Below are 63,053 nucleotides of genomic sequence, written 5' to 3'. Positions count from 1 at the left end.
TTTGGTAGTTTAAGGGGTAAATTGTTGTAATTGATAGTTTGAAGGATAGATTGTCATTGGGGTGGTAGTTTGAGGGGGTTAAGTGGACTTTACCCTATTATTTATTTTTCTTTTGTTTATTATTTCTTTATTTCACCTTTTTTCACCCAACATCTTTTATTTCTTCTAAACACCTCTTCACATCTGCTACGTCTCTTTCTCAAACACAAAATTTTTTCACACAGTTGGATGAAAAAATTGAATGCAGAAAAAATTTACTTCATGGAAACACACGGATGGAAACAAATCAATTGCAGTTGAATGAAAAAATTTATTGCATGGAAAGACACGGATGAAAACAAATCATTTGCAGTTGGATGAAAAATTTTATTTATGTTATTAATTTTAAGAATTAGTACCTGCACATGAGATGAATGTTCCTCAGATGTGTTTATTTTTGTTTTTATGAATGATTCTATATATGTGTTTATTTTTCTCTTTAATTAAGTGTCGGCAATAATATAATAAAAAAGAATGAGAAATAATATTTTAAAGCAAGTAAAGAATGAAATAGAGAATTTGTTGGAGTGTGTAGTGAAAAAACAAGGGAAAAATACAAAAAAGCTTTCCAAGCTACCAGCCGTTTTCGATTTAGCCTCCTAATGTTTCAAAAGTGATAAAGTAGCCTCCCAAACTACCAAACTATTGCATTTTGGTTACTCTGTTAGTCAAAACCTCTAGTTTGGATGGAAACTGAAAAACGACGTCGTTTTGTTGGGGGCTACTTTATCACTTTCTGAACATTAGGAGGCTAAAATGAAAACGGCTGGTAGTTTGGGGGGCTTTTTTATATTTTTCCCAAGTTTTTTATATTTTTTTATATTTTTTTTATATATATATATATAAAAGGGCATTGTAGTAACTTACCCATAACAAAACGACGTCGTTTTGCAGTTTCCGTCCAAACTGACAGTTTTGACTAACGGAGTGGCCAAAATGCAATAGTTTGGTAGTTTGGGGGGCTACTTTATCACTTTTGAAACATTAGGGGGCTATATCGAAAACGACTAGTCGTTTGGAGGGTTTTTTTATATTTTTCCCAAAAAACAATAGTTAAAGTAAAGAATTGTACTTTTTCACTAGGTAAAATACCTAATGTTGCTAGAGATGCTCTTAAAAGGGAGTTTGAGCGTACAAGTGAGGGAGATTGTTAAACTAATGATTAAATGATTAAATTTATCTCTTCCTACTAGCTTAAGTTTTTGAGACAACCTACGATTTAACACAGACGTAGAACCAAAGGTCCCAATCAACTCGACTCCTTTTAATTCACTCCCATTTAAAATTAAATATTCCACATGTTGGGCCTCACCTATTAAAATGGAGTTTGGGCCCACACGTGAGGGGGAGTGTTAAACTAATGATTAAGAAAATAAATTTACCTCTTCCTATAAGCTTAAGCTTTTGGGATAAAAATGCCATGTAAATTGCTTTCTAACCTTAAGAAAAAACACTACTGGAATACATATAATTTTTTTTGGTAAGATGAAAATAGATATACATCACAATTATGATCATGACAAAACAAAGGATCGATGGACTAAGCAACCTAAAATATTCTAGGAAGGCTTGGCGACTTCAAATAAGAAGAGAGGTTGTAGCCTACCATTTAATATGCCATGTCCACTACCACTACAAAGGCCTGTGGCAAAACATCTCCAAATAACAAGATTTGTGCTTGTTGTATGCCATGCCTCTCTTGCATTTATGTAATACTTACATGCAAGATTTAAAATGTTTGTGAGAGAGAGATATTATGCGAGATGACATGGGAAATTTACATTTATTTTAACTATTTTAGGGATTATTTTAACCCACTAATTAAATTTCTATCAAAAAGGACAAAACTTAATTGATAGGGTTATCCTTATGATTTACCACTTATCAAGAAGCTCTCTAGGTTTCCAAAAATGATAAATTTAATCCATGTGATTTTTTCCTTTAAAAATTATCCTTCTGTTCCGTCTATCTACTATTTTTTATTAAAAAAAAAAAACAACTAATGGAATTTTTGACACATGTACTTGAAGATATTTGTGAGCCTAACTCATCTCATAAAACTGGTTTGATAAGAGAGAGTTGTCAATTCCTTATAAACATACCCAAGATCTTGTGCACAGGCAATGTGGGATCATTCTTCAACACCCTCTCTTACTTGCAGGCGAGTATTTTTCCTGGTCCTTGTCACGGGGTAAGTAGTGTGAGCCTCATTCGTCCTGTGGTAGGTTCTGATACCATGAAGAAATTTGTGGGCCTAACTTATCTCATAAAACCGGTTCACAGCAATCATATCAACATATCCTTTAACAAAGAAAAAAAAAAAAGTGGTGGTGGGGGAAAATCCCTTCATATGACGTAGTGGCATTCTTGGCAATCCAATCCCACCTTCGCAAACGTGGTTCGTAGGGAACCCCACCCCATAAAGGTCATCGCAAGGGTGGGAGAGTCCCTCGCGATCCATCCTCTCCCGTGTTGGAGTGGGTCGTGAAGGACTCCTCTACCCTCACAATCATTGTAGAGGTGGAGCTATTCCTATGTGACTCATCATACTGCAAGAGATGTTGGCCTGCGAGGACCCCACTTATAACGCCCCTGATAATCAACTAACTTGTGGTTAACTCGATGCACCTCCCTAGACCTATTCACGACGTAAATAAGTCTCAAGGAATCTATCTAACTAGTTAACTCTTTATAGAATAAAAATCGGAAATAATTGTAACTTAATACAAGATAGCGTATCTAAATAAGTCAATTAATCATTAACTATCCAAAACAAAATACTAAATCTCTCATAATAAATAACTTAAAAACCAAAACGCTACAATTCTCAAAATATCCTCAAATCATTGATAAGAAAAGAAACTCCAAACATGTTAAAAATTACATGTAAGGCAATTATCCATTATGTGAACTTATAGTTTTATAAACATATTTTTGCACATTAAAATATATCATCCTTTAAGATAATTGATATCATATAAGAATTATGCAATGTAATATAGATATAAGAACATGATTAATTATGATCATTATAACTCAACTCAATATCGTATATTCCGGCCCTTAACTTTTCCCAATAGGTTTTACTTGTTCTCGAAAGAACCTATGGTACAACACATGTGCTCCGATGTGCACAAATTAGTGGTTATCATAAAACAGCCAGACCAATTTCAATCGTGGGTAGCCCACGCTGCTAAAATTTCGTATGGTCGTGACCATCATGCATACATGGTTGCGTTAGTCACTTAGTTATCCTCTTGGATCTAATGACAAAAACAAAAAAATAAATTGGACCATAGGGCATTGACTCTATAATAGTAGCCCATGACACAATGTCATGTCATACAATGCAACTTATATGAACTTTCTTTATATCCATGCATGATAAAATACTTATACAATCTCATCATCTCTCATAAACACAATTATCTTATATGCACAAAGCAAATATTCCGCATATTCATAAAGTATAATTCGTGCAAATAAAAGCAATGCATGCTTTCATTCATAACAACATAATATGTTAAAATCATGCCATAGAGATAACAATATCCATGCGAGATTCATTAACCTGAGTCATAGGAAAAATCCTCAACATCGACCTTGAACTCACCAATATGATTATTTGCAAAAACCCTAGTGTTAGACAACTCTTTTGGACCAGAAACACTGACCTATGACCTAAAAACTAACAAAACAGTGCGTTGAAATAGCCTGGAATCCATCTTGGAAGGGTTGGATGTAATACCCTAGATCTAACCCTAGTTAAGAGACAACGCATTTTGGACCCTAGGGTTAGTGGATATTAACTTTGAAAGGCTTAGAGGGAGTTTCTAAGACTCGAAAGGACCTCTAGGTTAGTTTTTGACTTGGAGGATCGATCTCGTGGTACATGTGTAAGGCCTAACAATGGCAACCTTGTTGGATGGTCGTAAAAAATAATGGGAATGGCCACTGCCACACAAGTCTTCCCTTAGGTATCCCAATTGAGTGAACAACCCAACAGTGAAAAATGGAAATTTTTTACAAAGGGGGTTTTTATTTAAGCATTTTACAAACACTTGATGTTTGTGAAAATTTTGGGCAAGGCAAGGTCACGGCCACATGAGTCAATGGGTATAGGCCAAACAAAATCACACAAACTTTCAATCCCCATCAAGAACATCAAGGAAAATCTAGTTATATTTGTGGCATGCATGATTGATTGTCTGTTTACGAAAAATAAATTAAAATACCCAAGCTCTTTAGCTACAAAACTTGCTAAGTAAGGTTAATTGTAACATTCGGGTTAATTAGCAGTTAATTAAACTTGGGGGGTACTACATCTTGACTTTCTTGAGCACCAAAAGCAAAACCCAATTCTTGATTTCCTTGCATGATGATTCAAATACTTTGTAATGGAAGAATACTTGGACTTCTTAGAGTCAAAGTGGAGGCTCAAGTGCTTTCTCTTAAAGATATCTTTCTCTTATTTATCTTCTTGGGGTAGTGGTGGTGGCAGTGTTTGTTGGGTGTCTTTGATCTTTGTGATGCTTTGCTTGAATCCAATGCATCTATCAGAATCTATATTAAAAGTCATGATTGAGCAAGAGAAGGAAATATATATATGAACTGGGAAAGATAATTGATAGTGAATGCAATATCTGGTCGAGTAATTGATAAATATTGAAGTGCACTGATTGTGATGTGATAGAGAGTAGGATCACTAAAGTTTATCTTTCAAACGCATACAAGTGAGTGGAAGTAGACATTGGAGTGCTACTTGGTTTGGCATCAGACGTGTTGGTGCGTTTGACGATGTCTAGTATATATCGGCATTGAGATAGGAGTATAGCATCATTGTCTTTAGTAACTTCAATGCCTAAGAAAAAGTTCAAGTCTCCCAGGTTCTTAATAGCAAATTCAATTTCCAGTTGAAGTAAAAGTTCATCAATGGCAGCTAATTAAGTCTGGGCTAGTGATTATAATATCGTGAACGTAAATTAGTACATACATGATGAATAAGGTAGTTTGTACACAAAGAGGGAAGTGTCAAATTTAGAAGCCAAAAAACCAAGGGTTAGTAGTTTGTTGCTCAATTTAGAGAATCGGGCTCGAGGGGCTTGTTTTAAGCCATAGAGAGCCTTTTGAATCCGACACACATGATTCTAATATTGGGGATGAGAAAACTCCAAAAGTTGAGACATATAAATCTCTTCAAATAAGTTTCCTATAGAAAGACATTTTGTATATTAATTTGCCTTATGGACCATCCAAATGAAATGGCAATAGATAAAACCAAGCGTATCATTGTTGGTTTAACAACTAGTTTGTATGTTTCGGTGTAATCCACACCAGCCTATTGGTGAAAGTCTGTTAAGTGCCAAAATATTCATATTTTAGCCGTTAAACTTATATGTTTCCTTAGTGTTGTTAGTTTGTGCGATTTTACTTTCTTTTTATATTTTCTTTGTTTTATAGGTCTTTGGAAGAAAAGAAAGCATTCCTAGAAGTATCGGACTTAAAGGATAAAATTGGAAAAAAGCTAGAAGACTTGAAGCAAGCAAAAGCATTTTGGTAGTGCGATCGTCCCCTGCGATCGAGCGCACTTCTAGAGAGGTCCAGACGTGAAGAGCGAGGTGTGCGCTTGTGCGCACAAAAGAAAACTCGATCGCATTACGATCGAGCGCAGAAGGCATACGATTGATCACAACGATGCGATCGAGCGCACACGGGCAACGATCGAGCGCACCCGTGCGTTGGAGAATTCCAGAAGCTACGGCCATACTCCCTTTGTTTCCATATTAGGGTTTTTCTAGTCCTAGTTGCACTAGGACTAAACCCTATGATTTTACTAGGGTTTTTAGGTTTTCTAAAGTATTCCTAAGCTTATAAATAAGACCTCTAAACCTTTAGAATAGGAATCTGGGAATAGATACAACTTTGGAGAGAGGAATTGGAGGCTACTTCTAGGAGTGGTTTTCGGTTCTTTCTTTCTCTTTTCTTTTTAGTTTTATTTTAAATATGTGTAACTAACTTTTAAGGAGGGCTAAATTGAAGCCATAATTATGTTTACTTAATATTTCAATATTGGCACCTTTGTGATAATTATATTGTGTTGCTTAACTTGATTAACTCCTGTTTTCTTGAATTCCTTATATGTATATGATTGGCCATTATATGCATGTGGTATGGATTAGTTAATTAAATCAATTTGGATGATCTAGTCTTAGGTTTAAGAAGAGTAACAAAAGAAATCCACACTGGGTTCTTTGGTAATCAACATGGGGAACCAGGAGTAGATACCCATGCCCTAGGCCTTATGTGTTTGTCGATTTTCACAGTTTTATGCTTTCTTAAAGAACGACTTAGTAGACACCCATGCCTAATTTGTTGCTTAGGGAAATCAATAACTTAAGGAGTAGACACCCATATCCTTAGGTTGGCAAACAGTAGGTATTCATAATATGATTGGATCATTGGCATATTGTTATATTATCTAAATATGATTAGTGGTGGATATTAATACCATGCCTTTCATTTATCTTTATATCTTTTTATTTCTTTTTCATAATATCAATTTAGTGACAATTTGATACTTTTATTCAATTCTAAATAAAATCAACAATCCTCGTGGGATCGATCTCATACTTGTTGCACTATATTATTGTTTGATCTTATGCACTTGCGAATAAAACATACTAAATATTATCTATTAGTTTAGGTAGTATTTGGCACAACAAGTTTTTGGCACCGTTGTCGGGGATTGTTTGATTTTGTTTGGAATTATTTTCCTTAATTTATTTTGTTTTAATTTTTTTCTCTTTTTCTAAGTTTTTCCGCAGGTACTGTTTTGCCTCTAGAGGTGCGATCAAGCGCCCATCCAGTGCGATCGAGCGCACCTCACGGTGCGATCAATCGCACACCCGAACAGCAGCACAGTTACTGCACTAATTATAGATCTGATTTTTTTTTTCTTTTATTTCATGCAAGGTTAGTTGAGTCTGCATCTTCGTAAGTTTTATTTTTAATTTTGTTTTTATTTTCCCTTTTAATTTTAACTTTTTGTTCTTTTATTTTTAATTTCAAACATGTGGGGAGACATTCCGACACCCCATAGACTATGTTCATTATGCCATGACCCTTATCACCATGTTAGAGAATGTTTTACAATGAGACAAATTTCTAACAAAATTGATGGACATAAGAACACATCGTTCTCTAGACCGGGGAACGACAACTATCTTGATTCCTGCAACCCAACCTGAAGCCAATAGTCAAATTTCTCATGGCAAGCTCAAGCTCCTAGAAATCATGCTCCACAATTTAATGAACTTCATCATCAATCATATTCGCAGTTCTATCATCAGATGGCTGCGATGCAGAAGACATTAAATATGATTGTAAACTCTATGACTACTCAGAACATCTCTCCCATTCAGCCAGCCACCCAACTCCAAGTATGTGCCATATGTTCTCATTCTGATCATTCTACTGAAACTTGTCATTTGTATTCATTTGCAAATCAAGAGCAAGAGTCAAAGCTGGATAACCTGGAGAGTATGCTATGCACCCTAGTAACTTCGCAACAACAATTTACGACTGATCAATAGGAGGATATGTTATACACCTCGGAAGGTGGAGGGGGACGATGGGCAGCGCCATAATCTTTTCCACACAATTTGCACGGTTGGAGGAAAATGGTGCAAACTTGTTATTGATGGGGGCAGCTGTGAGAACGTCGTGGATGAAGAAGCGGTTTAGAAGTTGGGCCTTGCAACAGAGAAGCACCATACACCATATCACTTGGAGTGGCTCAAGAAAGGGAATGAAGTAATTGTATCTAAACGTTTCCTTGTGAATTTTTCAATTGGGAAGAGATATAAGGATAAGGTGTGGTGTGATGTGGTGGCGATGGATGCATGCCATATACTATTCGGGAGGCCATGGCAATTTGATAGGAATGCGCATCATGACGGAAGGAAGAATACATACAGTTTTTTGGTGGACAATGTGAAGCTCACTCTCCTACCTGATCCTGGAGAAGGGCCCAAACCTTCAACCGGGACAGGTCAAACTTTGTTGGCCAGACATGAGTTCATTAAGAAGATGTTAGAAGCGGATTGTGGGTATCTACTAGTGGGTAAAGAAGGCAAGAAGATAGAAGAGGTACCGGAAGAAGCCAAATGGTTAGTAGAAGACTTTGCAGATGTATTTCTGGTTGAATTATCTGATGAGCTACCTCCTCTTCATGACATATAACACCAAATTAACTTGGTGCCAGGATCGAGTCTACCTAATAGACCACACTATCGCATGAGCCCCAAAAAGCATGAAGAGTTAAGACGACAAGTTGAGAGGTTATTATCTAAAAGACACATTCGAGAGAGCTTGAGTCCATGTGTGGTACTGGCTTTACTCACTCTTAAAAAGGATGGTTCATGGAGGATGTGCGTGGATAGTAGGGCCATCAACAAGATCACCGTGAGATATCGGTTCCCTATTCCCTGGTTGGATGATTTGTTAGATCTATTGAACGGGGCAACAATATTTACCAAGCTAGACCTAAGGAGTGGGTATCATCAAATTCAGGTGCGACCAAGTGATGAGTGGAAAACAACGTTTAAAACGCGAGAGAGACTCTTTGAATGGTTGGTGATGCCGTTCGGATTATCTAATGCACCTAGCACATTCATGAGAGTGATGAACCAAGCTTTTCGGCCTTTTATAGAGAGGTTTGTCGTAGTATACTTTGATGACACACTCATTTACAGCCCTAGAGAAACACGCATTCAACATGTGAGGGAAGTACTTCAAGTGCTCCGGAAATAGCAATTCTACGCATCACCGGCCAAGTGCTCATTCATGACAGATTCGGTGCTTTTGCTTGGCTATGTGGTGTCTAAAGACGGGTTGGCAGTGGACGAAGCAAAAGTGGTGGCCGTTCGGGATTGGTCCATTCCTACGACATTACACGAGGTAAGGAGTTTCCATGGATTGGGTTCCTTTTATAGGCGTTTCAATCATAATTTTAGCACCATCATGGCACCTATCATGGAGTGCATGAAGGCAGGGAAATTCTCTTGGAGTGAGGCGGCTACCGTAGCATTTGAGTTGATGAAAATCAAGTTGTTGACGGCCCCGCTACTTGTCCTTCTGGATTTTGAATTGCCATTTGAGTTGCATTGTGACGCTTCCAAAGTTAGCATTGGAGCGGTTTTGAGTCAAGGGGGAAGACCGGTGGCATTCTTTAGTGAAAAGTTGAGTGGCTCAAGGCTCAATTATAGCACCTACGACGTGGAGTTTTACGCATTGGTGCAATCATTGAGGCATTGGAGTTCCTACCTTGCCTACAATGATTTTATCTTGTACTCAGATCATGAGGCGTTGAAGCACCTCAATAGTCAAGATAAACTCTCCTCTCGGCATGCAAAATGGGCTGCAAATGTACAACAATTCTCTTTCACCATCAAACACAAGTCGAGAGCTTTGAACAAAGTGGCCAATGCCCTTAGCCGGAAGTCGACACTCTTGACCACCATGGCAAATGAGGTAATTGGTTTTGACCTTTCAAATGATTCTTTATCGACCGAGCCTCTTTTTGGCCCTATTGTTGATGATGTGTTGTTGGGAAATCGAAGTGATTTTGGGCTGCATAATGGGTTCCTCTTCAAGGGCACTCAGCTATGCATCCCCGAGGGTAGTCTTCAGTTACAGATTATTCAAGAGTGCCACAATGAAGGGCACATGGGGCGGGACAAAACTTTCCAGTTGGTGGCGAAGAAGTTTTATTGGCCAAGCATGAGAAAGGAGATGGAGGAGTTGGTGCGCTGTTGTAGGGTGTGCCAAGTATCAAAAGGAGTGGTTACAAATGCCGGTTTATATATGCCACCGCCTATTCTGGAGGGTCCATGGACTAACGTGAGCATGAACTTTGTGTTGGGTTTACCTCGGACCCAAAAAGGTAATGATTCCATCTTTGTAGTAGTTGGTCGATTTTCTAAGATGGTTCATTTTATTGCGTGTGAAAAGATTGCCGATGCCGTGAACGTGGCGCAATTATATTTTTGAGAAGTATACCGCCTCCACGGCCTTCCATTGCCCATAGTTTCCGACCGCGACACGCGATTCCTTAGCCACTTTTGGCGGTGCTTGTGGCAGTTATCTCACATGAAACTTGATTTCAGTAGCGCTTACCATCCACAAACAGACGGGCAAACAAAAGTTGTTAATCGGCCATTGGGAGCGTTGCTTCGAAGCTTAGTGGGTCAGCACCTCAAGTCATGGGACCAGCAGTTGTACCAACCTTAGTTTGCCTACAATTGATCCATCAACTGGAGCACCGGCCTTAGTCCGTTCACCATTATCTATAGGAGTAATCCTCGGGCACCATTAGATTTAGCACCTCTCCCTGATTTCAAGCGAATACACACCAAGGCGGAGAACCTTATTGCACATATACAAAAAGGGCCACAAGTTAACCATCAAGAACCTAGAAGAATCCACGGCAAAGTACAAGGCAGATGCAGACAAGAAGCGGCGTGCTTTGGAATTTGAAGAAGGTGATTGATATGGTATTTTTGTGCCCAAAAATATCAATTATAAAAATAACCACTCGTAATAGGACGAATCTTTGTAGGATACGGCTATAGAGAGGGTGTCGAACCTCAAGGACTGCAGGGGTTTAATTATCAAAATTCGAAAGATTAAAATTAACTTAACTAAAAGAGAATGATTTGTTTGTGTGAATTTAATGTTCATAAAATAAACGGAAATAAAAAGAGTAAATAGATGAGAGAGAGAGTAGGGTATTGACTTCACCTCTATCCGCACAACAATGGCTAATCATAATTAATCCCAGAAATTCATTCTATGCATGTTATAAATAAACAAGAAACTACCTTATTAAAGAATAAGCATAATCTATCTTCGGTTGGCACGGATCGTCCACCTAACCACTAAGATGCGGTACGACCCGTCTTCCCTAGGTATAAATTATCAAATTCTTTAACAGGATACACACAATCAATGAATAAGTGTAACCCATCTTCGGTTGGCACGGACTGTCTACCTAAATTACACTAAACTAGGGTGTAGTACAATCCGTCTTCCCTAGGCATGGCCTATCAAATCCTATTGATCATATGTCAATTAAACCCATTGTATAACCATCATTCTCATAATCACAGAAAACAAGAATGATTTGAGATCAATAAAAGTAAAATACTTTCTAAGACAAGAGAAGAATTTCACAAATATTGATTTTGAAATTTAAGAACAATTGCATTTAATATGAAGAACATAAATCAATTGTAGCAATCCTCATAGTTATACAATCAACATGCATAAATTGAAAATCTAGCAATTAATACAATCAAACCATTGTGCTTGGATAGGGTTTCATCAATACCCCACAAAGGGGTTTAGCCGCTCATAGGGGTGCTAGGATGGCCTCTTGCCATGGATTATCTCCTCTTCAACTTGTCAAGCCTCCAAGAAGATTTTTGTATCTAAAACTAAGCACACCTTCTCTTGAAGGTTAAGGGTCTATTTATAGAGAGCAAGCCAGTCCTAGAAGCCCTAGGAAACCTAGAAATTTCGGAGATTTAAGTCCAAGTCCAATTAGGATAAAGAAAACCTAAGTCCAAATCGGAATAGGATTCGCCCAGAATTGCGTTCCTATCTTGCGGGGCGATTTTGGCATTGCGGAGCTCCGAATTAGGAAAATTCTATTTCACAATGATTTGTAGAAATTTGAGTTAGCTTTCCACTGCCGCTTGAATCACCTCAATCGGATATTTTAACTGAAAGTTATGGCCAAAATACCGAGACGTATGCAGAATCCAAAATTGAATCCAATCCGATTTTGACTCCAATTTGAGAAATTCCGAATTAATCCCTTCCTTTATTTGATTAAACTTAACCATGATTGGTTAAGCTTAATCATATCTTCTAGGTCTTCTCAAAGTGTGCTTTTAAGCCCAAAATGAATGGAATTAATTGCATCTTTATTTATAACCTGGAAACACAAAAACAAAACAAAATCAAACAAATAACAACGCTAAGGAATTAACATATGCAAATTAAGGGGTTTGAATGTGCAACATTTGGCGCTTATCAGTGATTTTGTATGGGTGGTGCTAACCAAAGATAGATTTCGTATTGGTGAGTACAATAAATTAGCGGCTCGCAAGATTGGTCCAGTGGAGATTATGAAGAAGATCAACCCCAATGTTTATCAGCTGAAATTGCCCAGCCATATCAAGACGTTCGATGTTTTTAATATCAAGCATCTTGTGCCATTTATGGAAGATTCATCGGAGGAGATGCGAATTCGAGGCCGAATTCTGTTCAACCTGGGGAGGATGATGTAGACTGTAATGCCTAGGAGTATATGAGGAAGACCTGAATGGATGAATGTGTGAAGACGCCCCGGAAGATGGTGACACGATCCCAGACTTGCGCTGCAAAGGAAGTAGTCCCTGGAACTGCGATCGATTGCACTTTAATTGCGATCGAGCGTAGTACACCTGATATGGAGAAGATAGTCCCTGGAACTGCGACAGATACCCCCTGCCTCTGCGATTAAACGCATGATCAAGCGCACAAGTCCCTGGAACTGCGACCGAGCCTACGAACGAGCGCATGTTCAAGCGCACAAGTCCCTAGTAATGCGATCGATCACACTATACCTGCGATCGAGCGCACTCGGGGAATTTTATGTTAATTTTTCGTTGTTATTTGCTTTAAACCGACTTAGTTTACTTGTTTTGCTAGGATTAGGGTTGTTGGAGCTCTAATTCCGTCCTTTATTAGTATTAGGAGTATTGGGGCTATAAATATATGATTATAGCATCTTGAAAAGACAGTTTATGTTATTTGATCAGTTTTCTTTTAACAAGAATTACTCAAAGGAGTTTTCTTCATATTTTTCTTGAAAACTTAGATAGACTCTATAGTTTTGAGAAGAATTTTCAGATCCTTGATAGACTCAAGATTTAAGAATTATTTATCCTTATTCTTGTATTCTTTTAATCGCTTCCACTTAGTCAGGCTGCATCAAGGGTCATATTTAGAACCAAGATTAGCGAACAAAAAGATTGCTTCTCAAATTCATTAATAGGTTGATCCACAACAGCCAAGGCATCAACAAGGGCTTGAAATTTTTGGAAATAATTGGCAATTGAGGAGTTTCCTTTCTTCAATGTGGCAAGTTGAAGGTGCACATGGAAGGTGCGTGCCCTAGAATGAGACGTGAATAGGGTCTCCAATGTGGTCCAAGCTTGTCTAGAGGTAGTGCATCTGGTGATATGAGAGATCATTTTCTTTAATATGGCATAATTGATGGCCCTAAGGATGAGTTGATCTTGCATTTTCCAGTACACGTATCCTCGAGTGGGTTGAATGGAGGAAACTCCATCTCTTTCATTGGTAATGGTTTGAGGTCGCCATAGGAATGACCCATCAACATAACTGAAGAGGTTCCCACCTCAAAGGTGAGAATAATTTGAGGCAACCAAGTTGGGTAGTTATCTTGTGTGAGCTTGACGGAATTGAAGTTGGTGAAGCAAGTGGCAGGGTTTGATAGTGGGTGAAGGTCATAACGGGAGTGGTTGCCATGGAAATGGATTGCGGAAGAGAACTGACGTTAGTCATTATGGCTCTAATATCATATAGAAAAACTGAATATGTTATTGTCCTGCCTTGCATAATTGAGCAAAGGTCAATTATATTTATAGTGAGAGAATAACTTATATAGGGAGAATGCACAAAATGTGAGTTTTGTGCAACCAATCAGAAGTTGACACATAAGCTAAACTTACCAAACTTAAGTTTTTTTTTTTTTTTTTTTTTAGAAAGAAAGAAAGAAAAGGAAAGCTTAACTACACTAGATTATATCACATATGAAATAAAAAATTAATTGTTTATAAAAAAAAAAAAACAATTGAAGGGCTGGTTGGCTGGCCACCCCTCCCCCACTTGGGGTGGTCTCTAGGGTGGCTCGCCGACCACCCCATAGGCCATGAGGTGGCTGAGTTTTAATTTTTTTTTTTTTTTTTATCTAGAGTATAATCTGGTGTGGTTGGGTTTTTATTTTAAGTATAAGTTTAATAAAATTGGCTAATGTGTCAGCTTCTTATTGATGGCGCAAAATGTGACTTTTGTACAACAAGTACACCCAAGTCGCTTTCTTATAGTGAACGTAGTTACAATTGAATGAAATACAATAACTTCTAGCGATAATCTGATATACAATGGTAACTTATCTACCGCTAATCAAGGAGTGAACTATATCTACAAGTGTTTGACTTCAAATCTATTGTTACTTGTAATTGAATCCGTTGAAGAGTCTTGATGAAAGTTGTCTTTGGAATTCAAAACTGTTGACGAGGATTATCCTTTATAGAATCCTAACAATCTATCTCCTTAAGCGTTTAAAAATTATTCACTTATTAATTGATATCATAGTCAAATTCAATGATGGATCAAAGAGTGAATACTGAATCGCTTGGACCAACAAATTACAAAATGAACAATCCCTAACTAAAATGTTAGTTTAAAGAATTTGAAGATACTCCCTTGTGATTGGAGTTTTTTGCTGCTTGGTTTTTCACACCAAAGAAAGTTAGAAACACAAACCATATCCTATGGCAGAGTGTCAAATACAGCGAATTCTTAAAACACACAAAAGAACAGCTACGAACTAGCTGGCCAACCACTAACCTATATGCTTTGTTTTCCTTAGCTCTCTACACAAACAAACTGTTATCTTTTTCAATTAAATCAGCATTTGTATAAAATATTTGTATAATCAATCTCACATGAAAACCACTCCTATAATACACAACTCTTAATGCCCCCCCTACATAATTCAAACTCGTGACATTATTAAAAGTAGTACTTTATTGACGTTGTTTTCCAGCTTTTGTCTAATAAGACGACGTTTATCACGCTTCTTTGATGGTGTCGTGGTGTGATTTTATTGAGAAAAAAAAAAATTATGTCTTTTTTATTTTTATTTTTTATATTCAGCCAATTCTGACGAAAATTGCAAATTAAATATATTATAAAAGTTTATACTTTGTGCTTTGTATTTTTTAATTTTTCCTTCCCTTATACGTTTTGTCTCCTTATATTATTTTATTTTCTTGCTTGGTGTTATTTTATTTTCTGGGCTTTTATTGCTTGGAAGTAAATTAGTAATAATATATAATATATAATTTCCGTATCCATCGTGGGTGCTATATGAATTTCTTTCCCTTTTGTCGGCTTTCAACGTTCCTCCTATTCGAGATTACAACCATCTCCTTTTTCTCTCTTCTTCTCTGCTTATAATACCGGCATCAAACTTGCTTTCTCTCTGCAGTTCTTGTCGCAATACAAGGGAAGCTAAGAATGGCTAAGAGTCCTGCTCCAGGTTCCTCATACGAGTTTCATTTCTTCCACCGTTGATTGATATGATATTGGTTGTTGATTAAATCTTTACTTTCTGTCAGAATTTGATTTGTCCTGTTATATTATTCAGAGATTTAATATCTGGGTCATAGCTGGTTTTTCAGCAGAAGATACTTTCTTTGTTTTGGGTATCTTTTTTTTATTCTGATTGTTCTTCTTGGTATGTCGGTATCTTTCTTTTTGTGTTTCATGGTGTATTCTTTGCTGTATAGAGTCGTTGTGTCGTTTTGTTCGTAGACGGTCTCAAGAGCTGTTTCTGGGATATCTGAACGTGAAATTTCAGTTATTTACTTATAAATAAACATGTTATAGTTGTTTTTTTATCTGTTAGGTTTAAAGATTTATCGGATATGATTGTTTCTATTGCCGTTTGGTTTGTAAAATTTGTTTCTTGTTACGTGTGGCTCGCTACATCTTAAGTTCTGTGGGGCACGATTGCTAATTGATTAAGGAACAATTAAGGGCCTATTTGGAAAAACCATGAAATCTGATTGACAAAGATTATTACAGAAAGAAATTATAAAGATCATGTTTGGCCGATAATTTTTTGTTCCACCACATGTTGTTTTAGAATTATTGAATCACCAAAACTCAAATTTTTGTTTTAGGAAATAGGAAATATGGGTTTTGTGAAGAAAAATAATAAAAAGAAAGCTTGAGTTATTGTAGGACATTTTTCTCTAGTAAATGTTTGTTTTTACCAAGTATGGGTTTTCTGGAGTTGATGTTTGATTTTGATGTGAGTCACATGGTTTCATATCCGGTAGTATCCGCTAAATTTTTGACACTCAATAAATCCTGCTATGAATACACCTTAGATGGTTATCTGGGCAGGAAAGGCTTATTCCACCTATTTGTTTAGGAATATCATGTTAAAAGGCACTGTGATTATCTTTCTGCCTTCTGATGAATATTATTGAAATCATATGACCATGATTGTTGTTAATTTCAAGCAATTTGATTTGTGCAGGTGGTTCTGATGATCTTCCCTCAGATACTCAGGGAGGGTACCAGGATAAAAATTTCCTGGTTGTTTGCTTTGGGGAAATGTTGGTTGACTTTGTGCCAACAGTTGCTGGAGTTTCACTTGCTGAAGCACCTGCTTTCAAGAAAGCTCCTGGTGGTGCTCCTGCTAACGTGGCTGTAGGCATTTCAAGACTGGGTGGTTCATCAGCTTTTATAGGCAAGGTGCATATCTGCGTCTTATTGCATGCCAGTTCCTAGGATAAAAATTTCACTGCATTGTTCATTTCCATATTTTATAATGTTTTGTTAAATTTCTTTTTTAGCAATAATGTTTCTGTCACATAGTATCCCTTTTACTGTTTGTGTCTGAAACCCCCATCTTGTGAGCGCCTCTGTGGTTCTAAAAATGTGACTCAAAGAATGGGCTTGTTTGGTAACATGTTTTAGGACAACTTTTTCTTGTTAGCAAAAAAGCAAAAGCATACAAGCAACTCAAAATACAAAACATCCACAAACTACTTTTACATTTATGTTACGTCACAACTAAAAGCAAAAATCACCTTCTAAAAAGTTTTACCAAACAAACCCTATGTTCTCACAGTTTCTGCAGTACCTCGTTATTGCATTACAATTTTTTTTTTTTTTTTTTTTGTTTTTTCTTTAAATTTTTTTTTAAGCTTTTGTGTGATAGGATACGGATTTTAGTAGCTCCAGAATCATGATTTGCATTGAACAATATGTTTGTTTTTTGGTGGTATACAATTTTTATATCAATGGCTCCTTGCTTCAACTTAAGCTCAAGTATAATTCCAACTCCAAGTTCTTGTCATTGCTATGACAGGTAGGTGATGATGATTTCGGGTACATGTTGGCCAACATTTTAAAACAAAACAATGTTGATAATTCCGGCATGCGGTTTGACCACAAAGCAAGGACTTCTCTGGCTTTTGTTACTCTCAGAGCTGATGGCGAGCGTGAATTCTTATTTTTCCGTCATCCAAGTGCTGATATGCTTCTTCATGAATCAGAACTTGATATTAACCTTATTAAGCAGGTCTCCCTTTTTAAAATTCTATAATTAGGACAATAGCTCTGAAGTTACTGATCCTACTTCAGATGCATACATATATGTGGAAAATTTCACATCCAAATAACATTTCAATGCAGGCAAAGATCTTCCATTATGGTTCAATTAGTTTGATTGACGAACCATGCAGATCAGCCCATCTTGCAGCGATGGGCATTGCCAGAAAGTCTGGTTGCATTCTCTCCTATGATCCAAACTTGAGATTGCCATTGTGGCCATCGGCAGAGGCTGCTCGGAAGGGCATAATGAGTGTATGGGATCAGGCAGATATTATTAAGGTGTAATTGCCAACTATATATGTTTTATCTATGAAAGTTTTTTGCCACTGCATTGGTGCTAATATAATAGCATTGTTTCATTTTATGCAACCATGATAACAGACTTCAATCATATGTCACATAGAACTCATCAGGGTTTTTTTTATTATCTAAATTTGCAGATAAGTGAGGACGAAATTACATTCCTGACCGGTGGTGATGATCCTTTTGATGATCATGTGGTATTGAAGAAGCTTTTTCATCCAAATCTTAAGCTTTTGATTGTAACTGAAGGTTCGGAGGGATGCAGATATTACACTAAGGTAAGTGGTACTGGATAATGTAGGAATCATCTGGCAGTGAAGATGCATGATGGTTTGTTTCTTGTGGGAGGGGCTCCCGGGTTGTCGGTGGGCTTGGGTGGCCTGCAGTGCTCACTGGAGTCTGAAGGCATTTGGGTGTTCGCATTGTGTTTTGTGGGTTTTGAGAGCTGACTAGAAGAGGAGCTTGGGTTTGATGGTTTGTTACTAGTCGGTTGGACTGGGTGGAGGGGGTTTTATTGTGCGCGGGGGCCCCGGGGGGTGGGGGGAGGAGAGAGAGAGAGAGAGAGAGAGAGAGAGAGATTGAGAATATCTGTTGGTACTGCTGCAAACTGAGACACAATCTGAGGCGTATATGAGCCAGAGCGAACAGCTTTTACAGTGTTCTATTAAGCATGGCATTTCAGTCGGCTCCATGAGGGGTACTTCTATTTGGGTTGGCTATACAGCTAGCTAGGAGAGAGGCCGTGGCTCGTGCTCAAGCCTTTATGATTTCTTTTCTCGTTATTATTTTTCGTTCCTTTTTGTTTGGTAGAAAGGTATGCATCGAGTAAGGTGCTTCAACCCACTGGGTACATTAGCCATGGTTTCAGATAGTTGGTTTTCCTTTTATGCTGTATCTTGTTGATCTGCTGTAAGAAAAATGACATAAACTGGAATTCTGTGTAGGAATACAGGGGCAGGGTTGTTGGGGTTAAAGTTACATCTGTTGACACAACTGGAGCTGGAGATGCATTTGTCAGTGGCATTCTGAGCAGCCTTGCTTCTGACCTAAATCTTATCCAGGTATGTTTAGTTCATAAATAAATTCAAGAAATCATCTGATTACGTCCTCTCCCCATTGCTCATTTGAATGATTTGCATTTTATTACTTCTAGTTGAATCTCATCAAATGCTTGTACTTAACATGTTGGTAATAAAATGGTTTCTTCGTTCATGGCTGTGAGGAGAACAATTTGTACTAGAGTTGGGGGGTTTTGGGGCACCTCCTGCTCTGGAGAGCAACAGTACCCTATGTATTAGTTCATTTGGAAAAGTCATTGTTCTTGATACTTTTTAGCATCAGATAATCGTAAACTGCATCTTTCGTGGTAGTAGGTCTAAACAAACCTAAATAGTTGGTAAATGCATATGCGCTTTATATGAACCTAAATAGTTGTTGATTTTTTGTGACCTTTTCTTTTGAAACCTGAGAAGATAGCGGAGTATGTCATGTTGCCGAATCAAGATATAAATTAGGGACTCTGAAGTTGGATTGAACATGACAATGAAGTAATTCTTGGGAACTTATCAATGATGTTGGGAACATTGTTGGTTCTTGCAGAGTGCACTCTGTTGTTCAAGGCTAGACTTCTTGTCGGGGCTTGGTAGCCTTTAATGTCCATTGGAGGTTTTTTCTTCCATATTTATTTATAATATTTCCCAAAATTGCTTTTTCGTCAAGGATTAGTTTTTCTTTTGTTTGTTTGGTTTTTATTATTTTATTTTATTTATTTATTTTTTGTTTTTGTTTTTTTTTTGTTTTATTTTTTTATTTTTTTTTTATGATAAAAAACCCCTCCAAGACAGGGCCACTTCATGTACCCATCCTTGTCAGGTAAACCTCGGACTCATGCAAAGTTCCTTCTCTACACGGATCGGGTTAGCGGGCTAGCCCCAAGAAATTGCTTATACCCAAGGGGATTTGAACGTTAGACCTAATGGGAATGCCGTCAAGATTAAGGTCCTTACCACTTGAGCCAACCCCTTGGGAATTAGTGTATTTGTGAAAGGAAGCGATGTGCAATTTCATCCGGTGGAGAAAAAGGGGAAGAGATGTTGTGATTGTTTGAGAGTCAAAAATCCTTTCCATGAACAGGAAATTTAGCAACCCTTCCACTTCAAATGAGGAAAGAGGGGTGTGGATAGGGTGAGATGGGAATGCAGCTGGTGTGGAGTTTGGCTGTGGCCCAAAATGGCGTATTGTGGGCACAGAAGTTAGCACTTCTGTTTACTTTCTGTGCTGCTCAAGTAGAGGACGTGATAGTATTTGGGATGAGAAATGCTACACTTTACCAAATTTTCTTCCAAAAAATTGATTCTCAAGTAATGTGTTTCCATTTTGGGAATATGTCACTATCTTATAAGATAGTAATACATCACTTGGGAACCAACTTTTAGGAAAAAAATTTGGTAAGTGTAGCATTTCTCATTTGGGACTTTAGTTGTCAGTATTTGGTAGTATTTCATTTTTTATTTTTATGTTTGAGGTAGCTTTCCATATTCATAAAACATTTCCATTATTATTGGCTATATGACCGTCCAATGAGCTTTTCTTTCAAGGAACTTTGAACTTGGCTGTCGAAATGCATTGCTTCTCCATCTGGGTTGTGGAAGAGTTTCTGCTTCAGCTCCTAACTTGATCCACTGACTGATTTGAAGTTTCTGCTTCATCTCAAAGTTAACACAGACGAGCAGAAGAATTATATCAACAAAGAGACATGCATTATAAAATGCTAGCAGTTCATAGCTGACTACATAAATTTGTTGTGTGTGTTTATTTCAGAAATTAATGCAATTTTTCTTTTTGCAGGATGAGAAGCGGTTACGAGAAGCTCTAGCTTTTGCCAATGCCTGTGGTGCCCTCACAGTGAAAGAGAGGGGAGCCATTCCTGCCCTACCCACCAAAGATGCTGTTCTCCAATTCCTGTCACTGCATGATGAATCCTGAGACAGAAGTCCTAGTTCATGTACTTTCTAGTGTTAAGCTAATGTAATGAGTTTCCTTGCCAAGGGCAACCATAAGCTTTTTTTCTTTTCCCTTTTTATTGTTTACTGCATTGCTTGCTATGCAAGTGTTTCCATTTAACCTCCCACAGTTTCTGGGTTGACTCTTTGCACTTGAGAACACAAATATAGGTGCTAGCATACAGGTGTTGTGAATGCAAGAGTTCCCAATAAATTTAGTCACAGAAAGAAAGAAGTTGTTTTGTCAGAATCATGGGTTTTGTCTTGTATATTGTGTGCCCTTGGGTGGTTCTCTGAGACTGACACCCTCTATACAGGAATGGACACCAAAGATAAGGAGTGGTAAGGAGTGGAGATTAACAATTGGAAAAGAGGAGGCCTCCACCTTGAGGAGACCAACCTCTACTTTTTCTAATTATTATTATTATTATTTTTTATTATTTTTTTATTTTTTTAAGTAACATGGCCAAATTATCTGTTGTTGTGCATGTTTGGAAGAGCAGAGTATGTCTTTTTCAAACTAAAAATATGCAATGTACCCCTTTTGTCCCGAAAAATAAAATAGACTAATTATTTTAAAGGAAAATGCTAAGTGCTCTTCTAGAGTTCTTCTGGCGTTCTCTCAACTGTAATGTAGTTTTAAAATCACCAATAGATTAAAAGTCAATAATAATAATCTCAAACTCAACAATAATTTTAAAAGTCACATCACAGTTGGGAGAACATTAGAAAGAAATTTAGCATTTTTTATTTTATTTTTTTTTTTAAAAAAAATGACACTATAATTCTTTTTAAAAAAGAATTTAATAATCTCAAACTCAACAATAATTTTAAAAGTCACATCACAGTTGGGAGAATACTAGAAGGAAATTTAGCATTTTTTATTTTATTTTTTTAATAAAAAAAAATGACACTATAATTCTTTTAAAAAAAGAATATATATATATATATATATATATATATATATATAATTTCCGTGAAAGTTTCACATACTCCCCTCAACCGCCAAATCTAATCGGGACAATGCCCCTCCCAAACTTTCGAATTACGATAACGTCCCTTCAAAACTGTTTAAATTAGTCAATGTCCCCCCAAGATTCATATCAAGATCAAAATGTTCTTAATTAATAAGACAAAAATACCCCTATAAATTCAAAAAAGAAAATTATTTTTTAAAAAAACGAAAAATTTTAATTTAAAGATAATATTTAAAAAAAAAACAATTTTTTTATTTAGTTTTAAAAAACAAAAAATTTCATTTTATTAAACAAAAATTTTATTTTTTTTTAAACGTAAATTTTTATTTAAATAAAATTATAAAAAAAAAATTTTTTAAAAAAAAAAACGAATTTTTTCAATTTTTATAAAAAAAAAAAATCGAATTTTTTCAATTTTTATATATAAAAAAAAAAATCGAATTTTTTTTAATTTTTTTCTTATAAAATTGATTTAAAAAAAAAAAAAATTGGCCATCGTTTGAATTTTTTTTTTTGGGTTAGTTTTAGGTTTTTTATAGAAGTTTTAGTTTTTTTAAAAAAAAAAATTTTACTAAGGGTAATTTTGTCATTGAGGGAAATATTGACAATTTTTGGTAGTTTAGGGGGACATTGTCACAATTGAAAATTTGTGAAGACATTGTCAATTGAGTAGTAGTTTGAGGAGGTTATGTAAACTTTCTCCTTTTAATTTTTAGAGCAACGCAGTAGCTCAACTTGCTGCGTCACTTTCTCATAGTTCACGTGCTTACCACGTGCAGCGAGTCAAAGCATCATTGATTCGAAGGAAACAAAGTTTTTAACCGGGTTGACCCGCACAAATAAATCGGCATTATTTGGCGCAAAATTAGAAAAAAGTGAAGATCAGAAGGCCCACGTTTTTCTTCCCCAACGAAAGCGAAACCACAGAAACGGAGCCGGAGGCTGAGCCAGAATAGCAGGGGGGTTGGATCAGAGCAGAAGCACATTTTGGTTCAGGGCAAATGGCTTCGAATCCTTCGCTCCTGCCCGAGATCGGACCCGATGGTCTCCCTCGTGAAGCCCCTGTTATTGCCTACACCGAGAAGGTTTGCCTCTCTCTCTCTCTAAGAATGTGATTGTGATTTTTCTTTGTTCTCGTTGTTTTATTGGTTCTGATTTGGGCGTGTGACAGATAATTGCGGAAGAGCAGCTTCAATTAAAGAAGTACGTACATTTCCCTTTTACTTATTTAAGTTATTTATGTCCATATGATGGAATTGATGCTTCTTTATCTTCAATTTTGCTGAGGAAATGTAATCTTAAAGTAATCCCGAATCTTGATTGGATAGTTGACAAGTGTTATTTTATAGTTCTTTGTATGGCTTCCGAGAAAAAATATTCGAGATGTAAGGATAGAAAAACCGTTAGATTCAAACTAGTTTCTGAAAGACAACAAAATACCGAGTACTTAATTGGATTAGTAATTTAATACACGTGGACTATTGATAAGCATCCTGATGGAATTCTGGATTATGTGAGGTTTCGTGTTTCTTAGTTTGTATGCTGGTGTATCAAGTATGGTTGCTCAAATTTTATGATTCGCGTTTTTAACCAAAACTAAAACAGTTCGGAAAAATATTTGCTTTCAGTCTAGCCTGTGAAAAATTATGCTCAATATGACTTGAAACCTAAATACTCTAAAATCGTATATCATGAAATCAAATTTTAATCAAGTGAAAGTATGCTAATGACATCGTAGAGCACGTAATTTTTATGGTAATAGGATTGGGTGTATTTTTAAATCTTATTATTTTCAATTCAATTTTCCTTGTTAAGTGAAGAATGTCGAGGAGTGAAACATGATAACTTGATTGAGTAGGCTTGTTTGTTAGGCCAACAAAACTTTGGTGGTCAGCATGTTAGAAGAAGTATCAAGTCAGAGGTGTTGTTAGGCAGATGGTTGTCGTGACAAGGTGAAGACGGGGCATGGTTGAGTTAATTCTGATGTAGGTGGCTGTGTTATGTTAAAGGAAGCACTGATAATACTGACTCATTACTGGTGGTAGCTCCTTTTTCTTGTGATGGTTGTAACTTTGGTGATCACAGTAAGTGGCAGTGCTTGTTGCACACTCGAGGTGGTAGTGGATCTGTAAAGTACCAAGTCGGAGGTAATAGTGTTGGTGTGGTGATGACTGTGTAATGATTATGGTGGTTGTCGTATGCTGAAAGTGATGGTGCTGTGGTGGCTAGATATGTATTTAGGGTACTTCGTTATCTTTTCCACTGGCCTTCTGGTATTTCGTATATAGCTTGCTTTGCTGTGATGCATATAGCTTTTACTCATGCAGATTTATTCATTGTATAATTTGTTTGTTCTTTAACCAGTTGGGCTATCAAGATTTGACAGTAAATAAAATAAATAGTCAACAAATTTCTCAACATATCTGAATGATTTTGAGTTCTTTGATAAAGGCTTCCATTGATCTTTCTTCAATCATGTCATTCTTGTTAAACTTATTGAGGGTTGTTGGTGTTGGTCGTTGGTTTGCTTCATTACTTTAGCCGTGGAATTAATAATTTAGTAAGTAGACTGTCTTATTTAATCTTCTCTGCATTCTTACCCCCAGATACATTGAAGAAAATTATTCTAAAATTCGTGATGTTGAAAGAGAGCTAGGAAATCTTACATTGGAGATGAAACTTACTGCTGGGCCAAAAAAAGCAGGTTGGTGGGTTCTCATCTTTAGTTATTCTCGTATTACAGAATAATGAAATTTTTCTTCATTGATGTGCATGGTGATTGACTTTGTCGTTGCTGTCATGTATGATGCATTCCTTAAGCACTTGAACATTTGAGAAAGAAAATAGAAATGTCAACGGAGAGAATTCGTCTTGCCAAGCTGAAGGAAGAAGAAGCACAAAAGGTTTGTCCATTTAATGATAGATTGAGCTTATGTATTTACTCTTAAGATAATAGAATTACCCTTTGGCATCATTTAAATAGCTTATCAACATCCATTTCCTCAGTGACCATGAAAATCAGAGCTGTTAGCACTCAAGTCAATCAAGCTTATTGAGATTGTAAGAATAAAAATCTTTCATGACTCTATAATTGGTATAGTTTTGCGTATTTATTACAAAATACACTGTGTTAATGTAATGAAACAGCAAGTTACGTTTGAGAATTTGGACAATAATATACTTCTATGGATTCACGAAGCTGAAAAGGATGAAGACACATGCCTATATTAACATAAGTTTCTCCAGCTATACTGAACTGAGAGACTTTGGTTCTTGTATTTACATAGTGACATATTTTTGTAAAAAATCTGATTTTTTTTTCTTCGGCAAAAAGGTTGCATGGAACAGGATGAACTTTCAGAAATGTGTTAAGTTTCGTTTATAGTATGTCCATATTGTGGGTTTGACTCTCAGTGCATATATGTATTACCTGCTTTGACCTTGCAAACGGCTTTAGTGCCCAAGAGTTGGGATTTTTTTGGGTCACTGGAAAATTTTATTATTCTTCTAAAAGTTCCATTTTGCCAGTGCATATGAGGTATTCCTTATTCAGTCCAATAGATTTGTTCTTTCTTGTACTTCAGGCGTGGGAGGCAGCATTGAAGGCTGTGAAGGATGAGGAAGCAATTAAGCAGAAGCTATGTGAAGACTTGAGCCAATTGGTAGATATCTCTGCTTAATGTGTATGTCAATGGATACTGCTTGAAATGCTTTCTTTGACACTCTTATCTCTGATAGGTTCAAGAAAGCAGTAGCATGCAGTTTGCCAGACTGGAGGAATTGAAAAGACGACTAGAAGCCTTGAACCCAAGTAGAGTATCCATCTCTGTTCCTTATGTAAGTTCTCTCATCATTTCTATTTGTTATATTTATGTATAGTCAATGGCTTGGCTGGGACCTTTTGGTTGTTGATTGCCTGGATTTTCTGCAATTTGATGGTCAGTTAGTATCACATACAATAGATATCATATCATGGTCTTCTGCATGTGATTTTGTTATATAAATATAACTATTCTGCAACAGTTGTGGTGATGAGCATGTTCACTTCCTTAACATGGGTTTGTCATTCATGTGTCTCTGTTGACCTGTAAGGAGTATATGAGAACTAGATATGCATTTTAGGGTAAAATAAATAGAACTAGAAGAGCAGAAAGAAAGAAAGCCTTGATGACTACTTGATCAGATCTGCCTTGTCAAGGACTTCTATGTTCATCAAAGAAACTAATAGAGTATATCAGTTATTGGAAACATATTAATGGTTAATCATGTTCCTTTCATCCATCAGTTTTTATTTCACCTTTCCTCTGTCATTCGGCTTTTTTATGGTTCTCTTGCTTTCCTAATCAGAGTTGAGGTCATTGGCCCCTGATTTAGTTTTGGCTTGTCCCAAATTCATCTTGATCATAAAATGGCTTATTTTCGTTTTAGGCACTTGGACCTCTCAACCTGAACTCTTACATGGTGAGTTTTGCCAAATTATTAGTACTTAATTAGTTACTACCTTTTCAATATTATAATAACAATTCACGAGTGTTCTGAAGTTTTAACAATGGGTGGCATTTGGATTTGCATATTTGCACTCAATAATGAATTGCCCAGTCTCAATTTAGGCCTTTTCAACTGCAGTGAATTCTACTTGTTGCTTGCACTACATGTTCTAACCGTAATTTTTGTTCTTGCTTTCCCCTAGTCCAACCCAAAAAGAGGGTTTTTTTTTTTTTTTTTTCTTAGTATATCTTGTTTTTGTAATACAGGAAGGATGACGGCTATATTAAAGCTGTCATGTATTGATGTATTGTTATTCAATATATTGTAACAAGAGTTCTTTTTATGTCAAGAAACACCCACCCCCCACGGCTATATTAAAGCTGTCATGTATTGATGTATTGTTATTCAATATATATATTGTAACAAGAGTTCTTTTTATGTCAAGAAACACACCATGGTCTTTCCTCATGGGGGAAGGAAGGGGGGCAGGGGTTGTTCAGTTATATTTTACATTGTTAATTTGCTGCAGGGATCGATTTGATTTTTTCTGAGTTAAAAAAACATGGTTCAGCCAAAGTTTTTGTCCCAGATGTATGCATGTGTCTTTCGTTTGGTCAAATTACATGAATTCTATTAGAAATGGGAAAGAGCAGAGCCCCAAGTACTGGGTACTAGACCTTTTTTTTGAGTAGGATGTCCTTTGGATTGACCACTAGAAGTACCTCTTGCAGAAGGGTTTAAATGCTTAAGTTTTGCTATTTTTTCATATAGTGGGAATACACATGCATGCCAATACGCATGCACCTCAGATGGAAAATTTGCATTAGCACCACTATGCCTATGCAGTAGCCCTGATGTTTTGGTCATTTGTGTTTGTCTAGGTGTGCATGAATGTGTCAGATGGAAAATTGGCCTTAGCACCAAGTATGCCTATGCAATAGCCCTGATGTTTTGGGTGGGCTCATTTGTGTTTGTCTAGGTGTGCATGAATGTGTGGTGGGGCTAGTTAGTGATTAAAAAAGGGGGTGGGGGTGGAGTTATGAAGGTTGATGCTATTAGGTTTGTCAAGCATAACAAAGTCTTACGTATTTGTTGAATTGGAACATCCCCCATATACTCTTTCGATTTCACAAGCACTGATATACACAGTAGTGGCAGTAAAACGATGTTAAAAGGTTGCACTTGGAATTGTGTTTAGGATGGGAAAGCAGTGGAACCTCCCCAGAATACCACAGCTACAAATGCTTCTGTTCCTCGAACGACAGAACCAGGTGCTGGAGTCGCTGCAAATATCCCCAGTGAAGGACGTTCTGGAAATGTTCCAGTGACGAATGGGCAAAATCAACAGCTCTCTGTTGAGGGAGAGGGAAGAGGGAGGAAGAAAAGTCAGTTCCAAGGAAGAGGAAAGGGAATTGGGGCTGTGCCTAAGGGTAGAGGATCTCCTGCACCTGGCTGGACTGGGGCTGGGTTTGATGTGGATGGTAGAACCTAAGACCACCACTCCGAATTATTTTCTAGAGTCATAGAACAAGAATCTGTTGCTTTTGCTCGGCCACTGGTACATACTTTAGTTGATGTTTTTGCTTTCGTGTATTCTTTTAATTGCCTGTAGTTTGTTGTTAAGAAAATGCAATCTTCATTGGTACCTGAAAGTCATGTACACTAATGTAATATTTCAACAAGAAATAATAATATCACTTTTCAATGTTTCTGACCATTTTGATCAAATGAATTTCATAGATAAAATAATATAGTAGTATACTTGTGAATTGGTTAGTCTTTGAAGGACAAAATCCTTGAAATTTTCCTGCATATGGTAAATCTGTCTTCATGATCGTGAAAATCTCATCAATGCGATTCCTTGGAACTTTATCTCTCGATTGATCTGTTGAATGGCTTCCACTCCAATAATTTTTTGTTGCTTTTGATGATTTAGCATTATCATTGCTGAGGTGATAAATGCAATTACTCCTAGCTTTTGAGGACTAAACAGGCTTGTCAAGGTTATGTTGTGCTCTCTTCAAGCTTTGCATAGACGGGAAAAATGGGAAAGAATTGTGAAGAATTTGGAATCTTGTTTCTGTTTTGCGTTGGAGTAATTGTTCTAATTTACCTAATTATATTTGGTTTGTTTTGCCTCATAGTATTTTAATCATATATTTAGAAAATGCATCATCAAACCCTCCTACGTTAACTTTCAAAATCTTTAGCATCATTTTTCTTCCGAAAGCGGCTGTAGTCGCAAATGCAAGTAAACATTAGGGTTTGTTTGATAACATTTTTTAGAACGTGTTTTTTGTATTTTAGTTGAAAAAGTGTTTTGATGTGACAAAAGGTGAAAGTAATTTTAAGTGTTCTGTAAATGTTTTGTGTTTGAAGTTGTTTGTTACTACCTTTGCTTTTTCTTTTAAAAAGTAAAGAAATTTTCCATAAAAACGTTATCAAACGAGACCATATATTTTTAAGAATGTTTTAAGATTAAACATTGTTGTCAATGAGTGCTGGAATTTGTTACTAAAACAGAGTACCATGTACAATGCAAATAGCAAAAGCAACTAAACTAGTTCTGAATTGGTTTGATCGTTAATGTTTGCAACCCAATTCAGCATTTTGTATTTCTGTAAGAGAATCCAAAATCTAACATCTGAAACGTGACTATAACTGCTGCTCATGAATGCGATTGTTCCTTCAATACAAGCCAATGTTGTCAGGGGTCCTTCACTTTTTCTTCCATTGACTACTTCCATGGAAAAAGAAAAACAGCAGAGAAAAAGAAAACGCCTTAAATCGCATTTGGTTGTGGGTTGGTAAATGGCTTCATTTCCATGTACCATAATAATATTTGGTGGAACATTCATGACTTCATGAGCTGTGAAGTCATGGAGTCATGTGGCACCATGAAAAATGGTAACCATTAATGGGGGCTGTAAATATGTTGGAGAAAATTAAGTGTGGTAGCAGGCACCAGCACGGCCCTCCGCCCGACCGAACTGGTCGGTCTAATTGTGGTCTCAGTTGTGCAATAACAATTATTGACGAAAATCATAATAGTGCATCAGAAGAATCCATCATAAATATACACAAGTAATTGGTTGGCTGCACAAAAATCTAGCATTTCTCTTGTTATTTAATTGGGTGGAAGAAGCAATAATTGTCAAACCTACTCTTGCTAGTCATCATATTTTTATCATAATGATGAGATAGGGTCAATGTAGCCCATCAGAGTTGGAGAAATGTTCAGAAGAAATGTTCAGAAATGTGCAGATAAACTCATCAACATTTTCCATTTAAATCTTCTGGCAGCTTGCTTGGTTTTTTCTCTTAAATAAAGCCTGCAACAGTAGACAGTAGATACCCATCATGTTTCAAGTTTCAGCTCTTATTTGTCACATCAATGGTGTTTGAGTGTTTAGGCACGCCTAATTTTGATACTTTCATCACTAGCTTTTGGTTTCTTTCTCTTCTAATATAAAATAAAAGAAATAATAATAGCTAGTCTTTAGGGTTCTTTATAATAATAATTATACATTCTTAAAGGACAAGATTAAGCATAAACAAATTCACATGTTACCTAGGTCACTAAAATGTGGACCGTTGATCAAATGACGAACCTACGGAGTATTTCGAGGGGGCATTCGACCTTTTTGCCCGTCAAGTTAAAATATATATAGTGTTGGGTGTGTGCTAAAAAGAGGTTAAGAAAAAAGGATGTGCAGGAAGAAAATGGTAACATTGAGGAGGTTCCTGGGAAGAAGAAACGTGAGAGGAAAAGTAATTTGTTTGTCTAAAAAGGTAGAGGTGTTGAAAAGATAAGAAAGTAGGAGAAAATATTGGATTTGTTATTCAAAGAAGTATAATGGCCCCTCTTGTTAGTTATTTATTGGTTTGATTTGTTTCTAGCTTGTGAATAGGTTGCTTATACAGTTAGGATTTGTTCAATATTTGAAGTTGGCTTGAGCTAAATGGAGTTTCTATTAGGTATAGAGAAACATGTTAAAGCCAGATTATAATTTTGCCCATGTGAATCAAACTCCTAACTCTGCCACTGCACATAGCATTTCACGTGATACTTATGACGTTTATAAACACTCCCACATGTCAACTTGATAGTTAAAACAATAGTAAACCATTAGTCACCAATAGATTTATTATCAACATTCAACAATTTTGTTGTTTGAATTGCTATCAATTCGGACAACAAATATAAGAGAATTAATATGAGCTTCACTGGTTCAAATTAATTCTGAATTACTTGTTCATCTGTTTGGATATGTGCTCCTTCAAAAATCCTCTCATATTTACTATCTAAATTACTAACAATTCTTATAACAAATTGCTGAAAATTCGTATCGTCAAGCCCCTTATGAGTCCAATCAACGGGTAAACTTTGATTAGATAAACCCTCGTCATTATGATAATTGATCATCATTAATATCTCATTTCTTAAAAATGGTTGAGAAAATAATTTAAACATATTTGAAACTAGAAACAAATAGATCTAGAACTAAAAACAACCAGGCTTGCATCATTAATTGGATTCGGTCAAACGTTCCTCCCTCAGGAGTCAGATCCCCTTCCCCATTTCTCCACCACTACAGTCTACACCCATAATTTAACCCCAAATTTGACCAACCCACAGTCACATGTATTTGCATTTGCATTTGAATTTCCCGCTCAATTTCTGTCTGTATGCAATTGCACTTGCATTTGGTTTTACAGTTTAGGATTCATTCAAGATTGTTGTTGAAAATATTTATTGGAAATTATAAGACGTACCCCCGATCAGTGGGGTCACTGATGGTCATACTCTTCATAGAACTCCATAATTTCCCTGTGCATGTCACACATCACTTGACTTGATCTATGCTTTTCTTTCTTTTTTGTTTTTTTGCTAAATTATTGGATGGATTCCTAGAATTTGAAGTTGTATCAAATCATCCTTAGGTTACAAAAAAGTATTTTAAAGATTCTCTTAATATGCTTCCATTAATTTTTTTTTAGACGGAATCCTATGAAATTATTATTCTACTCTCAAATAAAAAAATTAAAAAATAAAAATAAAAATAAAATAATAATAATAATAATAATAATAAAAGAGACAAATGCTTTGACTATTCTCAAAAGTAGCTATAGAGTTAAAAGATGGTGGTTGACCAAAAAAAAAGAAGCTATGGAGATGATTGAACTACCCAATTACTTTTTTAGGTGGTTAGATCATTTTCAAAATAGCCTATGGGGATGATCAAATCACCTAAAAAGGCTTTCTAGGTGGTTTGACTGTTTTCAAACTAGCGCATAGGTGTAGCCAAACGACCCCTAAAGTCTTTGGAGTGGTTCAACTAACAAAGTAATTTTTTTTTTTTTTATTCAATGTTGAAGGAGGGAAAAGGAAAATTATAGGAAAATAAAACAGATGGGCAACAGAATTTTCTAAAGAACTGTCGTAAATGGGTCAAATAAATGACCCGGCTCATTAAACGAACTTAAACCGCCAAAAGAGGTCGTAATATAAGGCAAAGTTTCATAAACGAAATAAAACCCCAAAGGGTTTGCCGCACGACCTTCAGTAGTTAACATAGGAAACCAAGCAAGATCATCAGTGATCAAAAGAAAGTGGGAAAACTATGTTAAAAGGAAAGAAGGCCAGCACAACAAACTAGCCAAAAAAAGTAAAACAAGGAATAGAAAATTATAGAGAAATTTAAAAAGATAGTAAAATAAATCTTGGAACAGTAGATTCGGCAGATGGTAAGGCGGAGAAAGGCAGTGAGGACACAGTAGATGACCGGCGCATGTAAGCCAATCACCGGAGCATGAACACCATGTGCCGGTAGGGATGGGAGTCTGATAATTAGGTTACAAAAATGGGGTTTTCGCATTTCGCTCCGCCATTGTCGGTAAAGTTGAAATTTTCACCGACTTATTCCGCCAACATTTTGTTTCGTTAATGAATGGTTGTCTGTAATGTTGGTAAGCAAAGAAATTGAAAATTGGTAGGCAAAGTCGGTCGGTAAAGTCGGTTCGGTTAGAAAATGTTATTTCGCCAACCGAATCGAGTTTGTCAGAAATAGAAAAAGTCTAACGCCTACCGGCCATTGGTTAAGCGATGTCGATTGATAGTCGTTAGGTGGTTAATTTGCCCACCCCTATGTGCTGGCAGTGGAAGTCGGGCGGCTAAGCAGCACCACAGGAGACCAAAGACAACAACGGGAGGTGGTGGGAGATGTCAAAAGTTAAGTGGGGCTTCCCATGCGTCGGCGCGTGTTGGGTACACACTTGCGAGTAAGATGTACTCGCAGGCACGTGCTGGCCGGACAGCGACACGATTGACAATGAATCAACGCATAAGGGCCCGAGATCACGGTGGGATGGAGCGACTGGGGCTGGAGCGTCCTGAAGTTCATAGAATTGATTTTGACAAAAAATCAATCCAAAACCTTCAAGAAGAGTGCGAAGCCAAGGCTGAGGACGATGGATTGGGGTTGGAAACAGACTGTCTGCGGTGGGGAAGATGCCGACAGAGTAGCTGGACCGGGAGAGATCGCCATAGGCGATGGATAGGCCTTCGAAGAGGGTAGAAAGGGTGGGGGAAAGAGGAAGTGGGGAGAAAAAGGGAAAGATGGGAGAGGAAGGGGTTTCAACTAGGGCCGGCAATTTTGACACTACCCACGAACCCGACACGAACACGACACGAAGTTAACAGGTATTGAGTTTGGGCTTATCGGGTTCGGGTCTTAATCGGGTCTACCCGATTAAGACACGATTAAATTCGTGTCTGACGGGTCGACCCGCCAGACACGTTTAATAAATGGGTCTGGCGGGTCAGTCGGGTCTGGCGAGTCTGGCAGGTCAATCGGGTCTGGCGGGTCTCGGGTGACCCGCCATACCCATTAATTAATTAATTAATTTATTTTTTTTTAAAAAAAACCTATGTCTAAGTTCTAACTAAGTTAACCCTAACACTTACCGACTCACTCACGGCTTCATTTCACTCTTCACTTCACGACTTCACAGTCTTCACTTCACTGGCATATTCCTTGTTTTTCCGTAACTTTTTCTATGTGGGTCTATATATTAAAACATTATCTTTTAAATCATTATTTATATATTAAAACATTCTCTTTTAAAACTTTTTATTCTTCTTGGATGGTTAGGATAAATTTGACTAGTCATTTGGCCTAAGAGATCCTTTTATTAAATTATTTTTTCCAATTTTGATTAAGGGTTTTTTTTAACGGGTCGAGTCGGGTCGGGTCGTGTTACCTATTTAGCGCACGGGTCGTGTCGGGTCGTGTCTACCTGATATGACCCGGTTATGCTAAACGGGTTAAGCGGGTCGTATCGGGTTACTTAGATATTTTTCGTGTTATAATCGTGTCAGACCCGCTAACCCGTTTAGCTAAACGGGTCGTGTTCGTGTCTCGGGTAATCGGGTCTACCCGATTACCAGTTTTGCCAGCCCTAGTTTCAGTCCCCTCCTCCCCTGACTGCTGGAGACTCAAAAGGGAGGTAGGGTTTTTTTTTTTATAAGGAGAGAGAACAAGGCATTTCAAAGAGGGTTACAGCTGAAGTTGGTGATTATAATCCACGACCTAAGTAACATTTAAAGGTGGTATTCAAGCCACCTTCAAAGGCATGTGAGAGTGGTTCAACCAATTTATAGGGTGGCCCACGCGAATGCCCCCAATAGAGATATGGCTTGTGCGGCCACCTTAACCAAGGGGTGGCTCCATCCCAACAGTTGATGGGTGGTTTACAACGGGCCACATTGCTAGGGATGGTTGCATGATACAACCTCTTTGTTTGGGGTGGCTTAGCAAACCATCCCCTTTGTTTGGGAAGGCCACGTGAGCCATCCCTATTCTTGGGATGGGGTTGGCCGGCCCCTAGCGGGGGTGGAGCCGTCCGCCACCCCTTACCATTGTTTTTTATTTTATTATTTATTTTTCTTCATAAAATAGAAAATTATTATTTTTTATAATGTAGAAGAACAAATTATAGGCAAAGTAGACTTACAAGCTCTTGTAAAATATTCAAACCAGCTGTACGATGACCCGCTCCTTGGGTCTTTGCTCCAGCTCCATGTTGGCTGATCTTCTATTAGTACCTCTTCTCATAATAGGTAGACATGTTTGAAGTTGAAGGTTGTGTAAAGTATGGTTTGAAACTCTACAATTTAAAATTTGATCATTTAAGGAAACCAATTCTAGAACTTATCAATATTCTTGCAAAAGCAGTATTACACCAACTTGTGGAAACAAGTTTGGATTCATGATCTTGTATGCGTTGAAAAGTGTGTATCTTCACAAGTCTTTAATGAAAGAGTCAGCTTTACTTTTTTTTTTTTTTTTGTTAAAAAAAAAAAAAAAAAAGGAAAAAAAGAAAGACCATACATATTATTAGTTGGATAAAAACTAAGCACATTAATTGAACCCTAGCTCGGTCCATCCATGTGATTATGGCAATGATCACTTCTTATCAATATCAAAGCAATATGATAGTGTACTTTAATTTGTGTACTTGTTTCCTCTTTTCTCATCAATGGAGCGACATTAGCTAGGAGATGCTTTGCCTAATATTCAATCGCCACTACTTGGCTAGAATTCCACGGGGCTTACAGTTCTACATGGCTACCCAAAAATACTAATTTCAACGAACTACTTGTTTTAAACTCCAACATTACACACTATAAACACTACACAACAGCAACGCCGTTGTTGTTAGAAATTCCAACATTATTTTACTTACTTGTCCCGTTGCAATTATCTCACTTCCAATTAACAACTAGGAATTCTTTCCGGCCCGACCAAAGTAAAAAGGAGCGAAATTTCTTTCTAGCAGCAGAAGACAAAAGATTGTGATGTCAATGGTCCAATCCCCAGCATGGGAAGCTTATGAGGCCAAACAGTAAAAAGACAGCTTCTAAGAAATTTCCTATCTCCACTCATGCCTCATCATTTCTAGCTTTTTGGCACCAAAGTTATTAAAGAAACAACATCATTTTACCATGCATATCTCCTACTGATTAAGCAAACACCACCAACCCCCCATAACTATCTAAGAAAAGTGTTTAATTTCAAAACTGTTGCCATATTTTTTCAACTTTTTCTTTATCGATAATATTTAAGATTTAAAACCCATGGCCTCTCTCACCCTAGCTATTGAACTTCTATCCTCGATTTGGGTGCATGGTGTCCCACATTTCTTAATATTTTTGTGCTTGTCAAGATAGCAGAAATGTTGTATAGATGTGATATTGTTGGTCAATGATTATATTGTTTTTGTTTTATAAAAAAAATAATAATTAATTGGCAACGTCACGTTATTGTAGTGATATAATATATAACATTACTTTTTTTATAATTGAGTAATACTACATTTCACACATATTTATCACTTTCATGATACAACGATTGATATGACGTGTTTTAAATTAACATCTGCATTCAGTCACCCTAAAGAAAAAGAAGACAAAAAAACATAAAAATCTAAGTAAAATTTATGCATATATAATCATCACATTGAGCAAATTAGAAATTGTTTACACCAGGAACAACACCAGACTATGGGACCCTAGCTACCAGGGATTTCGAAGTTCTTTATACTACTGTATATAATTTGAGGAGTTAATATAAAAATAAAAAAGGGAAACAGGGAGAGAGACAATATTGCTAAGAATTAACGAAAAAAAAAAGGAAGAAAAAGTGAGAGAATACAATATACAAAGGCTCGAGAGAGAGAGAGAGAGAGAGAGAGAGAGGTAATGGATTCCTCGGGCTCTGGCAGTGTAATGTCTTTTGAGAACCAATCAAAAAGCAAGAGCTGTCGGGAGCTAGATCCCACGTGGAACCCTCCCAAACAGGGAGAGAGGCCCACCGCAGCCCAACCGACAGCAATGCAGAGCATCTCATCACGTGAAAGACCCATGTGACCCCTCTGCCCCCCCTGCCCCTAGACGTCGCCGTTTCACCAAAACTCCACAACCGTTTCATGCACGAGCGTCTCCACTATACCCTTCTCAATCTCCCTCACCATCTCCTCTCCCTCCTCCTCAAACGCCATTAGCCTAACTTCCGGCAAATCCTTCTCAATCAACCCATCAATGTCTTCAAGGACACGACAGTCTACACATGGGAAGCTCCGAATTTTGGCGCACAATGTCTCCATTAGCTGTGCCCCTTGCATGCGACAACCACCACCCCCAATAGAGCTACCCCACGGCTTCAAAATATCACCCAAAAGCTCATCAACGAGATGGAATAATAATAATCTTTTGTTAGCAGCCACGGTGGCGCAAGGATAATAATCATCGAGTTGTTGGAAGATTGATGGGTCCAAGGGATGGGAGGAGGAGAACCAATTAGAGAAGGACACCAAGGAATCTTTCTGTATCCCAGTACGGCTTAGTATATTGGCAACGAACTGATATTCTGCTGCGCTTGCTCCGGTGGTGGAGACACCGTTATCGCTTTCTCGGGCCGTGAGCATGCGCGTCGCTTCCTGTTTGTACGTTTGCCTCGAACAACTAGATGACTGTGACCTATATCTTGTTTTTTGGTCTTCACATACCTGACCCTTTTTTTTTTTCATTACACAAATAACAAAATATAAAGATTACGAACACAATTTTTTTTTTTTTTAAAGAAATTTCATAAAAAAAAATAAAAAAAATCATCAACTTTAAGTGGTCTTACAATTATTTTCATCTACTTTAATATTTGAGGAATATTTTTATTTTTGAATTGATAAAAAGATCATGTAAATAAATATTATTCTGTTCAAATAAATTGAAGAGGATCTTATTCATGCCAAAATACTCAAAATATTACCGTTTAAAGAAAAAAAAAATCGCTACTTACAAAAAAAAAAAAAAAAAATTTGCTGACCTTTAAATACAGGAATATAAGGGCCATTTTATCAATATATACTTTATATGATTTAATTTCAAACTCTAGGGATAAAAATGATATTATAAATTTTTAAAGCTTTTGAAAGTTCAATGAATTAATTGAAATTAAAAATAATAAAAATAAAAATATGGAGGAGGAGGCAATGGAAAAATGGCAATACCTGTTTGAGAGGAATTCTGGTTGCGGGTGGTGAAGGGTCTTTCTTGACAGGGAGAAGATCATTAGACAAGGGGATTTTCTTGCATTTCTTGTCTGGGGTGTTAGCCCTGGGGGGTGTTGTAGGACGAACAAATGGTTCTTCTTGCTTGTTTCGGACTATATCCGACGTCTGTGGAGGCTTCTTTAGCCTTTGACCGAACCTTTCACCGGCGATCTTTTTAGATTTCTGGACCGACTTCTGGCCCGACAGCACCTGCTGCTTCTGCAACGTTTGAGGTTTCGGCTGAACATGGACCACTGGTGAAGATGGTTGAGACGACAACGACGACGTTTTTGAAAAATGAGAAACCGACCTATCTTTGGTAGATGGTGGTGTTGTGCTTTGTTTGGTCTTGGGATCCAAGAATCTGAGCCTTGGAGACCAAGAAGACGTTGAGTGCTGCTTCCCTGGGCTTGAATATTCTTCTACATTGACTTTACCGGCGAACGCCTTTGAGAACTTCCTGGATCCTTGATCTCTGGCGTTGGCGTTGGCGATGGTGTTTGTGATGTCAACCCCAACTTTCCTGCCAACTTTTTCCTTCATCTGCTTTACAATTTGCCTAGCGTACTGGCTTGGACTACTACTTCTGTTATTGTCGTCTTCGACTACTCCGAGCTGATCTTTCCTTCTCAGATACGAAAACCGAGAAAACTCCAAGTCTTCGCCGGCGCTCGAGTTCTCTTTGTTGATCTGAAGCGACAGCCTGTGCTCGACGTCGGACCTTCTGGCTGAGGATATTCTCGGCGTCTCCGGCAAAGACTGTGTACCCGTAATATCTTTGTCTAGGCTTTTTTTTGGTCGGCTCTGGAGCGGCTGACGGGGGCGCCGAAGAGGTTGTAAACGTGCTGAAGAAGGTGATTGGGTTTCGGGGAGTAGGTCGAGACCCATAAGCCTGGCTACCAAATTTGGAGTCTTGGTTCCAGGAGAACCGCTGACTTCTGAGCAAGAGTCGTTTGATCCTGTGCGTCCATTTGTTCTAATTTTGATACCCATCTGGATTTTTCAAAATTTTATTAGGAGTTGAAGAATTAATCAACACTATCATTATCATCATCATTACTCACTTTACAGAAGAAGAAAAATTATATAAAAATGACTTACTGGGATATGTATTAAACTTCCTTCTTCTTCTTCTACGGCTCTTTCTCTAGTAATATGCTCCAACAAAAGCTCCTCTGATTGCAGGCTGTTTCTTGGTGCTTCAGCTCCTGAATTACACAAAACCCATAATTAATCAAAGTTTAAGAGAGAGAGAGAAAGAGAGAGAGAGAACCTTTGGGAATGGTGGGTTCTTCAGGGAGGATAAAGGAGGAGTCAAAAGAGGGTTGTTGATGGTGTAAAGGAAACTGAAAGTGGTGGAAATCAAAGAACTGAAAGACAGCATTCATGCAACCAGAAGAGGAGGCTTCTTTCTCTCCTCCATGGGCAGCAGCACCGCCTCGCTTGGAGGATTTTCCACCACCCCAATACCATTCCCTGCCCATTACTTTTTTCTTTGGAGACTTGTCTTGGAATACAAAATCAGAATGAAAATGACAGGAAGAAGAAGTACAACGAACACTCTTATCTTACAGAAAGAGATAGCTAGACAAGTTCCCAGAGCAAAAAGCTAAAAGGCTTGTGGGATATGGTGGCGAAGAAGCGAGAAAAGCGGATCCATGAAGCATAAAACAGAAGTAATTGATTTTGAGGAATTAAGTACAGTCAAAAGAGTGGTGTGTTTTCTCTTAAATGGGAAAAAGAAAAAGAAAAAAGAAAAAGGTGTTTTTACTGTGTCTCGTTGCCTTATATGAGCCTTTCACACTCACTCCCACGTTTAACCAGAACCAATCTCTATCGTTGTCATTGGGAATTGAGAAGGGTAAAGAAATGAAAAGAATGACGATATGACCACGAAGATAGAAAGGAAGCGTGACGGCCGCGTGCATGTCCATGCCCAGGCGCCCTACGAATATGTGGCTTACATATTTTGGATAATTCTATTTTAAGCCCTTTTTTTTTTCTCCGTAAAACAAGTGGTTAAAGCTCACACCACAAGAAAAATGTCATCTCAAAAACGTGTACAGACATTATAGCCATCAATATATATAAACTTATGGAATTACAGATAAAAAAAATTACAATGTTAATGTTTAATATTCTCTCTCCATCCACCACTAAAAAGAACGGGATAGGGATGTGTTTGGCAAACCTTTTTTTTTTTTTTTTTTGTTATTGTAACCGAAAATAATTAGTGTGGTATAAAGTTATGAGATTTTTGTATTGAAAAGTGAAATTTTTTGTATTGTAGTATAACTTCATTAAGTTATAGATGCATAATACATGGAAAAGGAAAGACAAGATAAAAATAAGATAACACACTAACCCAACTAAGATAGACTACAAGCATCTTATAGCCCTGAAGGAGATTCAGGAAGGTGGAAGTCACTTGGGAATGCAACTTTTGACGGCCGAAGCCAACTATGATGGATAAAACCATCAGGAGTAAAAAAAACCCCTATAAACTTAGATCTAATTCAACTTCCAAAGAAGCCGGATAAACTAAGAGGTGACAACTTAGATCTAATCTTACTTTCAAGGAAACCGAATAGACTAAGAAGAGCAAGAACAACAGAAAGGGGATTTTCAACACAGACAAAGAGTATGAAGCCCAAACAGTACAAATTAATATCTAAACAACAGAAAATGACAGAAATAACTCAAAAAACAGCAGCTTCGACGGATGAGAGCTTTGTGAGGATATTGTCTGGTGCGTTAGATCCCCACGCAGGAATGTGTGGTCCACGCCTGGGCGCGCGAATGTCGGGGGAGGCGCGAATGATGGAGTTGGGAAGTTGGGACGCCGATGAGGGTGGTAGCATGGCGTGTTGCAGGTTGGAACTGGCGGAGAATGAAAGATTTGATTTTGAGAAAACCCATCTTAAAAAATTCACAGATTTGGTCGACAACGCGATGGAGAAGGAAACTGGAGAGGAGGAAGGTGTGGTCGGCATGGAGCAAAGTCTGTGGCTGCGTTTTTTGGAGGATCGGGGATAAATCGTTAAAAACGATAGATAAAGTCTCGTAAGAGATTAGAAGATTTAAAGAAAACTCTAGAGAGAAATGAGTTCTCTCAAAAAGAAACTCAGTAAATTGAAAAGCAAAGAGCAAGTAAGTGTGTGGGGAAGGAAGAGGGAAACCAGATCTGGTTTGCCCTCCTCCTCAAGCGATCGACTTTAGGCTTTTGGCTTTCTTCTTTTTTTTTAGGAGAGAGAAGAGAGCGTATTATGTAATACTTTACTTCCATTATGCCTTAGTGATTTTTTTATTTAAATAGTAATAAAAAGTTAATGATGTGATCCAAAAAGTTAAAAAAAAAAAATGAAAATGTTTTTATGTGGATTTTTTGGAGAAAAAAGTGGCGTAAACAGTAAAAGAATTGGGGCAAAGGGGTGGCCAAACAGTCTCAAGACTGCATCTTTACTAAATGACTTTTTTTTTTTCATTTTAATTATAATTATTTATAGAAAAAATATTGTAGGTGAAGTGAGCTAAAAAAAGATAATCAAATCCTAATACATCTATGATATACACTTAATAAGAAAAATAACGTAAACATAAACACAAATATAAATAATATTATATATTTTAACATATATAGACACATATAGCATACATACACATATAAGATTGCTTTGAATATATGACATTTTCATAATCATTCTTTTTCTTGTTCTTGCTCGTGAATTTGTATTCTAATTGGATGAATGTACAAGTTCCACTTCATATGCAAAATACGACAATACTCTTTTATATGCTATTTTTTTTATTGGGAAAACTTCACAAAACACTTCTTGAACTTCTATGCTTTTTGAAATTGTTTTTCTAATGTTCAAAAACTTTCAATTTAAGGTATCAAACTTTCAAATTTTTACAATGTCCACCATCCATTAAAATATTGTGTTAAATCTTGTCAAAATTTCAAAAACACTCTTTTTTTTTTATTTTTTTTATTTTTTATAAAACAATATTTTTTTTTAAAAAAAAAAAAAATTGCAAAGATTCAAGCGTATGTATTTTTGTGAATTAAATTAAATCCTAACCAACGCCTGAATCTTTGCAAATTTTTTATATTGTTTTATAATAAAAAATAGAGGTATTTTTGAAATTTTTATAAGATTTAACGAAGATGGACATTATAAAAAATTAAAAGTTTAATATTCTAAATTAAGAGTTTTTGAACATACATAAAGTAATGTCAAAACGTGTGATAGTTAGAGAATTTTGTGAAGTTTCCCATTTTTTTTTTTTTTTTAGAGAAACATCACTTACTCATCCTGACTTATCACATGTTTTTCAATATCAACACTAAATTATCAAAAGTTGCAAATATATTTTTTTATTTTTTAGCCTCTTTCAAACCCCCTACCTTTAGAGTTTTTTGTTAACTTAAATGACTATATAGGTGAAATGTTTTTTTTATGCCTCTGTAAAACTTTCAAAAATAAAAATTTACATCTAACAAAACAATTAAAATAAAAAATAAAAAAACTAAAAAAAAGGGTAGTATGCAGAAGCCCCAACATAAGATTACACGCCTTTCTATGAAGAAATTAAGGAAATCAAAATAAAAGCTGACAAGTATTTGCTCGAAGTTCCATACAAAATTCGCTTCAAATGAAACTCTTTGGACGAAGTGTTAGTCAAGGCTCACTTCTAAAGCATCTCGTTGGATAAGCTTGTTCAAAGGTTTGTTCCAACATTGCTTCCAATGAAACTCTTTAAATGATACCACTCGAAGTTCCATTTAGATACCAAGACCTTTGAGAGAATTTTTATTCTTTCCAACTCTTAGTTTTGTTTAGAATTAGCAAAACTAAAATTATTAAAAAGCTCATATGGTTTTTAATCATTCAATGCATGGTGGCCCATCACCCACAGAATTAATGAGTTTTTTTTTTTTTTTTTTTTTTTTTTAAAAAAAAAATGAAAATGAAGTATATTCCTTAAAGAATAACTATTCTCTTCATCTTCGTAAGGGAATATGTCCTTACCAAATCAAAGAATAGTTATTCTTATGAAATAGCTATTCAATTCCTACGATATATTCTGCAAACCAAACAGGACCTTAGTATTTTTGAATGAATTAACATATTTACTTTTGTATACATTGTTTTTCCTTATACTCATCCCTATATTAATTAGGTTACCTTTGATATGTTGGAATGATGATTACCGAAGAATAGGAATAAGTATTTTTAGGAATACAATAAACTATAATGGAATGACCATTCATCTCCATGCGTTTGATTATAACACATAAACAACCAAATTTCTTAACCGGAATTGAATCAAATTTCAACAGAATTTCGATGATAACCTTACATCAATAAATCTGAAAAAACAATAAACACCTTCATTTGAATACATTGCTACTGGTCTCCAAAAATCTAAGTGAACATAGTCGAGAACACCTATGATTGTATGAGACGCCACATTAAAATTGAATTTTCGTTGTTTCCTGTACACACGGCACTTGCAAAAACTCAATTTGTATGACTTCTCACATTTTAACAAATAATTTATGTGAAAGCTCAAACATACTAGTATACTACGTTTGTCTAATGGTTAAGCCGCCTACAAACCAATATCATCATTATCTGATTGTGCCGAAGTGGATGTTATAGCTCCACCTTCACCAGTAACTTTGTTCTTGGGTAACTTATATAAAGTTTCATTTTTCACACATTTCATCACTACCAAAGTACCTTTAGTTACTAAGAAGATAAATATGTTGATAAATAGGACTTGTACTTTGGACTTAGCCTAATTAAAGACTAAAGGAGATAATAATATAAGGTGAAATTGGAGTAAATTGGAACTCTATCAATTGGTTGGAACTCTATCACTTTTTTCCTACATATCTCCTTATATCAATATAAAGCAACCAAAAAACTTTTCCCACAACTTTCTATGTATATTTGTTGCATCCCGTGCATTTTATTTGAAAAAAAAAATGTTAGGAATTAATATTTTCTTTATATTTGGCCAATCTCATTTTACAAACTAATTATTAGATTTATGGACTTATATGAACCCCACAAATTTAATAGTTTATTTATTGAATTTGTAGAAAAGTATGAGCAAAATATAAATAATTTATTAACCCCTAGCATTTCTCATTTGAAAAAAGGTAGAGTATATTTAAACTACAAGATTATTGGAACCTCTTTAAGTATTGTTTCATTTCCAAGAACTTTTAGCATTTCCTAGAATAGGTGCTATAAGAGAAGTAGTGTCGGCTCAATAATAGGCTAGTGAAGCTGGACCTAATGCATGCCTCCCCAAAAAAATAAGGCCCTTTATACAAATTTGTCAAAAAAAAATGCCATAGGAAAAATAAAAGAGAAATTATTGGTTTCAATAATTTGCTCATATTTTTCCGAAGCTCTACATACGGTTTTGAAGCCGAGCCTTTTCAGGAATGGGGCCTATTCTCATACAAATTTAATAGATTAACTATTAGATTTGTAGAGTCTACCATTGACTTATATGAGATCCACATAAGTCCACAAATCTAGTGGTTGATTTATAAGATGCTATGAGAAAAATATGGACAAAATATTGACACAAATCATTTCTCAAAATAAAATGAGAGGAGGCCATTTGGCATGCAATGAGGGCTTACATAAAAAACATCATTGACTTATATGAGAGCCACATAAGCCCACAAATCTAATGGTTGATTTGTAAGATAATATGAGAAAAATATGGACAAAATATTGACACTAATCATTTCTCAAAATAAAATGAGAGGAAGCCATTTGGCATGCAATGAGGGCTTAGATAAAAAAGGAAAAAAGATAACATGACATGTTTAAAATACTAATAGTTTGGGTGTATAATTTTTTTTTATTATTATTATTGTTTTTAAAAGTGTACAATGCTGAGAAAAAAAAAACTTTTGAAATTATGTTTGGAAGGTTTAGAAAATAGAAAATAAAATTGGGAAAACATGTTTAGGAAGGAGATTAAATTGAGTATAATTTATAATCAATGTTTGGGTGAAAATTGGTTTTTTTGTGAAAATCGAGGCATGCTAATGATTTTTCAGGATGAGAAAGGATTCACGTCAATTTTTTTTTCTTCATCTTATCTTATAAATTCGATTGATCAACCATTACATTTGTGAACTTACATGAATCCCAGACAAATTTAATGGTAGATTCATCAATTCACTATGGAGATGATTAAAAGGAGAATGAAAAATAAATGAATTCTATTATTTCTCTTGTAAGATTTTTTTGTAATTTTTGTTTTTGTTTTTGATTTTTTGTTTTTTTTTTTTTAAAAAAAAACTCAACCTTCCTAACATCACACATACCATAATGCCACTGGTTTTTGTGAATATTACGTGTCTGTTTTGGGAGGAGGGTAGATGGGGATGTTGAGATGGGGAATGGGTAGTTTGGGTAATTTGAAGGAATGTCCTAATGATGAGGTCGCAGGATGACGCTGTCTCAATTTGTATTGGTTTTGAAAACACAATACGGAAACTCATGCTTTAATCGGGTTGGGATTTTTTTTTTTAAAAGTCGGGTTGGATATTGGGTTTAAAAATTGAGTGAGCTCATTTGACTTCCAAAATAAAATAAAATAAAACGAGTTGAAAATAATGAGCATACAAACTCAAGTATATATATTAAATTATCTTGAGCCACTAAAGAAATTATAGTCTTTTTTTTTTCTTTTTTTTTGTAATAAAGAAATTATAGAGTTGCTTGCTACAAAATTACCCAATTTTCTACTAAAAAAAAAAAACAAATTTCAAAATTGTTTTACAGAATTGGTGGACCCTATATGGAGCATGTGATAGAGAGGGTGGGGTCTCCGCAAATAGCAGGCAGTGGGACTGTGGGACACATAATATAATTATCCCTATCAGGCATCCTTTGAACTGATGATAAAATCCCAGTTAACCCAGATTGTTGCTTGTCCATATGCACCCCCAAGGCCTCGAGGGGCAAAGGGACCACTACTATTCAAGTGTTTCTATTCCGTTTTTGATATGACACAATCCTAAGCTGACCAATTCATCTTTGTTTTCTATAAATAATGATTTGGTCCCAATTTTCGAGAGTTAAAGAACGAGCTATGCCTTTTTTACTGCACTCGATCTTTTTACTTTCTTACTGTCTACTGAGGTTTCATCTTGAAGTCTATAATGCAAGCCTTATTGCAATAAATGGTAGTCGTTGTTAAATGGGAATTTGTTCATGAAAAGTTTCAACTACATCTCATGACTTTCATGGATGGGATTTTTCCCAAGTGAGATAATTTTCATAAAAAATAGGGAGAACTTCATAAAAGCCTCCCTGAACTTTCATTCGTTTTGACATTACTTCCTAAAGTTTAAAAACTTTCAATTAACAATATCAAAATTTCAGTTTCTTTCAATTATCCTCTTCCGATGGAGTTTTCCATTCAATTTTGTTAAAATTTCTAAAATACTCCTATTTTGTTTTATAAATAAAATAAATGCAATCTTCACAATATTTTTTTAAAAAAAACATGGTATTTTAAAAATTTTGACAAAATTTAAGGAAAAATCATAACGGTTTGATACCCTTAATTGAGGGAAACTACCTTCAAAATGCACTAAATTGAGGAAATTGAGTGGATTTAAAATGGAGAGGATCCTTTTTCTTGATTGAGAGTTTTTGAACTTAAAAAAATAATTTTAAAACAAATAAAAATTCAAAGAAATTTTATGAAGTTTCCGCTAAAAAATAATATATTCCCACATGCCTGATAGCCTAGTAGCCTTATCCATCCACGTAGTACAAGAAGCTATATATAAGCCCCGTGCAAGTTCGAAATTACACGAAGCTCAAAGCCAAACCCTAAACAAATCTATATTGAATAATTATCGCTGGATATGATTAAATAGTAATTACATAATCATATGTACGTTATGAACAATTAATACTCCTATATCTTTTTTTTTTTTTTTTTACCTACTGCATATTTTATCTTATCTTATTGTCGTTTTTTTACGTTTATTTGGTAATGGGTGAGGTCATCAGATTCAGTTTTTACGCAAAGCATGGCAGATTCCTCCTACATACATTATTCCTGAGACCTGCAGTTTTGCTCTAAATTCTAAGTTGAATCTATCAAGAGAGAGAGAACTATTTCAAATTCAAAGTGGTCCTGCTCGTGGTGAGTCTGGTGACCTTAATAAAAAGAGTAGAATATATATGAGTGCCCAACTAATTAATGGCCAGAATTATGAAAAATTTCACAAAGGATTATGAATTTTTACGCGTTTTGAAAATATCTTTTTAAAGTTAAAAAATTTTCATTTTACTCCTTAAATTTTTAATTTGATGCAAACAGACGTTAAAATGGATGAAATAATTTTTATACCCTTGAAATTTTTATAAAATTTTAAATTTACTCTTAATTTCATATTGAAAATTTTAAAAATAAAAAGGAAAAGTTAATGATATTTTGGTATTTTTCATAACCACAGTTAGTTGTTAATGCCAAAAACTGACGGAGAGAATAGATTAAATTAAATTAAACTTACAAGTTTTTTTGAACTTCATGGGGGTCGTAATCTCAAAAGAGGTAAAAGTTCATGAACTTTTGTGAAGTTTGTCGTTGAATTATTCTGGGTCTTTTTCTTCGCGTGTGCTTTGGCCTTTCCTTCAAAACATTATGAACTTTTTGGCGGGAGTGTCCATACTGTTAACAAGATGACAATTGAGAGGATGGAATGGGAGCGTATGGTAGGGCAAGAGACACAGTTGGGGCCATTGGGGGGGCATAGCTAGGGTTGTCCTGTAATGAGCATAGAAAGAAGCTATTATTGAAGATGGGAAAATGGTAAAGAGAATGAATGAATGGCAGAGAGGTCTCCCCCTCTACATGCCAAATGCATGCAAAGAACCATTACATGTATATATATAGAGAGAGAGAGGCCTGATGATCTCCATCATAGTAGCTGATCTTTAGAAAAAATAATAGTTTTTTTTTTTTTTTTCTTGCTTTCAAACAAAAAACGACTGGTTCGCCCTCTGTTTTCTAATCATAACAAGGTGTGACGTAAAAAATTGGTCCACATACACATGATTGAGTTTGAATCTTCCCATGGTAGGAAAAGGGAAGGCTGCTGGTATTTCACTTTCATCTTTAGTGTTTTGGCCACAAACTGAGAAGGGACTCATTCGAGTAAACGAAACTTACCAGATAATGAAAGAAAAAAGGGATAATTTCACTCCATGATTTTTTTGTTATTATTATTATTTTTTTATATCACTTGTAATTCGCCAACATTTAAAAAGTTGTTTTGTCAAGTTGTCATCTTTGAAAACTTTGCAATGTTACCTCTCCTAACGGAGGACACTAAAATACCTAAAAGAGTCATCATCTGGTCATTGTCGATAGAGCGGGTTATTGTGGATGTCAACTATGTAGCGTGGTGCTATGTTACAATCGTAGTCACCAATATGGCTTAAGTCTAATATTAACCATGTATATATAAGCTCTTGGACACCTTCTCATTGCAAGTCGATTTTAAGGGTGAGTTTTACTTAATGTTTGTATCAATTAGTATAAGAGTAGGCATTATCCTAATCGGTGGCCAAACAACACAATGGTGGCAACACCTCTAACAATGCCAATCATGAGAGAGAGAGAGAGAGAGGTTCTTTTGAGAACCAAAAAGCAAAAATCATTGCATCGACTACAGATTAGTGGACGGATGATGTTTGATGTTTTTTTTTTTTTCTAAATGAGTGCATTATAATGATTTAGGACTCTGTTAGGATCATGATCATGTTAAAGCCTTAGGACATGCTAAGAGGAGGCTTTATTGATTTTTCGGTTCAAAATGGGTTTATACCCAATACCGAACATTTGACCCTCCTCTAAAAGAACATACAATGTTTTGGTTGAATGTTCGATGAGCAGGCAGTAAGTTTATTCTTAGCATATTAGAACTTAGAGCTTGTTTTAGCTCTGGATTAGAACTAAGTTTTTTTTTTTTTTTGTTTTTTTTTTTTTTGTCATATTTCAAGGTTGTGGATGTAAGAAATTTACTAAATAAATCTGTCTTAATCCATAGCATGTGAACAATAATAAAAGAATGTAAACGTACCTTCTTTGCTTGAAGATGAATCTGCCATCTTCTTCCCTTTGGCCTGTTGTGTTGTGTGTGTAGAGGGGCACTAGTCTCTCAACCCTAATTGCTCTGATGACCTAATGAAGTCTAATGGGCTAACTTCATTATATATGTAGGGTGAGAGTACATGGCTTCCTCAAGTGCTTATAAAATTGGTCCAGCCCATTATGGACCCAAATATTAAAATGACTATGCAGCCCACCTAAAAGTGAAATAAAATACAACAATCTCCCACTTGGACTGCATAAGTCATTTAATTACCAAGTAAACACAAATAAGCATTCCAAAAAACACAATCTGATCCGAATGTGTTTGCAACTACAAGTTAAGAATACATCGATAGGATGTATAACATATAACAAGTACTTACAATCACGTGATCTAGAAAAATAGAATGCAAGTATTACACACAAATAACACAAATAGCACAAATAGTGATCACTCCATATTTATTTGAAGCCTACCGAGACTAACACACAATGTCTCGTATCATAACACAAATAATGCCATGATCAATATCGCAAAACAATACATGGCAACACAAAAGACTCACGATACACGCAAACATACAACTCCCACTAACTCAATAGAACAGAAGACTCCAACAACCCCATATGAGTCACATGCCCATGAAACACTATAGGAGCTAACCCCTTAGTTAGTGGATCTGCTAACATATGTTCTGTGGGAATATGCACAACACAAATGTGAGATTCGGCTACTTTCTCTCTAACAAACAAGTATTTTATGTCAATATGCTTGGATCGTGAAGAGCTTCTAGTGTTCCGAGAGAAAGAAACTGCTGCAGAATTATCACAAAATATCTTCAGCGGCTTCTCAATGGTATCCACAACAACCAGCCCTGAGATAAAATTTCGCAGCCATATAGCCTGACACGTAGCCTGGTAACAAGCTATGTATTCTGCCTCCATAGTTGATGAAGCTGTAAGTGTTTGTTTGACACTTTTCCATGAAACAGCTCCCCTTGCCATCATAAAAACATATCCAGAAGTGGATTTCCTATCATCTGAACAACCTGCAAAATCGGCATCTGAATATCCAACTACATCAAGAATGTCGGATCGCTGATATGTCAGCATAAAATTTTTAGTGCCTTGTAAGTATCTTAGTACTTTCTTTGCAGCTATCCAGTGACTTAAACCTGGATCATTCAAGTATCTCCCAAGCACACTTACAGCATAAGCAATATCAGGTCGTGTACATACTTGAGCATACATCAGACTACCCACAACTGATGCATATGGAATGGATTGCATCTGAGTTCTTTCATTATCATTCTGAGGACATTGACACTTAGAAAATGTATCACCCTTCACAATTGGTGTCTTTCCAGGAGAGCAAGATTGCATATGAAACCTATTTAATACTCGATCAATGTAGGTTTTCTGAGACAATCCAAGAACACCTTTAGTTCTATCACGGAGAATTTGTATACCCAAAACATAAGAGGCCTCACCAAGGTCCTTCATATCAAAATGAGAGGACAACATATGTTTAGCTTCAAGCAAGAGCCCATTGTCATTTGTTGCAAGTAATATGTCATCCACATAGAGCACAAGAAAAATATATTTTCTCCCACTAATCCTCAAATATATGCATTGATCAACAACATTTTCCTTAAAATTGTAAGAGGTGACAATTTCATCAAATTTCAGGTACCACTGCCTTGAAGCTTGCTTAAGCCCATAAATAGACCTTTTAAGCTTGCACACCATATGCTCATTTCCATTCACCTGAAAACCGTCTGGTTGCTCCATATACACATCTTCAGATAAATGGCCATTGAGAAAAGCTGTTTTAACATCCATTTGATGTAGCTCCAAGTCGAAATGAGCTACTAATGCCATGATTATCCGAAATGAGTCCTTGGTAGAAACAGGTGAAAAAGTGTCTTTATAGTCAATCCCCTCTCTTTGCTTAAAACCCTTTGCCACAAGTCTAGCCTTGTACCTCTCTACTTGGCCTTTGGAATCATGTTTGGTCTTAAAAACGCATTTGCAACCGATTGATTTGCAACCACTTGGTAATTCAACCAAATCCCAAACATCATTTTGACGCATGGACTCCATTTCATCACGCATAGCCTCTATCCAATGTGAAGATTGTGGACCATCAGTAGCCTCTTGGAAAGTAGTTGGATCAATAGACAATCCAACACTGAACTCAGCTCCTGCAAATAAACTACATAATCATTAGAAATTGCAGACCTACGCGTCCTCTGGGATCTCCTTAGACGAACATCATCATCTGTCCCCTCATCAACATTGGGTTCAGTGTTAATAATATTTTCTTGAGCAATAACAGGAGATTGCTCTACAGGTGGAGGTACATACACCGATGGTGAAAAAAGATGCACTGGGACAACAACACGTTCCTCCCTAAATGAGATCTCACGAGGTATGGAAATCCCACTCTGAATATCATCCTCGAAATAAATGGCACGATCTGACTCAATGATTCTAGTCACATGAGAAGGGCAATAAAATCTAGAACCTCTTGAGCCGACACAGTAACCTACAAAATATCCAGAAATAGTCTTAGGATCAAGTTTCTTTAAATGTGGATTATGAAGTCTCACTTCCGCCCTACAACCCCAAACATGAAAATGGCGTAAACTAGGCCTTTTCCCAGACCACAACTCATAAGGAGTTTTAGGAACTGACTTGCTGGGTACCTGATTCAGAATGTATGTTGCAGTTTTCAAGGCCTCTCCCCATAAGAACTCTGGTAGACATGAGTGACTAAGCATACATCGCACCATGTCCATCAAAGTACGATTTCTCCTTTCTGCAACCCTATTTTGCTGAGGAGTTCCAGGCATTGTATATTGCGCTTCAATCCCGCATACTTCAAGAAACCTTGCAAAAGGCCCTGCATTTTGCCCAGTTTCATCATATCTCCCATAATACTCACCACCTCTGTCTGATCTTACAGCTTTAATATTCTTGTTACGCTGGAGTTCAACCATAGCCTTAAAATTTTTAAAGGCTTCTAAAGATTCCGACTTTTCACGAATGAGCTCAATGTAACCATAACGTGAATAATCATCAATAAAGGTTATGAAGTACCTATAATTTCCCAAAGCAGCAGGAGTAATGGGACCACATATATCAGTATGTATCAATTCTAAGACATTTTCACTTCTCCCATCCTTTTGTCTCCTAGTTTTAGCAGTAAGCTTCCCTTTAACACAATCAACACAAGTATCAAAATCAGAAAAATCTAGATTAGCAAGAATACCATCTTTAATCAACCTTTCCATTCTTGGCCTAGAGATGTGACCCAATCGTTTGTGCCATAACATAGAGGATATTTCACTAGCCCTACTACGCTTGGAACCAACTACAGCACTCACAATAGGAGTATTAGGAGAAGAATAAGATAAAGAATGCATCAAGTCAATTCTGTATAAACCATCACACAATATACCAGAACCAACCATAATAGAATCATAATAAATAGTAACCATTCCATTTCCAATGTCAAAAGTATATCCACATTTGTCCAAAAGAGAAATAGAGATAAGATTCCTCCTAATAGAAGGTACAAAAGCGGTTCCTTTTAAATCCAAAAAATGCCCAGAGGCTAAATGAAGTTTTGCAGTGCCAATGTATTCAACTTTGACCTTCACACCATTTCCCATGTTCACCATCAACTCCCCATCACTCGGCCTTCTGGAGCTTTGTAATTCCTGCAAGGAATTTGTAACATGAATATTTGCACCAGTATCTAACCACCAAGTGTCAGAGGGCACATCAACCATATTAGACTCAAAACACACTAACGTAAAGGGTGTACCTTTCTTCTCTAACCAAGCTGTATATTTATTGCAACTTGCCTTCTTGTGCCCAAATGCATGACAAAAGTTACACTTTCCTTTGAACCCTTCTCTCTTAGGCTCTAGAGAGGTGCGCACACCAGCTTGTTGGGAAAACTTATTGAATTTCTTTACTTTATATGGCTTGTTCCCACTGTTGTTACCCTTATGAAAATTCTTCTTGAAGTTTCCATTGTTTTGTGTCATCATAAAAACAGCAAGAGACTTTCCCTTTTTTATCACCTCTTCTTCCTGAGTAACTATAGCAGTCATTTCACTCAAGCTCCATTCATCTCTCTGAGCATTGTAGGTGGTCTTGAGGGCGTCAAATTGGGATGGTAAGGACTCAAGCACTTGCCACACAAGAAAACTATCTGCTAACTCAACTTTCATTTCCCTTAGCTTGTTAAAAAAATGGGTGAGCTTCATAATATGCTCACGGACTCCACTAACACCATCATAAGTTGTGGTAGTAAGCAACTTCATGAAAGTTCCCTTTTCCGCTTTGTCAAACTTAATGAACTTCTTCCCAACCGCAACAAGAAAATCTTTGGCACTATCAGTATGAGTAATACTCTGCCTAATAGACTTGTCAATAATGTACTTCATGATCATAAGACAAGTCCGGTTGGAATGCTCCCAACGCTCATAGTAGTTTTTCTCTTCGGCAGAACTTGTCTCAGTAAGTTTGGCAGGTGCCTCAACCCTCAAAGCCAAATCAAGATTCATGATTGCTAAATTGATAGTGAGAGACTCATACCAATCTTCATAATTAGTCCCCGTCAATGTTTTGATGGCAAATAATTGGAGAGACAGACCAGAATTGCCCAAAGCTGAGGACATCACAATAAGATTTATTATGCATGTAAAAGGAAAACAAAAAACATGCACTCATAAGGTCATCACAATTTTTCCATGCTAGAGTCTTAATGCACAATAGACTCTTACACATATGGTTAATCTCAAATTTCATGCTAGAGTTTTCCATATACAATGAACTCATACACATGATAAAGCAAAATAATTAAATACAATTACTTAAAATGACCCGCTATTGAAAGGATAAGACTAGGTCATCAAGTGCAAAGTATTTAACAATTTCTTCATCGTCCTAAGCATCCTACCAAATTAATGATTTACCGATAAGGCAAATCAATTATCCGTATGGACCTTAGTAAGGCAACGATTTCAGAAAAAAAACATAACAAACTCAATTTCCCTTTTTTTTTTTTCCGGATAATTTTCAATAATACCCCCAATAATTTATCATGGTTAGTCTCACGACAGGTGAGTACATAATCAATTAAAATTATTTGTATTAATACATAACAACATTATCCAAATTGTACTGGAAGTTTAATAAAAGAAAACCCAATAATTTATCATAATTAGTCCCATGAGAGATGGATACGCAACTAATCAAAATCATTGGGTTTGGTTCACAGCAATATCATCCATATTGCACATAAAAAAATAAAATTGAACATAAAATTCAACTTCCAAAACACAAATATTATAAATAACATATATAAAAATAACATGCACATCTCCCTTTGGATATTAACACAACAAACATAAAAGGTCATGAATAAGAACAAAACAGACCTCCCTTTTTTTTTTCTTTTTTTTTTCTTTTTTTTTTTACACTTTTCAAGACATATATATATTCTTTAGAAAAATAACAATGCCGAACAGTACGTACCCACAATCCAAACAGTACTCACGATGCTCCTCTTTTCAAGACATATATATATATATATTCTTTAGAAAAAAAAAAATTATCAATGCCGGCCAGAATATTACCCTTCGCTAGGTATCCACAATTTTTATTTTATTTTATTTTATTTTTTATTTTTTTTTTTGCAGTGGCCGGATTTTCATTCAACCAAAGAAAATAAACAAAAATAATAATTTTTAGTGATGGGTGACCCATACGATTATTAGAATAATCTCCAAAAAGAAAAAAACTTACAGTTTAAACATAAATCTAACGCAAATCTCATTGTTTACCAAAAAAAATAATAATAATAATAACAATAATATTATTTAGAACAATGAGATTTATCACAGCCATGGAGAAAAGAGACAGAAGGCTCTGATACCAATTGTAAGAAATTTACTAAATAAATCTGTCTTAATCCATAGCATGTGAACAATAATAAAAGAATGTAAACGTACCTTCTTTGCTTGAAGATGAATCTGCCATCTTCTTCCCTTTGGCCTGTTGTGTTGTGTGTGTAGAGGGGCACTAGTCTCTCAACCCTAATTGCTCTGATGACCTAATGAAGTCTAATGGGCTAACTTCATTATATATGTAGGGTGAGAGTACATGGCTTCCTCAAGTGCTTATAAAATTGGTCTAGCCCATTATGGACCCAAATATTAAAATGACTATGCAGCCCACCTAAAAGTGAAATAAAATACAACAGTGGAGCCTCATGAGAACTTTGCGGAGGAACTCTATAACTCAAGTAAGTAAAACTCACATAGATACTTGTTATTATTTTCTGTTCGCATAGCATGATTATTTTATGTATCAAACGTGCATGTTTACAACTCACATAAAATATATTTTAGACTACTACGAACTATATTTTGTGAAAATGAGTGATGAATTAAATAAGATAATAAAAATGACTATTTGTAAATGCATCCATATAAAAGACGGTGAAGAATGAATTGTATTATATGACATGGTACACTGGTACGTGTCTGACAACAATCATGAGTTTACTATTATACAGGTTAACCATATATGGTAAATGAGATTTGCTTTTATGTTTGGTTTTCGATCAAATGGTTGCTTTGTAACCGCTGCAGCCATGTTTGATTCACTACAAAAAAATGCAATATTAGTGATGTGTATACTGTTCACTAATTTTTGCCACGTCTCCATTCGGTGATGTGTGAGTTTATGACATGTTACTAAATATTTTAGTAACGTGTCACTTTGGATACGTCACCATTTGGTGACGTGTCAAAAGTGACACGTCACCTAATGGTCATGTGTTGAAAGTTGACACATTACAAATTCGAAAATAGAAAGAAAAAAAAAATTCAAAAAAAAAAATTAAAGTCATTTTCTGATGTGTCTTTTGTAAAACGTCACCCTTGTAGTGATGTGTTACAAGGACATGTTACCAATTTGGCAACGTGTCACATTGGCACGTTACCTTTTGGTAACGTGTCACATTTGACAAGTCAGCTTTTGGTAACGTGTCAGTCTAACATGTTACCAAAATAGTGACGTGTCAAATTGGCACATTACTAAAAGGTAATATGTCAATGTGATACGTTACCAAAAGGTAACGTGTAAATTTGACACGTTATCAAATTGGTAATGTGTTAGTATGACATGACTAGTTACCAAATCAAATTAAGATAATTAACATTATTTATTTTATCCTTAATTTGATTAATATTATACTATATTATAATATAATACAGTGTATATTAGTAATATCATAATATATACTACAATAAACAAGGAAAAATTAGAAAGTTTTTTAAAATAATTTGCTATACATATATAGTAGTTTTAAGTAGGAGTTATACTTGTTCCTGAAATGGAAAGCAAACCCTTTGTTCTTGAATAGCTTCTTAATTTCAAAAGGGCTTTTGCTTCCTCAGTGAATGTCATGGTGGAAGATATAATTTCTTCGAATTGAGGTTTACTCGATATTAAGTAAGTACGTACGTAACTCACAAAAAAAATTTTTTACCTGTCCAATTTATAATGAATCAAGATACCCATTCATTCCAGTATAAATAGTCATTATATGTTCTTCCACGTGAGAGGATCTGCTTGAGATTGTTTGATCATGCACAACTCGCGTATTCATATATCGAAGATATTAATTATACAGTGTAGCAGATCGATTTCATCACACACTACACATACATATAATGTATGACAACATATATAGTAATTATATAGTAACTTTATATATATATATGAGAAATTATATATAAATTCCTTAGGTCAATGCGCTTTTATTAAAAACTCCCTAGGTGTTTTTTTTTTCGGAAATTAACTCCCTAGGTCAATCGAAACTACAATAAACTCCTTACCGTCAAAAATTTTTAATAGTCATTAGTGCTACTCAAAACTCCCCGTTTTACCTAATTAAAATATTAATTTTTTATTAATTTAATTTTAAATTTTAAATCTTAAAAAAAAAAAAAAAAAAAAATTGAAGGGTGGCTAGGGATGACGTGCATTTAGCCACCCCCCATGGGTTGAGCGTAAGCCACCCGAGTGAGGTGTGCCCACCCTTGGGGTGGCTTGCGATACCAGTGGTTTGAGGTGAGCTGCGAGCCACCCCGAACTGAGGGTGGCAGCGATCCACCCGTGGGTGGTTGGCATGGGTGGCCGCAAGCCACCCAAACCACTGAGGGGCAGCCACCCGAGGGGTGTTGCCACCCAGGGGTGGCTTCATGACCACCATTGGGGGGGTTTAGGGGTGGCAGTGGGCCACCCTCCACCCATGGGGGAGGCTGTGACCACCTCGGGGTTTGGGGTGGCCCGCAGGCCACCCCTCCACCCATGGGGTGGCTCGCGGCCACCACCTTGGGGGTTTGGGGTGGCCTCTCCACCCATGGGGTGGCCAGGGGTGGCAGCCACCCTTCAATTTTTTTTTATTTTTTATTTTTTATTTTAGATTTAATTTTTTTAATTAAATTAATAAAAAATTAATATTTTAATCAGATAAAACATGGAGTTTTTAGTGGACTAACGGCAGTTAACAAAAATTGACGGTATGAAGTTTTCTAGTAGTTTCGAGTGACCCAAGGACTAAATGCCGAAAAAAAAATACACAGGGAGTTTTTAATAAAAGCGCGTTGACCTAAGGAGTTTATATATAATTTCCCTATATATATGTGTGTGTGTGTGTGTGTGTGTGTGTGGCTTTCGTTTGACTACATATCATGCAACTATGGTAGCTAGGTGTCACCCGATATATATAGTTACTTTGAAATTACAAATATTCCTTAAATAAACAATTAAAAGTATAAGTATATATAATTTGTAATTTAACTTAAATTTGCCACATAAATGGCACATGTATTGAGTACACGACGTATTAAACGAGAGTCGCATAACATTATAATGTGCTCAATAATTTGTATTGGTTTGACATGACATACTGTTAATTAGTTTGACCTAGTTATTTGAAACGTACCAAATAAAAACTTGAGGACTTTATTGTCAAAATTGATAACTTACAAATTAAAATCGCATGAAAAGTGAAGAACTAAAGTTGATTTTCCCTAAAAAGAATTTAGTTTTAGTTTCTTATTAGCATTTGCATAAAATTGGTCATTATTTTTTATTTTTTCCTTTCTTTCATAGGTCCAACTAATTAATAAATGAATATATTTTATTTCGTTTATTAAAGTGCATTTGACCTCCAATTTCACATCAGCACATTTTTTAAAATAAAATCATGGAAAGTGTAATATTTGGGCATCCATTTTATAATAATAATAATAATAGTAATGTGGTTTAAAAAAGGTAGCAAAATCCACGTTTTTTATTATAACATAATGTATAACTTAATATAGTAACTTAATATCTAATAGCCGATAACATGTATAGTAACTTAATATATATTAATTAATAAATATAATTATGTCTATATAGTAGGGGTGGGAAATATTTTACAAAATACTTTGTTTTTTGTTATTTTATTTTTTGTAATTTTCTTTTAATTAAGGGTTAAGTACCTAATACCCCCTGGGGTTTAAGAACTTTATTTTTACCCCCTTAGGGTTTCATTTTATCACATGACCCCCTAGGGTTTTGATAAAGGACCAACTTAGTTCATCCGTTAGTTGACCGTTAGCACTGACACATGGACTAATCAGATGTTGACACGTGGCACCTATTTAATTTTTTTATTTTTTTTTAAATTAAAAAAAATGTTTAAAAAAACAAATGAAAAAATTGATTATTTCGGCCACCCGCTGGCTTATGGGGTGATACGGCCACCCCACTTGGGCTTCAGGGGTGTGAGAAACCATCCCCATTACCATTGAGGGCTGTTGAGCCACCCGCTTGAGCTCGAAGTGGCTTCGGCCGCCCCATCCAGATAGATAGTGGCCAAACCACCCCTCATTGAAGCCCCGAGGGTGGCTCAATGGCCAGAGCCACCCCAATTTTTCTTTCTTTTCTTTTTTTTTCTTTTTTTCTTTTTTTTAAAAAAAACATTTTTTTTTAAATTTTAAAAAAAAAATTAAATAGGTGTCACGTGTCAACATCTGATTGGTCCACGTGTCACTCATAACGGTCAACTAACGGATTAATTAAGTTGGTCCTTGATCAAAACCCCAGGGGGTCCTGTGATAAAAATAAAACCCCATGAGGGTAAAAATAAAGTTCCTAAACCCCAGGGGAATATTAGGTACTTAACCCTTTAATTAAACTCTGAGTGATGTGGCATAAGTGCCACATCACTAAGAGGTGACATGGCACACATGCTACGTCACCCCATTGGTGACGTGCCATATGGTAACATGTCACCAATGGGGTCTTGGGATCAAACCCTACAGTTGGCCCGCATCTCTTCTCTTTTTTCCCTCTTTTTTTTTTTTTTTTTTTTCCCCTCCCCGTACGCACCCTTCTTCCTCGCTTCCTCTCTCTTTTCTCCCGCCAACCAGCACCTCTTCTTCCTCTCTCTTCCTTTCCCACCGGCCAGTCACCTTCCCTCACCTTCGACGAACTCAGCTCCGATTTTTGTAGCTGATCTGACGAGACCCAAAGTATTTCTTCTTCCCCAGTCAGCCACTATCTTCTCTCTCTGCCGATGAACTCAGCCCCGGCCAGCCACTCACCATCTCTCTAGCTCAGGTCTCTCACACATTTTTCGTCCATCTCCTGCCTCATCGTCGATTATATATATATATATTACAGGGTATATATTGATTGGGCTTCTCTACAGTGTATATATGATCAATTTTTTTTTTTTTAGCTAATTAACTTATCAATTTGTTTGAAATATATGATTTTTAGGGTCTCATGTTTGTATGATATGTACGTACGTAGGAATGTAGGATTGTTAAATATGAGCATGCATGCAAAATATTTATATCTAGATTTTTAAGTAATTAGTTTGAAATTAGCTAGATTTTATTTATTTATTTATTTTATTTTGTGTAGGTTTTACAAACCTATTATATAAATGATTAACAATAATAATAATAATAAATAGAGAATACAAAAAAAAAAAAAAACCAAAAAAAAAAAAACCAACAACAACAAACCTAGCTAGCTAGATGAATTTTATTTTGGGTCCCCATATAAAGTTTAAATTATGTAACTGTATTTTGAAAAACAATTGAGCCAAAAACATAACTTAGATTTATTTTATTTAGGGTCCCTGTAACAAATTATGCTTTTCAATTTGTTTTATATAATTTGGTTTAGGTTTTGCAAATTTAGATTGGAGTACATGTTATTAAAAAAAAAAAAAAACGAACGTAGATTTTTATTATTTTTTTTTTTATGTAGGGTACACATGACAAATGCTTTTAATTTTGTATTATAATGTGGTTTAAGGTTTGGAAATTTAGATTTCGTAAATTACATAAAATAGATAAGGATAATAATAAAAAAAAACAATTAACCTAGATGCGGGTGTAAGCATAGAACAGGGTGAAAATATGCACCCCATGTTGTGTGATGTGTTTGGCATGCACGAAGACAGGGATGACAACAACGAGCCTTAGGTTGAGGTGCAGGGTGAGGAAGAACACATTGTGCATGACGAAGCCGATTGAGGTGACAAAATAAATTATTAAGAAATTCAACTGGAGCAGTAGAAATGAATTCAATGCAGTTTTCAGACAAAAAAAAAAAAAAAAATCATTGATCTACATATCTGGAACTTCACATCATTGCAGGAATTATATGCAAAACTCATGAAGAAATTGCATGATCTACATGATAAATAGAAACTGAAGAACCGAAAGAGAAGCATGACAATTAAACGAATCTCAATTTATATAAGAAACATACCAATTCAGCTTTAGGAGCCAGAACCACGAGTGTTACTGTACATCTGTACAATTTGAAGTGTGTGGGTGGAGTTAATAATACGATATTCTCATGTTTCCTTGAGTTCATCAATCAGTTGCTTCCTACAGATGATGAAGCTTTGCTAGTTAATACATATGAGGCCAAACGGTTTCTAAGGGACATGGGACTTGGGAATGAGAAGATCTCGATTTGTCGTAATGACTGTATGTTGTTCAGGAAGTTCAATAAGGAGTTACATTCTTGTGTTAAATGTGGAGAATCTAAATGAAACGAAATTCATTTAGGCAAGGATGGCCACCCCATATCGTCGACTAAGAGACGTCCGGTGAAAGTGTTGTGCTGGTTTCCAATCATATCACGACTACAGATGTTGTTTATGTCGCAGCATACTGCACCCTATATGAGGTGGCATATAGACGACCGAACAAAGGACGGCGTATTAAGGCATCTAACCAACGGTGAAGCATGGAAGTCATTCGATAATTTATATCTGGATTTTTCATCAGACAGTAGGAACGTAAGACTTGGCCAAACTTCGGATGAATTTGATCATTTTGGGAATAGGAACGTAAGACTTGGCCAAACTTCGGATGAATTTGATCATTTTGGGAATATGAGTACATTCCACAGTATTTGGCCTGTAATGCTTGTACCGTACAACCTGTGCCGCCTTGGATGTGTATGAAACAAACGTCTTTCATATTATCCCTAATTATTCTAGAACCAAGTTCACCTGGAATGGATATAGATGTCTACCTGCAACTTTTAATTGAGGAATTACAGGAACTATGGAATGTAGGGGTACAAACATTTGATGTCTTTATGAAAAAGAATTTTATGCTCCGAGTGCAGTTGATATGGATAATTAATGACTTCCCGGTATACGCAAACTTGTTCGGGTGGCCTACCAGGGGTGGAAAGACATGTCCTTGCTGCATGTATGCAACAAGGTTTAGACGGTTAAAACACGGGAAAAAATTTTTATTTATGAGGCATAGGCGATACTTGCCCATGGATCATCCGTAGAGGCAGAATAAAAGAACATTTGACAGTAACCAAGAACTAGAATTTGCCCCCGATGTGCTAGATGGAGATGAAATCATCAAACAGTTAGAAGGGATGGTATTTGGGGATGAAAGAGCCGGTAAGTCAAAGTTCGCTGATAAATCACAGACAAAAAGGAAGAGGACTCCTAAGAAACGACAACCAACGACTGATAATGTACTATGAAAGAGGAAAAATATTTTTTTTAGGTTGCCATATTAGAAAGATAATTTATTCCGGCACAACCTTGATGTCATGCACATAGAAAAAAATGTGATGGCCAACATACTTGGCACAATACTAGACATTACAGGGAAAACGAAGGATAACCTTGATGCACATAAAGACTTGTAAGAAATGGGTTTAAGACCTAAACTTCATCCGTTCACGGCCATAGATGGGAAAACCTATATGTACCAAGCTTGTCACACAATTTCCAATGAGGATAAAACTAGTTTCTTGAAAGTGCTTCGAAATTTAAGGGTGCCCGATGGATATACTTCGAACATTTCTCAATGTGTACGACTTAAAGAACGATCGATCTTGGGTTTGAAGAGTCATGACAATCACATATTGATGCAACAGCTTCTTCCTATTGCATTGCGTGCAACGTCACTATCAGGTAATATGGTTAGACCTCTAGTTGAGATGTCTGCATTCTTTATGAGCATTTGTTTAATGGCATTGAGTCAAGATGATATGAACCGACTTGAGAGTGGTGTCTGTATCACTCTATGCAAGCTGGAACAGGTATTCCCCCCCAGTTTTTTCACAAGCATGGTTCACATTGTCGCGCATCTTGTTCGTGAATGCCAACTCGGTGAATTGTTATAGTATAGGTATATGTATCCAGGAGAGAGTTAAAGTTCGACATAAATCATTATTTTGTTGCCCTAGATTTATTTTAAAAAAATGACTAAATGCAATGATTGACTAATTTGATATGTAGGAGCCTTGGGGGTTCAAACTGAGTTGGTAACGTCACCAACTCAGTTACGGAGGGTTACATAGCAATTGAGTTGGTGACGTTCTACTCAATATATTTAGAGAACGCACCAACATTTTACAATAGGTCGCAAAGAAACCTGGATGTGTCTAAAGGGGCTGGAACACGAGTCGTTCTCAACCAACTCACATTGACACAGATTTACCGTTATATTATATTTAACTCGGACGAGTTCCTCCAATTGCGAATGTGAGTTGTGTTAATGACGTATACATGTTCACATTATCTTACACCATTAGTTGTGAATTATAATGGATTTAATTTCGAATTGAAGGGTACATAAGGATATGCTTAGGCAAGCATGCACTAGTAGGCGAATCACAGACGATTAGTTGGAAACCCAACATTTTGAGCAGTTTTATGATTGGTACCATGACTACGTAAGAATAATGTCATGATTACCTAGTAACTTAAAAATATTTGCTTCTCATTCATATTCCCTCACCACACTAACTGTGCGTGATTATTCATTGTATTATACTCATAGGTCGATCAGTCAGACGATCGATGCAGGAAGGAAATGGGTGTCAAACTTGTAATGCATTGTAGAGG

General features: G+C 36.1%; 3 protein-coding genes across 4 annotated transcripts; 2 read left to right on the top strand and 1 right to left on the bottom strand.

The window, feature by feature from the left end:
* The first annotated feature begins 15,263 nt into the window (after positions 1–15,263).
* Positions 15,264–21,268, top strand: LOC132181415 (probable fructokinase-7). The gene is made up of 7 exons (XM_059594622.1): positions 15,264–15,436; positions 16,445–16,662; positions 17,282–17,494; positions 17,608–17,805; positions 17,967–18,107; positions 18,774–18,890; positions 20,677–21,268. Exons 1-7 carry the CDS (start codon positions 15,415–15,417, stop codon positions 20,812–20,814), a joined length of 1,047 nt encoding a protein of 348 aa, XP_059450605.1. The 5' UTR covers positions 15,264–15,414; the 3' UTR covers positions 20,815–21,268.
* Positions 21,269–22,673: 1,405 nt separating this feature from the next.
* LOC132181419 (uncharacterized) lies at positions 22,674–28,005 on the top strand. 2 transcript variants are annotated; one of them, XM_059594625.1, is made up of 8 exons: positions 22,674–22,893; positions 22,980–23,011; positions 24,415–24,512; positions 24,629–24,711; positions 25,393–25,470; positions 25,547–25,645; positions 26,237–26,269; positions 27,495–28,005. In XM_059594625.1, exons 1-8 carry the CDS (start codon positions 22,810–22,812, stop codon positions 27,786–27,788), a joined length of 801 nt encoding a protein of 266 aa, XP_059450608.1. In that variant the 5' UTR covers positions 22,674–22,809; the 3' UTR covers positions 27,789–28,005. The 2 variants fall into 2 exon arrangements, with proteins under 2 accessions (XP_059450608.1, XP_059450609.1); XM_059594626.1 differs by lacking the exon at positions 26,237–26,269.
* A 7,803-nt stretch (positions 28,006–35,808) lies between these two features.
* LOC132181312 (uncharacterized) lies at positions 35,809–39,154 on the bottom strand. The gene is made up of 4 exons (XM_059594475.1): positions 38,682–39,154; positions 38,510–38,616; positions 37,367–38,401; positions 35,809–36,871 (listed from the first exon to the last, which is right to left on the bottom strand). Exons 1-4 carry the CDS (start codon positions 38,890–38,892, stop codon positions 36,263–36,265), a joined length of 1,962 nt encoding a protein of 653 aa, XP_059450458.1. The 5' UTR covers positions 38,893–39,154; the 3' UTR covers positions 35,809–36,262.
* Positions 39,155–63,053: the final 23,899 nt, after the last annotated feature.

This window comes from Corylus avellana, chromosome ca5, assembly GCF_901000735.1.
Source record: "Corylus avellana chromosome ca5, CavTom2PMs-1.0".
Lineage (NCBI taxonomy): Eukaryota > Viridiplantae > Streptophyta > Magnoliopsida > Fagales > Betulaceae > Corylus > Corylus avellana.
This window is presented reverse-complemented; position numbering and strand designations above follow the sequence as displayed.

What these genes read in the sequence shown, in the direction of transcription:
- LOC132181415 (XM_059594622.1), top strand. Translation starts at nt 15,415, where the DNA reads ATGGCTAAGAGTCCTGCTCCAG. An exon ending in GGCTAAGAGTCCTGCTCCAG is followed by an intron (nt 15,437 to 16,444) that starts GTTCCTCATACG and finishes TGATTTGTGCAG; the next exon opens with GTGGTTCTGATGATCTTCCC. An exon ending in CTGACCTAAATCTTATCCAG is followed by an intron (nt 18,891 to 20,676) that starts GTATGTTTAGTT and finishes TTCTTTTTGCAG; the next exon opens with GATGAGAAGCGGTTACGAGA.
- LOC132181419 (XM_059594625.1), top strand. Translation starts at nt 22,810, where the DNA reads ATGGCTTCGAATCCTTCGCTCCTGCCCGAGATCGGACCCGATGGTCTC. An exon ending in TTATTGCCTACACCGAGAAG is followed by an intron (nt 22,894 to 22,979) that starts GTTTGCCTCTCT and finishes GGCGTGTGACAG; the next exon opens with ATAATTGCGGAAGAGCAGCT. An exon ending in TGCTGGGCCAAAAAAAGCAG is followed by an intron (nt 24,513 to 24,628) that starts GTTGGTGGGTTC and finishes GCATTCCTTAAG; the next exon opens with CACTTGAACATTTGAGAAAG.
- LOC132181312 (XM_059594475.1), bottom strand. Translation starts at nt 38,892, where the DNA reads ATGGGCAGGGAATGGTATTGGGGTGGTGGAAAATCCTCCAAGCGAGGC. An exon ending in GAAGTTTAATACATATCCCA is followed by an intron (nt 38,402 to 38,509) that starts GTAAGTCATTTT and finishes TGAAAAATCCAG; the next exon opens with ATGGGTATCAAAATTAGAAC. An exon ending in CCAGAATTCCTCTCAAACAG is followed by an intron (nt 36,872 to 37,366) that starts GTATTGCCATTT and finishes AAAAAAAAAAAG; the next exon opens with GGTCAGGTATGTGAAGACCA.